The sequence below is a fragment of the Coffea eugenioides genome, chromosome 10 (genome assembly GCF_003713205.1).
Source record: "Coffea eugenioides isolate CCC68of chromosome 10, Ceug_1.0, whole genome shotgun sequence".
In the NCBI taxonomy this organism is placed as follows: Eukaryota; Viridiplantae; Streptophyta; class Magnoliopsida; order Gentianales; family Rubiaceae; genus Coffea; species Coffea eugenioides.
In genome coordinates, this window is record NC_040044.1 from 30,435,100 (window position 1) to 30,507,188 (window position 72,089).

A 72,089-nucleotide genomic window follows, 5' to 3' on the forward strand; every position below is an offset into this window, starting at 1 on the left:
ATATTGCAATCTCAACCACATGATCTCCTTTGTGAAGAAGTATCCAAGGCATGCTGCGAATAAGGACAACTCACGGGTATTAATCGCCTGCAGTCTGTCATCCAAGAACTACAATAGGTTAGTCAGTAGTTCTTTAAACTCCCAAAGGAAGAGAGAGAAATATGCAAATGATCCAAGAACAGGTTAAGTTTGAAGGATATGGATTAAAGATGACCAAAATCTAGATCCCAAGGTTCAATGGATTAACTATTTCTTTCATCTCATGCACCCATGTTGTAAGGTCTATTGTGATATATGGCCGACTTTCCACATCTCGTTGGCCTAACGCAAAAGAAGTTAATGGTCTGTTCTTTCTGTTATAATACTAGGTATTACATAAATCTAGCAACAACTGTGCACCGAATTTCTACTGGTGCAAAAGTTACAAAAATAAAGAGTCATCCAAGTTCATCCAGGAAATCACAAATAAAGTTCATTTCCAGAATGAAGGAAGGTGAAAGTCAACTACAATGCAAAGATAATGAGCATGAGGATCAGCATCTGGAAATGCTTTCAGAGGATTAGGTTTGAATGGGAAGGTCCTTTGAACTTTTGCCTAGGTGGCAAAGATACTGAGCTGGAGATGAGAATTAACATGTATTCGCATGCCCACAATTTGAACTGCCCTTTGAAGTTGAACCTTACACTGATATGTCTGCTCTAACCACAGTGCTTTGCAGTGATGTTCCAGGACTCTTTTTGAAAATGTTAACTGGTTTGCTATTAACTTCACACCAGATCCACTTCTTGTCCAGGTTGGTGATCAGAATGAGCTAAATTGCCCTCTTTTATTATTTCAACTAGTAACCTGTAAGCAATATTAAAGCCAATATAAATAGCAAGCACTTGAATAAAATTTCAAAGTGAATTAAATAATAAATAATTGAAAGGAGAGCATGTTGGACGCATAAATGGCTGCAATGGATAAATTCTTGCTCTTTAACTTTTGTTTATCTTTTCTTTTCTTTTATAATGGTGCTCAGCAAAGGCAATAATGGGAGTGTTTTTCAAAGGAGTGTGGTCAGCAAGGAAACAACACACATGTCGCGATCTGTTATCTGTGGGTCTCCGCTAAGCAATTACAAGTCCTCTTCCACAGCTTGTGGATGACAAAAACCCAATCAATAAGTCAGCCAACACATTTGTCGAAGTCCGCCACCACAAGTTTTAATAAGCTACCACAATAAGCAACTTCTGTAGCATGGGCTTTGAAATTCAAGGATCCACTCAAAAATTACGTCCATAAACCTGAATTTTGAGGAGCCATTCAAGTATGAACTTAATTTTATATTATGTTGGCAAATCTTGGCAGATGTTGTAATGGTCTCAGTATTGTCTCAAGTTCCTTGAGATCTTTCTCTTCTCAATGTTTTCAGCAGTGATGGAGGCAGACAAATAAGTCAACAAATTAATCATGAACAGTGAGTATGAGATTAATCAACAGTATCTACTTTTCCACTTCTGTAAATAAAAAACTAAGACTGATCACAGATTGCTTTAGTTAGACAGTGTTTAATTAGTGAATATACTCCTCATAAACTATTATCAGTACACACTAGAAATTTGGAAGTGGTACAAAATACTCGTAAACTCATTGTACATAGGTCCAACCACCAATATTTATTTGCTAAACAGTCTCAGACATGTTTTGTCAGAAGATAACATTTATCTCAAGTTTAAAACTCATTCTTGCCATTAACAGTTCAAGTGGTTATGCTGTTTGAATTATGACTTACCAAATCCTCCTTATTCAGGCTAAAATGTGTAACAGGTAGTTAATCTTAAAAAAGTCCTTTTCCATAATAGTTTGGACCATCTTCAGCCATATTCCCTTTTATGTACATTTTCCTGCTAGTGTAGACGAGATTTATTTAACATTTCAAAAGTAAAGCATTTTACTGGTTTTTACTATAGTTCACCACCTGTATTAAGTTGCTCCCATCTCAATAGAATCTAATCTTTCTATCTAACCAGTTTTGTTTTAGCAAATTTTGGATTGATTCTGATGTCTAATTTAATCATAATAAGCTGTATAAATGAATATTCTCGAAAAAGTTGTCTTAACCATTAGTACCCATTTACAAAGCTAACATTCTTTGCAAATATGCTTGACATCCTATTCTGTATCTTCCAACAATAAGTAGCAGTTGTATCAGATTGCTCCCATCTCAGGATAACCTAATCCTAATGACCAAAGGAGGACTCTTAGGGTGTTCCCCACCGCTAGGTTCGAGGTTCGAATCCAATGCTTGATAGTTGGAGGCGGAAAGGGTGTAGGGAGTGTGGGAAGGTGTACAATAAAAAAAATGAAATAAATGGATAACCTAATCTTTTTATCTCACCAATTTTCGTTTTTGCAAATTAGCATGCATTGCTTATATGTTTAACATCCTATTCTGTATTTTCCTAAAACAAACTGCTTATTGATATCTGTTGATTTGTTTGAGCAGAGATTAACTGCATATCAAATTTCACACCCACAATAAAATTAATCCCCAAATTCAACTAATCTCATCTTGCATTACGATCAACTACGGCACACAAAAACTATCATCTCACTATCATATTTGCAAGGCATTGCCAAGTTCTCAGACAAATCTCCATTCTCTGATCTCCTCCTTAACGATCGATTTTTTGCTTAATAAGACAGTAATCAAAATTCAACCTTCCAAAGAAATGGCCTTGACAGCTGACATTCAATATGATCTCTTTGGATTGAGATACCAAAGGTTAATTGCTGTCCATGTTGATCTTGTGATCTACAGTACAATACAATAACATCTAGCATGATCACAAAGTTCTGACTCATCTATTCTGACACCCAATGATGTACCCCAACGGTGCATTGGATATCAGATAGTTGCTTACTGGTTATTACTTTATGATGGATCTTTCTAGATGATTTGGGTAGAAAAGTTACTCAAGTTGTGGATTATCAGGGCTAGCAGAATATCAAGATTAACTTATCAAAAAATACATCAGAAGGACCAGTTAGTTATCAACTAATTAGAAACTGTTTGTTCATTAAAAGTGTTTAGGATTAAAATCCATCAAATGGCATTATATCCATCTAATACAGGACTACTAAAACTAAGCAGAGCTCAAAACCATACAAAAAAAAAAACTTTTCAAGTCTAATTTTCTGTCCTATTACTCACCGAACAATGAGGAAAAAGATTTAGAGCTAACTAACAAAATCATCACAATCTATTGAAGTTTGAGGAAGTGAACAAACAGATATTCTTTATAAAAAAAAAAAGACATGCATTTGCAATTCATCTGTTGTTGGCAAAAGGTGCAGCTTTATCATTTAAGTGAGAATATATTGTTAATCCTTCTTCTTTTCCCAGAAAATTGACAACCTATCTTTGCATATCTTCTTTTACTTCCCAAATCTTGTCTTCACTTTCCCAATCCTATATCTCACTTACAGTAGAGTATGCACCTTCTTTCGTTTTTATATGTATCCCAAATCCCTAGAGAGTAAATAGCCAAAAACAAAACAAAATAATATCAATCAACCATGTCGCAAAGAAAAAAAATTGAAGTGGTTGAGACTTTAAGTACAACGACCAAACACTATTGCAATGTTAGAATCGTGACTCAAACCAACAGTATTAGACCTATTATCATTACTTTTTCAAAGCCTATTCTCATCACTTGGCTTCACTTTCATGGAACATTGCCAAAAATAATGCATTCACCAATTTGAATCCTCAAAGTAATATCATCCATACTTGAAACATTAGACGAAAAAATTAAATCCATGACAACATTAACCGAGAATTTATGTTGATCAGATTATAAAAGATGGGATTAATGACAATAATTATCTCTAATATGTGTCATGCTATCCACCCAGATCCCTAAGATGAAGTAGTTTGCAATTGCCAATTATAAAGCAAGACATATAGTCATGTAACCCTTCATGCAGGAATTGTTTCTCACGTAAGTTTGTCTTTTCAGCTTATGTGTTTCTTATCCTCTCTTAGATTATTTATTAGATTGCTTATGGTCTTATAATTGACTAAGAATAGTTTTACCAGTAATTGAGTTTAAGCCCTTTTAAAAAATTTGGGCTGTTGACTATTGAAAATTGGACCTAGATTGGGCCCTTTAATGCTGTACAATAGCTCACTGGTCTAACTCCATAGCACTAAATATCCATCAGGTTCAAGTGATCCATCGAAGAAACAAACCTTGAATGCTATTTTTGTAAGTGTCAGGCAGCACATGTTTACATGTTTCTTTGTAGGCCTTAGAACCACGCTCAAACAAAAATTGCTCCCTTTCTTTTGCTCCTTAACCTTCTCTTCCTATATCCAATCATGAGTTCTAAGTTAAATTCTTCGTCATCCTAATAACTTAAGACATTTAGACTCAATCACAGCTTTAATCCAGAAAACGAAAAAAGGCAGATTCTTTCACAACATATATTTGTATTGGAAAGGAGAGGGAGAGAGAGACAATTAGACAGTCGCAAAAGGGAAAACATGTAACTTCATTTCGACTACAAAGAACTGAGAAACCTAATCTACAATTGTTTTATGGTGTGTCAAATCAAGAAAAAGTTAACCAATAACCTACCTTTCTCAGTCCTAAAAGAATAACATATATAACCACTAAATAGAATACACACTGGAAATGTGAATTTAAAAGACAATCTACTACTGCTACTAGTGTATATATGACTTCAAGACTAGTAAAATTCTAGTCATCAAAGCCCAAGTAAAATGAGAACAATTGGCAACACTAATATGGACATAGCACAAGGTGCTGCCAATTGAGGATGCATGATTGTTTTGGAAAGGGCAAGCCTTCTAAGGCAGATGCTCAAAAGTTTCATAGGTAGTTGAATCATTTTGTACCAGATTATTATTTTCAGGGCATGTCATTTTAGAAGAGCTATGACATCAGTAGTATGTCAGGAGAGAGATGCCAGTTAGTGCTATAAGAGATTGTGTAAACTCAACAAACTAATTCAGAAAAATCTTTGACTCTGTTTAGTTGTATAGTTCTATATTGGTCCTATGCACAACATACATCCATGCACACCACAAAAGAAATAATTCTAGATATCTCCAGAATGAGCGAACATACATCTCCATGATCCAGCACATAGAGATTCAGGTCGGGTGACTGTTTCACAACAATCAGGGCTATCCCAACATCAAGAAACCCAAATTCCACCATCCTTCTCAATACTCTAGCCTGGAAAGTCCTTCCTCTAAATAGAGGTAAAGACAACCAACAAATGAAAGACCAAGCAAAAGATTTTCAGTAGAAAATAATAGAAAATGTTAACAATACTAAAACAGAAAATCAAGACAACAAATATAAGAACATTAGGAGTTGAAACCTGCTGGCATCCCTGAAAGGAGATTGAAGCTCCAGTGATGGTATCATTCCTGCTAGCATGGCACACTCTCCCAAACTAAGAAGTGAAAGTTGCTTTCCAAAATAAAAACGTGGTGCTGACGCAATACCATTGACACCATGTCCCCAATATATCTACAATATACCACAGTTTGAAGAAAATATGACATAATAGACTAAGACAAAAATCAAAGTACTGAAGGATTATTGCCTAGTCATGTGATCTATAAACAATCGGTAACACAAAATTACCCAAAGTTATATCTTATTAAAATAAATCACTGGGAGCACAAGAAATCATTGATTGGCAATTATCAGAGTTATCTCTTAACTTAAAGAGGATGAAATCTATATGGCACCTCATACAATGACATACCAATCCATTTAACAAAACATGCACCAGCAAATTAAGCTCAAAAGTTGGTAGGCACTTCATAAAAAACTAATGACAAGTTGACCATTGAACTTAACAATACTAGAGCTGCAACTTAGCTTGAAAGAGCAGTTGACCATTGAGCTCAGAACTGCTAAAGTTGAAACTTAGCTTGAAAAGAGCTGAAATCATATAGTAAAAAAATGAAATTCCAATGTTATTTAACTATTTTGTTTTTGAAAGCAATTGCTGAACCTTAAACCTCCTTGAACAAATCCTCTAACTATGAGAAAACCAACTGGATAGACCTCTACAAGCTCATAAAACTTCATGTCCAGAAACACCCTCAGGTACAGAAATCAGAAGCAATTCGACATCATCTTGATACCCAAATTGCACAAGGGGAAACTAGAAGAATACATAGAGTTGAACATAAGAACATAAGAAATTGAAAATTTTTGTTGAAATTGTTCATTTGGATATTTCCTTTTCTTTTATTACCACTAGAATCCTACAATCACATTAAACTGGGTTAAGTAGCATACAATGTCCTTGAACATGGTAAGTCATTAAACTATCCCATATTTGGAAAAAGAAAAAAAAGACAATTCCTTCAACTCAGTTTATGAGTTAGATTATCTTGGGGGAAACACAGTTTGACGAATTTCCAGTAGATGCTTCATCAAAATATTCAACATCTGGAATTTGTTCACTAAATAATATTTTGAACGGGGTAATGTATTCCCAACTTTTCTAAAGTGTGACTGTATTAGCAAACAGAAATGATCATCTGATATAATTCCTAACCCAAGTTTAGATTACTAAGTCTGGTAAAGCTGCAGCAATTCCTGTTCACTTGCCCACAATTAAGCTGCACAAGATGCCATTGCTGGAGCTATATATGCCTAATACACCTTTATATGAAGAAAAGATTCCATGCTAGTCTATCACTGTCTCCAGCAACTCAATGAGAAATCATATAGCACTAGTTCAAAATGTGTTAGAGAAATGAGACTCCCCAAAGTTACACAACTAATAAGTTAGACTAGATATGCCCAATTTGTAAGATATCTAGGTTCATCGAACATATATTTTAGCCAAAGTTTTCCAATATAAAGTATGCAAAGCTTTTGGGAACAATATAGATTAACTGCCTATCCACATCATGCTAAACATGCAGCTCAAGTTGTATGATATGGAACGAAGTTTAAGAGAGATTAAAGATTATTGACCTTAAACAAGTAACTGCTCAAGATTCTCAACTTTGAAATTCACCTCTCCATTGCTAGAGCCAGTACCATCTCGACAATTTTCCTCAACAAAGTACATTTGTTTTTCAAGAATGTGTTTTTCACCGGCTGCACTTTGTAATGGGAACATTAATGTACAGAGAAAATTCTATATATCTCATGAAATACACAGGGACCAAAAAAAAAAGAAAGTTGTTCACAAAGAGCCAAGTATCCAACAACAAGTAGAGGCATCACATAACTTAGCCTCAAAAGTCTCTGTTATCGATTCACAAAGAAAAATATTGCCATTACCCAGAAAGTGAAAACAAGGACATAGTAAACCCTGACAGAAAACATTTTAAATTTAATCTCAACACATAAAGATAGTAGTTAGCATTCTTTGACCACATTTGCAACCATGTCAGACACTCTAAACTTATTAGCTCAGTGGATTTAGTTTTAAATCCTATTGGCTATCCCCTGCATTTTCTACCATCCACAGACAACACAAAGCTGGTGAAAACAATTTTATTTTCTTTTATTAGCCCTTCTCTTATTGTAGATGAGTATTGAACATGGGAAAAGTGCATGTATCCATTGCATTGTTCTTGTAAAGACTCACTCGAGAAATGTCACTTGGGGAACCAAGCCAAAAAACCTCCTTTTGAGAGACCATTTGAAAAGTGTCATCATTTTGTATATTCATCATGCTCACTCTTGCCAAGACACCACAGCATTCCAACAAGTGATTAACTCTAATACAAAGGATAGCCAGATTCTAGATGAACCAAGTCATGCAAACTAGAAATATATCATAAAGAAAATAGTCACATCGTACACATATTCAATAGAATTTGATAGCTATTTAGATTACAAATCACATAATTTCTTTCTCTAATCTAATCATACAAAATCAAGTATTGGCTAGTTGTGCCAAAATATCAGCCATTAGGTGCTATCTTGGACCTGATATTTGCTGTGATGACATATAAGACATGCAAATATTAGAACTAGTCCTTGTACTTATGTGAGCTGTATTTTCTTGTGGAAATAGTACAACTTCATTTGGCCCTCCGATTTCTTCCTGTGTGGAAGCCTTGGTAAAACGAAGTCCATAGAACCTTAAGAAGTTTAGAGATTCTATTTTAGGCTCACACAAAGGTATCTCACCCTCCAACATGCCAACAACACTAGCCATGTTTGGTCTCAATTGTGGCTCCTCGTGAACACAGCACAATGCCACATGGACCAACTTCTCCACCTCTTTACTTATCACCCTCCCCTCAAACCCTGGATCAGCAAGTTCCAAGTACCTCCTTTGCTCATGCATCTCTAGTGCAAAAAGTGGGAAGTAAACAAGGCCTAGTCTTGATGAAGATGATGAGCTAAAACCTGCACTGCTACAGTCATCAAGGCTATAGCTTCGTGAATGTAAAGGGCAGTTTTTCCGTCCACTCACAATTTCAAGTAGCACCATTCCAAAACTATAGACATCAGTTTTGTCTGAGATTGCAGAATTTGTGAGCCGCTTTGGAGCAGGATAGCCATGAATGCCTCTCATAGTCGTGAAAGACTGGACTGTTCAGGGCTCAGAAGCTTTGAGAGTCCAAAATGAGATATTTGAGCTTGGAAGTGATTGTGAAGAAAGATATTCACTGGCTTCACATCACAATGAATAATCTTATGCTCACAACCACCATGCAAGTATGCTAACCCTCCCTCTTGCAGCTCCAAGTGCAATTTCAACCCTTTTTTGCCATTTTAGGATTGGTCCACCATCAAAAAAGGAACGATCAAGTGAGCCACAATTCATATACGATGCCTACCTTGAACACAGTATTCTTTCAACCTGACCAAGTTGATGGGATGAATATTACCAATAACAGCTATTTCGGTGCAAAAATTCCTCTTCCCTTGAATACCTAGGTTGTTAATCCTTTATACTGCAACCAGAATTTTATCACAAAGAATGCCTTTATATATAGCACCAAGACCACCTGATCCAATCCGAGTCTTAAAAATTCTTAGTTGCTGCCTCAAGCTCTTCATATTCATACCTTGGGTACAGCTCTCAACATAATCGATCCTACTTCATTCTTAAGCACATAACAGGAGCCAGATGAGTTCTCATAGAAAACCTCAAAGCAAGCACAATCTCCTGAGTAGAGATACTGACAAACTGATAAATTTACTCCATCCTTGGAATGCATGGTAAAATCATTAGCAAAGTAGTCCACACCATGCCCTAGGCTTAAATATGAGACTGTCAAATAATTATAACTACTGTTGTTTTTGGTTGAATTACAAGAGAGTGGTAGAGAACAAGAGCCATCAGTCAGTGAACAATTTGAGGTACTTTGTGAACTAGAGTGAAAGTTACAAGGACAAGAACATTGAGGATGATATGAATTAGCACCATTACTACACAACCCTAGCCTTCTGCAGACGTATGGAATCCAACAATAATCAATTGGGACCACAAAATTCTACTTTTGGACAGCCCCTAAGAAACTTTTGATGATGAACTGACCAGTGTAGTCTAACTTGGCAGTTCGAAAGCCAAATGGTGGCAACTTCACCTGAACCACTACTGCAGATCCTTTGTGACTAAACAGATAGAGACCTGTTTCATTAACTGCTATATGGTCCACAGCACAGTTTGAGTTTGTAAATGCCTGGGTATCCATGGATAATTTCCAATAAGTCTAATTCTGCCACTGTAACATGGCATCAGAAGCTGTCAAAGCAAGGCTATAATCCCATGTTGACAAGTCATCACTTGATAGGGCACTGTACAATGATAACCCGGCAAGCAAGGCTTGCCCAATCACAATAGTTTTCGTTGGATATCTAAAGCTCTCCTAAACAGTCACATTAGATTGATCAAGCAAAAGAAGATTCCCAGGCTCATTTAATTGTAAGACGGAATCTGATGACTGCATAGATGGAGTTGATCATTTTAAAACTACTATCCTGTTCAGTTATCCCAATACCCCGGGAGGTCATATGCATCTTTCCCAAAGTCAAAACAGGTGCATCTTGATTAGCAGACCAAATGATAGTATTGGATTCGGAATGAATAACGTACAAGTAGATTCTGGTTTGTTGAGCTCCAGCATTGAACATGGTAGAGTTAAATGTTCCATTTTTGGAGAACAAGAAAGTTCGTCAGGGTCAATGAATTGCATAAACGCAGTAGTGAAGTTTGGGTACACCAATTCCATGAAAGGCACACTAATTACAAGAGGCAAAGGCAAAGAGACAAAGGCAAAGAGAAATAAGAAAAACCGCATAAAGACTGGGAATGAACGAAAGACAAATATCAGTAAGCCGTACTGGAATTCGTATTGGTGTGATTGTATTAGGTCTGCTCTGTTCGTCTCCATTTCTTCTTTTTTCAATCTCATCCATTTTTTGGTCACACGTTAACTCTCACGTTATTGGTATGCTCAGCCTTTTGATCCCGCGTTGAACAACTTGAACTTGATAATGATTGATGAACTCAAGAGACAATGAGTTTTGTTTAATGCTATGATCAACTGAGATTTTAATAAATAAAATGCTGTGCAGATCTGGCTTTTGTATGCATTGATAAAACCAAAAAAGATTTGAGTTGTCGTAATTCATTAACTATATTTTCAGTCCTAATCATTCTCATTGAATGTCATGTTTAGTTTGAATTTCATACACCATAACACCGACAACAACATTAATTGCATATTTTCCACTTTGCACTCGAATTTGTCAAATTTTTCTATGACTTTTTTGGCCTAAAAACATAAAATAGACGAAAAAACAAAAACCCACAAACAAACAATGAAAATTAAATAACGCACTTTCTTTCGGACAAAACATCTAGCACTTGAAAGGCTACAGAAAAGTACCCGTTGTGTAATGGTGCTACCACCGCCACGAGCAGACAATGAAACTATTGCTTGAAGAATGCCAACTGAGTCCTCCCCAAAATGGCTAAAGAATCGTCGATCCTCATATGTTACCACGGCTTAGAGAAAATGCTGAGGCTATTATTCCGTTATGAGCTTGGTTTCTACTTTGGCAGACAATGCAATGAGTTCGTGCCATCTTTGTGGGAAGTCAGGGAGGAGAAGGTTGGAGATGAGGCGGAGAAATAGGAGAGTTAGAGAGAAAATGCAAAGAATCAGAGCTTTGACGACTGTGGGATTCAATGGATGATAGGATTGAGATGGTGAGTCTGTTGGAGAATAGTGGAGTTGGCGGTGGTGTTTGTGGAAATGCTCATGTGGTGCTAATTTTGAAAGGTTGGTTTTTGGGTCTGAAATGAGAGGACACAGGGAAAGTGTGGAATGGGGGAAATTTTGGTTTTGCATGGGATGGCTGATGAGATGGCTTTTGGATTGGTCAGAGTGGACATTTTCTTCCTAAAATGGTTACTAATTTTTGTAGATAACCATGGGATTGCCTTTGAACTACGAATGAACAATGAATGTTCTATGAAGAAAATTTACACAAATTTTGCCTTTGGCTTGATCACAAAAAAAAAACTAAATTAATAACAAATTTTGCCTTAACATATTGCCCTCTGTTATGACAGGTGTGCTACAAGATCTATAAATTGTCATTTTTACCAGAGAAGTTATTGAGTTGAGCTAGGCAAGGAGAGGGCCACCCCTCGAGTGTAAAGCTCAAATTCATAAGTAACTGCTTCCCAAACTTGAGTGATTATAATTGTCAAAACTCAATCTTGGCATGCAGTGAATTGTAAGAGTTTGAGTTTCAATTTGAACTCGTCTATAGCTTAGGCTAATCAAGCTTGAACTCAAGGTTGAAAAACCATTTTCCTATCTATCTCTAGCAGTTTAAAGTTCATTTTTTGTATTCTTGGAATCTCTAAACTAATGAGTCTAGACAATCCAATTATTTCTATGGTTAAATAAGGCAGTTAATTCTAGCCAGCTTTGAAGCTCAAAGAATCATTAAAAACCAAGCATTTCTAATATTTCAAACAATAAGTGGAAATCATTCACATGGTAATTCACCATCTAAAGGAACAACAAATTACTATGAACAAAATCACAGCAAAATGGGACCATAAAAGAAAAATATAGAGCCTTGTAATTCACTTCTGTAGAATGAACAAATGCCAAATACAGTACTAACATGACCAGACTAATTTTTAGGCACAATGCTGCATATATCTTCCAAGAGGAAAACAAATGCAAATATCAATGCAGTACCAAATACCTAACCTACTCCTACTTTATGGGGGATGGGGAAGTTTAAGGAGGTTGTATAAGGGTTGGGAGGTGAATCACCAGACTAGACAAATACACTATTGTCCTCTTTGGATTTTTTAAAAACAAGAAGCATTATCCTTCTTTTGAGATGCACTAGGAGGGGTTTGAACCTCCAATCTAATACACGAAAGAGTTTAAGGGGCTCTCCCTAACCATTGGATCAAAACCTAATGGTTCATCACATAATCAAGCATACCAATTTTAAGTTGGAACATAGATAAGGAACCAAAGGGAAGCCTTGTAGAATTGCATTGTACAAATTACAGTTGAGACAAATTTAAGCCTGTTGATGCTAAAAAATGGCTAAACGGTCTAAAGAAGATAGAAAGAGCAAAGAGACGAAGTTTAATCCCTAGGGAAGTTGTGATTTTTAAGTTAATCTTTTTGTATAATGCAAGAAAACTATAGAAAGACGCTCTCCAAATATATAATTCTAGAGAAAGAATCTAACTTATTAAAATCAAGAACATACCTCTTTTTTATCATAGTTATAAAATCTAGCCTATATATCGCTCGGATTGATGAACTGGCTACTTTGGCCTGACTGGATTCCTAATTGGACCAATTAAGTAGTTACCCAGTCAAAATATGGTCAAACTCATTTGATTCATTGAGGAACTGCTCGGCCCAAGATACTAGGTCAAACTCATTTGAGGAACAAGATACTAGGCCCGACTGGATTCATAATTGGACCAATTAAAGAGTGACCTAGTCAAAATTTGGTCAAATTTGTTTGACCCATCGGTTCAACCAAAAACGATAATGGATTGATGAACTGGCTACTTGGCCTGGCTGGATTCTTAATTGGACCAATTAAGTAGTTACCCAGTCAAAATCTGGTCAAACTCATTTGATCCGTTGAGGAACTGCTCGGCCCGGTTGCCCAACTGGATTCATAATTGGACCAGTTAAAGAGTGACCTGGTCAAATTTGTTTGACCCATCGATTCAACCAAAAACGCCGATGGTTTTTTAGAGACGCATGGACCATTATTTTAAGGGTAAACAACAAAAAAGTCCCCTGTGGTTAAGCAATCATACATAAAAACCCCCTGTGGTTTCATATCATACCAGTCGATACCCCGTGGTTTGAATTAACCTGAAAAGTGGACGGAAATCGTCAAATATTCGGCAATTTAACAAATTTACATGCAAGCTTTGAAACCCGCTTGCGGGTTTCAGGCTATTTAACAAATTACTTAAAAAAAAAAAAATATTTACATGCAAGCTGCGTTGAGTTGCACATGCCCATCGGAGGGCCCTAGGATGCCCAGCAAACCTCCCCTCTCATCCTCACCCTTCAGGTAAGGGTTTGAGAGTATGTGTTTGATATAAATAGAACAGAAACACAGCTTTTAGTCATTTTACATAAGGGGGGAACCCGCAAGCGGGTTTCAGGCAGGCTATTTAACAAATTACTTAAAAAATTTTAAAAAAAAAAAATTTTACATGCAAGCTGCGTTGAGTTGCACATGCCCATCGGAGGGCCCTAGGATGCCCAACAAACCTCCCCTCTCATCCTCACCCTGCAGGTGAGGGTTTGAGAGTATGTGTTTGATATAAATAGAACAGAAACGCAGCTTTTAGTCATTTTACATAAGGGGGAAACCCGCAAGCGGGTTTCAGGCTATTTAACAAATTACTTAAAAAAAAAAAAATTTTCACTTATATCAAAAGGGTATTTTCGTCTATTCACTCAACTCCGTCTGTTTTGCCGATTTCCGTCCACTTTTCAGATTAATTCAAACCACGGGGTATCGACTGGTATGATATGAAACCACAGGGGGCTTTTATGTATGATTGCTTAACCACAGGGGGCTTTTTTGTTGTTTACCCTTATTTTAAAGGCCAAAATTAATGGATCTATTAAGATTTGAGCCTTGGACCTCCTTGTAAATGTAAATATAACTTTACCACTAACCTTTACTTGTTGATGAAATGCATTTTTTACTATATTTTGTTTAATTTCTTATTATACAATTAATCACTTCGGCTTTCAAACTAAGACATTATCACTTTATAATAATAGTTGTATATTCAAAAGAAGTACATCACAATTAGGCAAAAAGATATGAATAAAAAATTAATACTATTACTTATTTTATTGCTAATAAACTAATTTTCTTTTTCTTTTTTATTTTTTACTACATGATATATATATATTGTAAAATTAAATTGAGTCCTCTATTAATGTTTATATATTCTAAATAAATCTTTTTAAATACAATAATTAATGTGTAGAAGTACTTTATCGATAAATTTTACATATACTAAGATAAATAACATATTTTTCATATTTATAAACATTATTTTAGTAATCCATTGGTTCAATCACCTATTCACTGGTTGAACTAGTAACTTAGCCAGTCAGCCCCCTTATCGAGTTGGATTTAATAACTATGCTTTGTAAGGAGATTTTTTATAGGACTTAATAGGCCTTAGATATGTTTTGGATATAAATTGTATTTGTTCTAGGCCAGCACCTTGTTAATCTTAATTGGAGCCCAATAAATAACTATTTATGGGTATAGGTATTACATTGGGATGGAGCCTCAGTTTCAAGTCTTGATCCATAATATTTTTTATCCAAACAAAGCCTATAGGACATTTGAGGTACATTTTATCACAAAGTACAGAGGCATAAGAACATAAGAACAAGAAAGTAACATATCAGACTGTAAAAGATATCATACTAAATCTGATCCATTTTAAAGTGCCACTTCGAACACTTATATTGTAAAATTTTCTTTGGTCATTTACACCTACTAAATAGAGGAAGAAAGCATGCAAGTAAATGAATAGAAACAAAAACGAATACATTATGAACAATCACTTAACTTTGCAAAAGAAAAGTTTACGGTCATGTTCGGGTTAGCGAGTTGTCTGGAATACTCGTGTCTCAACCCAACCCGCCAACCCGTGACCCGACTTGATTGCCACCCCTACATTTTAGTATTTTACCTATAATATGAGCTACAGATGGTCAATTGAGATGATTCTTGAAACGTTATAAAGTTAAGAGGAAGGGCTACAATTATTATACATATATCAAAGTTTAGTTCTCATCTTTGCCTACCTAAAAATCTCAATTACATAAGTACTTTTTGTGGCTACAATTTGAACAAGTCTTGTGACCTGTCATGGGTAATTTGGTCATAACTCATTCTCCAGATTACCAAACAACTTGATTCTTGATTCATTTGAAAATTAACATATTTGACTATAACTTTTGTGTTTTGCATAAAAGTTGATTCAATGTTCTCAATTGGGATATTCGAGTTGCAACTTGGCTAACCTGATTGTAGTAAGTACAATAGCAGTAGACTTCTATTAGCGTTAGGATGTCCAAACCAAAGGAAGCTACATCCGAGTCACTGTACAAACTGCCTAACGGCTAGTTTGTAACAACTATTTTTTTTTTTTTTACCATTGGAGCTCCATTTCCAGCACTTTTTCACCTATAAATGGCCTAGGGATATCCATATGAAATAATTTTTTTGGCTTATGGTTGTCCTAGAAACTAGTTTGACTAAGAACTCTTTGTAATCTTAAGATTATGAACTAAGTGTGAGAGTGAAGAGATCACCATTATAATAAAGGGAGGTTATGGAGTTTAAAACCCTTGGCTTAACTAGAGTAGAAAGGTTTAGTGTGAGCAGGGATATGACTCATTTATGTACAAGAAAAGTTATTGTCTCACCGACATTGAAGAGACACTTGGTGGAGGAACACCAAGACTTGAAGAAACTTGGATCTAAATGTAGGCACCGAGGGTAGGCAAACCACTATAAAATTGGGTTGAATATCTTACTCCTTTACCTTTTATTATGCTGTTTATTGTTTTTGTATAATTGGTTAATTGAGTTTGATTGTCATATGCTTATACTATAATTTGTTTGATACATGTTTGAAAGAACTTTTGATTTGGCTGATATTAGTTTTGAATTTGAAAAAATTGTGAACAACCTAATTCATGCCCCCCCTCGCGCCGCAAATGAGGTTGTTTTTGGACCTAACAGGTGGTATTGGAGAGAAAGAATGAGAAGGCAAAAAAGGGGGGAAAAAGGGTGGCAGGAGTAGCAATGGAGTAGTAGAATTGTTGGAGATGGAAGGGAGTGGTGATTGGCATTGGTGAAGAAAGAAAGGCATTAGTGGAAGAAATAAAATTGAAAAAATAAAAAAGGAATAAAAAGGAAATAAAATGGTTTTTTGAATAAACAAAATGAAGAAATGATTTTTTAAGGGTAAAAAACAGAAAAGCCCCCTGTGATAAACTTAATACACATAAAAGCTCCCCATTGTTTCAAAATATACAACACGACACCTCATGCTTTGAACTAAATTGTAAAGATGACGGAATCTGTTAAACTTAACGGAATGGACGAAATGACCAAAATGCCCTAATAAAATTAAATAAAAGATAACTCAAAAAAATCATTTGTTTTATTCTCTAAATAGAGAGAATTAAGAGTTAAGGGGTAAAATAGGTATATTTGATAAAAATTAGGTATAAAAAATTTTTTTAGGTTCCAATAAGTCATTTCCGTTAAGTTTAATGGATTCTGTCACCTTCATAATTTAATTCAAAGCATGAGGTGTCGTGTTGTATATTTTGAAACCATAGGGGGCTTTTCTGTGTATTAGGCTTACCACAGGGGGCTTTTTTTGTTTTTTACCCTTTTTTTAATAAAAAGAGAAAAAAGAAAAAAAATATAATGCATAAAATAAAATATAATCTTGTTGATAATGGTGGATATGATCTTTTCGTGTTAATTTGAACTATGAGTTGGTTATGTAGCAGTTTTCAAAACGAGTTTTGTGTATATCATAGGTTTCATGTATTTTATCCAAAAAGGATTAATTCAAAACACACACATACATATACATACACACATGCATACGCATATATATATATGTGTGTGTGTGTTTGAATTTCATATTGGTGCAAATTTGTAACTTTGGGAGTGCTAAACTGACATGTTAACATTTTGAGCCTAGATAGATCACTTAAATTCCACAGTGATAAGCCCAAGATTCCAAGACATGAAAAGGCACGTTTGACATGATTCTCCCTAATTTCACATGCGTATCAAGTAGCCGCTTAGCCACTGGACCTTTGGCCTTGCGGTCACCACCAAAACGGGAGGTTAGGGGTTCAACCCTTGCCTCCTACCAAAAAATTGTCATAATTTGTGATGGTTTTAATTGGTTTTCTTCGATGGAATCTCTATTCACATCGAATCCCGCTCCCGTTCCCCTCTAGATTAGGCTAATTATGTTCCTCCATTCTCTATATATGTTCCTCTCTCACTTAATCCCTAAGCAAACCAAACTCGTACCCCTCCAATATACAATGACATCATGTACAAATAAAGAAACATGAAATCTCCATAAAGATTAGAGCATAAAAGCAGGAAAAGAGTCCATGCTATCATTTTCACATTTGTTAGTAATACTTTCATTTACATTTTTAATCATTTAAAACGCGAAATGTATCTCTAGTTCCATTTAACTTACAATATAAAGAAATAAATAGTTTTAATTGTGATAAAAACAATATATACATCTTCTAAAATTGTTAGAATTGTTAAAAGATCAATATATAATTGTTAAAACTTAATAAAATTGTTATTCAACACATATGAAAATTTCATAAAAATATTTCATCGAGCATGTTGTTAACTGATCTATGATGTTTATTTCAGAACTCAATTTATAATGCCATAGTAATTTTTTTTTGTTAAAATTGCTGTTTGAATTTGAGTTTTTCACAAAATTTTTTGAGATATTCACATATTTTTAATTATTTTTACACCTCACAAAAATTACATTACTATCTTATATTTTTCTACCAAAAAAATCCCAAAAACCCTAATCCAAATGGGTCTTACTTTTCTCAAGTCACGTCAATTATCATCACAATGACTTGAGAGGAGTAATCACGTTTGATGCGGCATTAAAATTTTAGTAGCAAATTTTCGAAAGAATTCAACTACAATAAACTAGTTCTCTATTGATTATTTTAATCGATAAAAGATTCTGATTCTGATTATTTATTTTTTGTGACATTCTCGTTTACTTATATTTAGATTATAGATTTTTTATCAATCATCAATAAAGTTAAAATTTATAATCAACCAAAAATTAGTTTTTGCTGATTATAATCATTTACCATAATTAGATTATATAAAATCTAAAATTTTAATTTTGAATAATCAATTTTTTGATTTGCTTTTATATTTAGATTATAGATTTTTTTTGCCAATCGTAAAAAAACTAAAATTTATAATCAATCAAAAAATAAGTTTTGCTGATTATAACTTTCGATTATATATAATCTAAAGCAAAATTGAGAGAGGTTAAAATTCGGGAGTTGAGCCATTTTTTAATTTGTTTGTTGGTAAGAGACTTTTAGGGTAATAAGATACTCCTTTCCAAAAAAAGTACAACAACAAAAGTGAAGGAAAATAAAAAAGAAAAAGAAAAGAATTCAAAAGAAGAGAGAAAGAGAGAAAAAAAGGCTGAGGAAAGGTCCGAGAGGACAAAAGAATCAAAGAGTCGGCGCCCTTTGTCTACGCCGACCAATTATCACATCGTTTCCCCTACCTCTCAAATCTCCTCCTTTTTCAACCCTTTTCTTTCCATCTATACTACTTTCTCTTTTCAATTTCTTTTCTTTTCCTTACTTATTAAGCTTTTTATTTATTTATAGTTAGCCCTTTAGTTTGATGGTTAACCTCTTTGATTCTTTGGTTTTTGCCTAATCGGTCTAATTTTCTTCCGTTTTAATATATTTTTTCCACTAATCGGAAGAAGATACCCGATTTTGCTTGTTTTTAGTTCTAGGGTTTTTCTTTCAACCCAGAAAATTTCTTTTTTTTTTAACTGGTTTTTTCGAGTTGGGGAAAAGAAATGGGAGGAGGGGCAATTGCTGAGTCGAGTCAGTCTCAAAGTGACAGAACTGCTGCGAATTATAATAGTAGTAATGCTGTGGATGTCAAAGATGGTAAAAAGAAAAAGCGTCGATCCAGAAGAACCAAGCAGAATTCTTCGATTCCAGGTTATTTTCTTTTTTTTTTCTTTTTATAATTTTTGTTTATGGTTTTGTTGTAATTATGCATAATTTTTACTTTGCTGTTCTTGGGAATTTTGAATGCTTTAGATAATTCTATTATGGGTTTTTTTTAAGTGGTTGCTTTACTGTTCTTTTCTTTTAAGGGCTTTAATTTTTCCTTTTTCGATAGGGCTATGAGTATTAGAAAAGTTGTTCTTTGAGTACTCGTAGATTCTTAAAGTTTGAATCTTTCTGAAAAATTTTATGCTCTGCTGTATTAAACATAGGAAATCGATAGTCTTGGTAAAAAATTATTTGCAAAACTGCCAAGTTTTGAATTTTGGTTAATGTCTTCAAATCAGTTTTTTTTTTCCCTTTTTATATTGGCTCTTTTTGTTAGTAAATGTTGTTCTGTTTAGTGAAGTAATGCTGCTTCTGTTTTTTCCTTCTTTGGGAAAGTCGGTGAAGGGTGGAAAGGGCATGCTAAAATGGTTAATTGATGAAGAGTGTGCAATTGTTAGTTATTTGTTGTGTAGGGAATAATTAAAGGTATTCATGCTCAGTTTTGTACAAATTCTATTACTCAATGTACAGAGAATAGTGTTTTTATTGTACATAGTTCAGTGACAATTGACACTCCTGGCACGCTTTTTCACAAATTTGTGGTTTCTCTTTTTGTATTATATATTAGGAATGTTTTGTTCAGAAAAGTGACTTTTTGCAAAATTTCTTATCTTTAAGCAGCCAGTAGTGGTTCAGTGAACAATGAGATACATGTTGGGGAAACGGAACTTTTGGATAATGTGGGATCTAATGAGAATCAAGTGCCGCGAGCATCTGATGTGGCTTTCAGTTCATTGCCGGTTATGCATGTAACTGATCAGAAGTCAGAATGTGAAAAAGGAAGCCTTCAAAATCAGCATAGTTTGGAAGCTGATGATGAAAATGGAAGCGTAATTTCCAACTGCTGTCCTGAGGCAATTTTTGGTTGCCAAGTGTTAAAAGACTCAGATGTGGATGTGGATGTGGACCCGATGCCATCCCACAGGGGCAATGGTAGAGCACAGAGAAAGTATTTTGCCTCGCACTGGCCTGAAGAAGCTGTTACAAAGGCACTAGAGGTGTGTTTAGCAATGATATTTGATCACTGTGGATGTTTAATGTGAGTTTTAGATATGAAGGTGACTCTTTTCTCTTTACATTTTGCAGAATGGAGAAGTTTTCAAGGCACTATTTCGTGTCAATGCTCACAATAGACTTGAGGTTTGTTCAAACTATTATCCTTTTAAGCCAATTTGGATTCCGCCATCATGATGTCTTGTATGCCATATACGGAATGAATGATGGTCTTTTACCTATTCCCTTGCAGGCCTACTGCAAAATCGATGGACTGCCAACAGATGTCCTTATTAATGGGTTTTTGGCTCAAAATAGAGCTGTAAGTGCCCCATGTCTTTCAGATATTACATTACTTTTAGTATTTTTTTTGCAAAATGTCGTCCTGTATATCAAGTTAGATTTGGTCAGAAATAAGTAGTTCTAAAGACACTCTAGTTGAGTATGTCTACAGATGCCCTAATACAAGCCTTTGAATCTATGTCAAATCTTTGCAGTAGTTGAGGACTTTAAATCTAAAAATGATCGTCTCGTCAGGGCTTTATATGTTTCTTGGATGCTAAATTATTGGTTTTAGGTTCATGGGGTGGAGTTCTTGTGGATCTTTCTAACTAGAAAAAAAATTGAATTTACAAGATTTTTCCAGAAAGACTTTTCCAAAAAGCCCTGGAACCAGTTGCAATGTAAGACCAGTTATAAATTCAGGTTTTCATTTGCAGTTTTTTTTGTTAAAAATCTTTTCCCATACAGCAAAACATGAAGGTTTGCTCATTTTCCTTGGTCACAAATGACTGTTTGACTTACAACTGAACCAGATAAAAAAAGTTAGTTTCAGTTCTCAGCATGTGTTGGTTTATGTTCATGGCAATATATGTTTTGTTGTCTCCCTAAACAAAATTGATCTGGAGCCTTTTTGGTATTAGTTCATATTGCTCGTTTCTTTTAATTTAGATGCTGGTTGATAGTAAAGTGTGCTTATATAGGTTGAGGGGGACATTGTTGCTATCAGAGTTGATCCTCCATCTTTATGGACTAAAATGAAAGGATTCACTGCCACAGTGGAGAATCCTGCTGCTGTTAATGGTTGTAATTTGCATGCAGAAGCTGCCACTGTCATGCAAGATTGCCTTAAAGGGAAAAACAAGGTAGATATGGATAGCGATTGTTCTGATTGTGGGCATTTTTCGACTCCTAAAAATAGGTTGTGCTACAAAAATGGCTATTGCTCTGAAGAAATTGTTTGTCCGGAATTTGTAGGAGCATCAGATAAAGGTTATTTGAATGGACCATGTTCTCTTATGTCAGATGATTTGGGAGCTGGCTGTTTTATCAGGAGTGATGAAGCTGTATATTCAGTGGCAAAACTATGTGGCATTGTGAATTCATTTCCGTCAAAACGCCCAACTGGTAGAGTTGTCAGCATAATTGAGCGGTCCCCTCGGCGGTACACTATTCTTGGATTTCTTGGTGTTAAGCAGTTGATTCGCAGTAGAGAGGTTAGCAGCAAAGACTCCAAAAAGAACAAATTCTCGTCATTTTCTGTGAATCATGAATTTATCATGTTAACACCGACGGATCCAAAATTTCCAAAAATGATGTTATCTTTGAAAAGTCTACCGCCACACATCGAGAACAGGTTGATGGTCGGTGATGCAACAGTTGAGATGGACCTTGTAGCTGCAAGCATTGTTGACTGGGTAGAAGAAAGTAATGTTCCAGAAGCACGAGTGACTCACAGTTTTGGAAGAGGTGGAGAAATAGAAGCACATATTGCTGCTATTTTGTATGAAAATCTAATTGATGCTTCTGAATTTGCTCCAGAAACACTTTCCTGTCTTCCACATGGTCCTTGGGAGGTACCACAAAAGGAATTTGAGAGTAGAAGGGATTTAAGAAAGTTGTGCATTTTTACAATTGATCCTTCTACTGCTACTGATCTTGATGATGCATTGTCAGTTGAAACCTTAGCAAATGGCATTTCCCGAGTGGGGGTTCACATAGCTGATGTATCTTACTTTGTTCTACCAGACACTGCTTTAGACATTGATGCCCAAATTCGATCTACAAGTGTGTATATGTTGCAGCAAAAATTGCCAATGTTGCCTCCACTACTTTCAGATAATTTCGGTTCACTAAATCCTGGAGTGGACAGACTTGCTTTTTCAATGTTTTGGGACATAAATCCTACTGGGGAGGTTTTAGATCGGTGGATTGGTCGTACTATAATATGCTCTTGCTGCAAGCTTTCATATGAGCAAACTGAGGACATAATTGATGATCGATTTGATGTTCGGAGTTCTAATTTTCTACTAAATAATTGGCCAGATTTACATGGCTGCTTTGAGTGGTCAGATGTAATTACATCTGTTAAAAATCTTAATGAAATCTCTAGGATTTTGAAAAAGAGGAGGTTAAATGATGGGGCTCTATCATTAGAAAGCCCTAAAATAGTTTTCTTATTTGATGAAGATGGGATTCCTTATGACAGCGTAATTCGTCGGAGGAAGGGATCAGAGTTTCTCGTCGAGGAGTTTATGCTTTTGGCTAATAAGACAGCTGCAGAAGTAATTACTAGAGCCTATCCTTCTAGTGCTTTATTGCGTAGGCACCCTGGACCAAATTTGAGGAAGCTAAGAGAGTTTGAAGCCTTCTGTAACAGAAATGGTTTGATGTTAGATTCCTCTTCTTCTGCCCAGCTTCATCGTTCATTTGAGCGCATTAGGGGCGAACTAAAGAACGATTCAGTGATGTTTGATATTCTCATGTCCTATGCTTCAAGACCAATGCAATTGGCTGCATACTTCTGTAGTGGAGATACAAAGGATGGTGAGAGTGATAAGAGTCATTATGCCCTCGCTGTTCCCCTTTACACCCACTTCACTTCCCCACTTCGTAGGTATCCTGATATTGTTGTACACCGGACATTAGCTGCAACTTTGGAAGCTGAGGAAACATGTATGAAGCATAGGGAGTCATTGCAAAAACTGGATGCGAATGAATTAATGGGTCTTAAATGCTTTACTGGTGTGCAGTATCTTAAAGATATTGTAGAATCGGTTGAAGCTCAGGAATCATTGTCTGCTGCCGCATCTAAGCATGGCATTCCATCTGCAGATATAATTGCTGATGTCGCTGCTCATTGCAATGATAGAAAATTAGCTACGCGACACGTGAGTGATGCTACTAATAAGCTCTACACATGGGCACTGCTCAGAAAGAAAGAGGTATCTACAATTATCTGCTCTAATTGCTTTCCAAAGTTAGTCCTGTGACGTAATTCCAATTTTTGAACTTTGTATCTTGATAAGCATTTAGTTGTGTTGTAGGCATTCCATATCAATGACTTAGGTGGTGCTTGACAACCTTGAAATGAAACAAATAACTGAAATCCGATATGCGATAACTGAATATCATTTTATTGAAGACTGATGCGTATCCAGTGAACCAGAAGTGTGGTTTTCTAGATTTACGTGATGATTTTGGTTGACCTATTTGATGAATGCAGCTTAAAAACCATTATGTCCATGATATTGCTCTGTCTTTGTTATTGATACTTTGTATGAATAAATACTATTCCAGAACATCAGCCTTTAAGTTTCTTATCTTTTCCTCCTCCTCCTTATTCTTCTTCTCCTCCTCCTCCTCTCTCTCTCTCTCTCTCTTTTTGTCCCTTTTTTTCCTCTTTCCGGGGGTAGCGGTGGAATGCATCAACACTACAATTAGGCATGGAAAAGTATGAAGGTTTTAGGAAGAATGGTGATATACATAAAAGAGGAACTAATAATCTATTAGTGAAGGGGACAAAATAGTTGTGCATGTTCTTTATTTTTTTACACATGGGGAATGGATTTTTTTTTGTTTGAATAGTCAAAATTTCTGATTTTTATTGTTCCTCGTTTTCAAATCTCCTATTTGTTTCTGCATGGAGGTGTGGAGATTGCAATACACAATCATTTTCCTTGACATTCTCTGGAGTGGATAATGAAAGAGCTCGCCAAGGGTCGTGTATTTTTAGAGGGGAATGATAGAATAAATGTGTGGTTAAGTAAGAGGAAATGGTAATCTCTGTATGGTAGAAAGTCTTTACAAAAGAGTGTTACTTTTAGTTTTAATGTACTCATGCTTGATGTGCAAGCCTTCAGTCTAGTGTATGTTGCTGAAAATTTGAAGCCCTTTCTTTTGAAGCCTAAGATTATCAGTAGAAGTTACTTGGCACAATGTATTGCCCTAAAATGTTCATTTTCAGAGTTGAAATAAGTTGGTGGGGCAGCACCATTTATTTGGTTTTTCTCTTGATTTTTTTCACTAAATTTTATTTCAGAATTCTCTACTTTTCCCCTCTGATATTTTCTTGATTTTCTGATGCAATTGGAATTCACAGAGTATCTAGCTGATTGTGGGCTGAATCGCTTACTTTTTCCTAGCTGTCGTTTCCCTATGCAATTCCAAGTACTTAATGCATAACTAGGCGATATTGCATTTTGTATGGTCCTTTTAACTACTGCATGATTGCCTATCAGTTGAAGTTAATGTCGGGCAAGGCGTCCTTCCAATAGAATTGGAGGATAATGGGGGATCTCATTTCTAGCGATCTTATGTCCTGTCTTCCCCAAACCCTCCCCCCCCCCAAAAAAAAAACCCAAAAAAAAAAGCGAAAAAAATTATCTTTGTTGGTCCCCTTTTTAGGTGGTGTTTGTAGTATTCTTTAATTTCTCCATGATGAGATCAATTTGATGAAGTATTATGGTTCTTAGGAAAGGCAGAAACTTGCATGACTAAGACAATTATTAACTTTAGTTAAGAGAACATTTTGGTTCAAAGACAAATATCATTGGTGATGTGATACTGCCTTTCGCACTGTTCAATGCCTTTGTCTGCTCATTTTTTTCTCTCCTAGTATTATTCCTACTGGCCAATGGGGCCTTTCTGTTATCATGTTCCTACATTTTTGTGGAGCATAGAATTATCATTTCCATCTTATCACAATCTCATTCTTTGGTGCCATGTCACCATTGTCCACGACATAAAACATTCTGTCTTCTCTTTTTGTTCCTCTTGTCCTGCTATTGAGACTCGAATTGGGCTCATTGTCCATTTGGAAATAGTGGGACATGTATTATGTATTGGTGTTGTGCTTGCCCCTTCCATAACCAACACTCCTGCCTCCTTGTCCTCTTTTTTTTTTTTTTCTTAAGATAATTATTTTTGGTAGTTAAGAACGAGTGGGTGAATACTTTGAGATTAAACTTCATCAGCACTGACGATGATTCCTGTTTTAAAATTTCCTGTGCCTGTTATGCTGTCACAATATGTTAAGGGGGCATGATTTTGGTTAGGTTCATTTATATGCATAGTTGTAAGCTGAGATAATTATTCTCTTTGTACCAAGATTAAGCGCCCCATTCTATCCTGTTTTCTTTTTCCGCCCCCTCCCTCTCTTGATCTTTGATGTAACAATGCTGCATGAAGTCTACATATTGTGGTGTAATATTTTGAGATTGTAACTTTATTGATACTGAGAAACTGGTAAATTTCTCTGATGTGACACCTTCTGTTATCTTTAACTTTTCACTGTGCTGCAGGTACTATGTTTGGAAGCTAGAGTATTGGGGTTAGGACCAAGGTTCATGTCAATATACATTCACAGACTAGCAGTAAGTTCGCTTCTGGTTATGTTTTTTATTTTGGTTTAGACAAGTTTCATGTTTGCGATGTAGCCTGTATTGTATTTATTCTTATTCCCATCCTTGTAATAGGTTGAGCGGCGCATATACTATGATGATGTGGAAGGTTTGGCTGTGGAATGGCTTGATGAAACCTCCACTTTGGTGCTTAGTCGATACACAAGTAAGCACCATAACAGGAGGGGTAGCCCAGGTAAATGCAGGAGACTTGAAGAAGTGGCCTGGATAGTTAGTCCAGCTGACATCGGATTAAGGCAGAATTTGTATGGACGTAATGGTAGTGATAAAGATAAAGCTGACTGTCAGATTGATGGAGATGTTATATTATCTGCAACATCTGAAAACCTAGTTGTTGAACCTGCTGTTTTTCCCCTCACTGTGCATCTCCTTTCAACGATACCAGTTGCTCTTCATGCAGTTGGTGGGGATGATGGTCCTATTGATATAGGGGCAAGGCTTTATGTTAGCTCATATTTCAGGTAGGTTAATTAAGACATGTATTATGGGTAATATGTTTTCAAGCTAAGCAAGATGATAAGAGGGTTTTGGTTTTTTGATGGCTCTCAGTTTGTGTAGATATGATGGTAATGTATAGGTCAAGTAGGGCGTTTTCAGGGTGACGGAAAAATAAGGATTTGTCCAGACCTCGTGATGACTTGCGAATATGATCGTTGCTGGGTATTATCTGAATGGAGGTGTAGATAAAAGGGTTCCATGTTTGGCTGTTAGGTAGCTGCTATTACAGAAGCTGCTTTTCAGGAACTGGCTGGTTTTTTGTTGGCCAATTCCGACAATTATGACATGGTTTTAACATGCTTATACTAGTCTTCCATGCTGATATTGAAAGCAGAAAATATTCTTGCGATTCTTTGTTGGCTCTGCTGCAACCCAATGTTTTTAAATTTGGGTGTTACCTCAAATGCCTCTGGGGATATGATTCTGATTTGTATGATTTTAACACATTCTTTTAAGATATGTCACTTAAAAGGGTTTACGATGAATTTTATTGCTAATAGAATATATTCTCTAAATCTTATCTCTGCAATTTTACTTACTTTTCAAATTAAAAACTGCCTTCCTCAGTTGCAACTGCAGAAGTGTTACAGTTTGTATTAAAGGGAAAAGTGATGGCAATAAATGTTTAGGACATCATGTGGTGTTCTTCTGGCATTTTGTGTACATTACTAGTAACTATTCAATAAGCAACAGTTCATTGAAGGACTTGACTAGTGACATTTTGGCATAGTATAAATCGAGAATTTTGATCAAAGATTTTGAAGTCCACGCTACTCGTCAAATTTAAACTAGAAAAATGAATTAGTTACATGCCAAATGCTTTGTATACATAATATTTACGTACACATACATACATACATGTATACATGTATACGTGTATATATATATATACACACCTATGTTTGTGTGCGCAGAGTAAATTGCATGAAATGATTGAGTTGTTCGTATTTAATTGTATTCGTAAATATATCATCTTTATTAACAAGTATGGGCATTTGAAAATGGTACACTAAATTTTTTTTCGAAACAAAAAATGGTAAACTAAAGTTAACAGGTAATTGACTAAAATTTAAAATTAGAAGATACAAAGGGTGAGCATACTATTGACATTTTGTTTAGAGCATAGGTATCATGTGATTCGTACTCTTAAATCAAGATATCAAATAATACAATATTGATTATTACGTTTTTATCTTCGCAGTTTAGTGAATAGTTACCATGATTTTCAGTTATGTGAATGAATTTGGAGGTAGTTTGAAATAGTTTTAAAAAAAAAAGAGAGCCACGAAGGAATTAAATAAAATTATGGTAAAACTAAGACCAATAAAACACAAATATGTTGTATAATATCTGGAATTTCGGGCTATAAGGATTCATGAGGATCCAAAATGTCAATTATCATCTTGGTCAATTCTAGTGTTGTTGTTGAACAACCGGATGCCACAAAATTGAGTACCAGGAATTTTCTCTGACCCAAACGTTTCTTACCAAACCTTTTCGTTTTAATGGTTCACTAGCTGGAAAGTCTAATTTTTTCGGTTTGCATTAAGAGAGCAACTAATATTTAGTATTTAAAGGTTTGAGGGCTGGATCAGCTTAAAAATTAGCCTAATCAATGTTTTTTTTTAAAAAAAATTTATTTGACTAGGCGATCGGAGTTGAATATCGAAAACATTGCTTTGTATCACTTGAAAGTATTAAATTGTGATTTTTAAAATTTGAATGACCAAATTGAAATTTAGTGGATTAAAATCAAATCAATACCGTGTAATTTGTTTGTATGCGTGTTTTTTTTCTTTTCTAATCTAACGTCAATAATCTATTCTACTATTATACTATAAGGGGAGGAGGAGCTCAACAGGTTTGTATGGAACTGAAAATGAGTCTCTAGACAAAATAAGTGAACTACTATACTCTCTAAATTTTTGTTATGAAAAAAGGAAGATACTTTTCCTTAATGCCCTGACTTGGTGCACCAGAGGAGACTGTTGCTGGCATAATTTGTATGCATTTTTTGGATGACAAGCCGTGAAAACCTGGTGAATGTGGTTTGCTTTGAGCTCCAAACCGACCAATATTGGTCAAGGTGGATGGTGCCACCATGTCAAAGCCCTATAAGTGGTTTGTGATTTTTTGATTCTTGAATATCTTGTACTTCTTGTAGCAGAAATGCAGAATAACCATTCAAGATGCCTGATTAATTTGATCCGCTGCGTCTTCGCGTCTCTATACGGAATGGGAGGAGAGGATATTGAGAAATTTATAGGATGACTATTGAATGGAACCTCTTGGACTTCCCCCCTCGGAAAACAATAGAAATTTCATTCAAAGTATAAAATTGTATAGTTAATAAACAAAGTAGGGATGACAATTGGAGCGAGTACTCGCAGGAAGTTAATGGGGCGGAATTGGGGGCGGGGTAGGAGAATTGTTTTCTTTTTGTTTAGAAATGGGGCGAGGGCGGGAAAGTATACCCCCGTCCCGTTACCTGTTAAAAAAATTAATAAATATATATATGTATATAATTATATATAATATTTAATTTAATTAGTTACAAACTTATAATTATATATATAGGAAACTGGCTACAACTTGCATTCTAATTCTGTGATGAATCAGAATGAAAAAGCAGTTAACTAAACAAGAGGAAACTCTGGCTACATCTAGCCTGGATAGTTCTTGATACTGAACAAACTCAAATTTAATGAGTTCTTGCATGACCAAAGTGATTAAATCTTTAATGAGGCAAATGCATATCCTCGGTTCTGTGCACAAACTGGGGCATTAAAGGCCTCACAAATTGACAAAGACAACTGAATGAGCTGCAACAGTAATAGGCTTAGAAGCTTCGACTATTTGCGGTTTTAGAGTTGGGGTATCAGATGCCGCTGTGAGCTTCAGTGGAGTCCCATTTAACAGCAATACATCACTCTAGATGTATCCATCTTCTGGAGTCAAGTGGTACTCTTCTCTTTGTTGTCCAACTTCAAATTTGCCGCCCATATTGTAGTCATTCACAATTGAAACTTCAAAACTGGTCGAATTTGACATGTTGATTATCAGGACTGCAATGCCAGAGCTAGTCTTTGAGCAATGAGAATCCACATGCAAATTTTTATTAGCCCGTGGGTGCCCCTGCGGGGGAAGTGGGGCGGGGCGGGGGGAATTAGTGGGCAGCCTCTCTCGCTCCAACTCTGTCCCGTTGCCATCCCTAAAGCAAAGGCTCAAGCACTTCTATACAAAAAGTGCACTATGGCATTGAGGGATAATCCACTCCTCATCAATATCTATGCTGAAGGTTTTGTATATAAGTGATCTGTTCCACCTGAAGTTGGTTATCAACTCATGGACTTTTTTGTTAAACTGCAGTCCTGAGGTTTCCTTATCTTCAGTTTACCTTGAGGACTGTCAGGAATCCACTTGTCTTCCCATAACCTGGTGCTTTTACCATTTGCCTATTCTCCTCATAGTTCCTTCCTCCACTAGTTCTCTAGCTTCCATCATGCTCTACCAAATCCAAGATGCATTCTTTGGAACTTCACACTTGAAGAGGGATTCATTTTGGTAATACTTTGCCTTTAGCATCCTGTTCACCAAAAGATTTCAGCAAGTTAGCAGCCTCCACATTTGCTTTCCCAAGAGAGCTCTATTAAAGTCTTCTAGGTCCTTAAATCCCAGTGCACCCCACTTTTCTCCTGTGCTATCTTCTTCCAAGAGCACCACTGGATTTTATTCTTCCCTCCTTTTCTCTCCACCAGTAGTTTGCCGTAATTGAACAAATGTCTTACACAATTTTTTTGGGAGCTTGAAGCAAAACAGGACATAAGTGCCATTTTTCAAGTAATCATCACTGTCCTTTCTAGCAAGTTGCACTTTCTTCCAAACTTTGTATCCTTTTCTGTAATTAAAATTGTTGATGTTTTGTACTCAGTCATAACCAAGGAAACCCTAGATATTTCCCTTCATCTGGATTTACCCAAATATTAACAAAAATTAAGTGAACACTGAGATTTTTTCTATATTTATAGATCACTTCTTTTTTAAATCTGGCATGTCACTTATAACCAAGTTGCAATATGCCGATCAAATATGATTAATTCCAATTCAAATTGCAAAAAACCATGTGGGTATTACCCAAATTTGACAAATCACCTCTTTTCTATTTTGGGTCAAGTTTTAACTGAAGAACACTGAGAATTTTTCTAAATTTATAGTCATTTTTTTTCAAGTCTGGCCTGTCACTTATAGCCAAGTTGCACTTTGCCATATCAAATATGATTAATTAAACTTTTTTTTTGTTAGGGGCAAAAAAATAAATATTTTAAAATTGGCAAGATGTTTTGATCAGTAGCTAAAGAGCATAAAATAAAACAGTTTCATCCCAACTTCCAAAAGGTTGTTCTCTTGTTTCGTAACTTATGCTTGTTGGAAAATTAAGATATCATGCACATGATTCACTTACAGCTAGTTTAAAGAAAAGATGGGAAGAAAAAGTTAGGCGTTTCCAATATTTGGAAGTTTTAGTGATGTAGAAAAGAAGAGAAGCTGATTGATTTGGGAAGAAGCAGGCCAGCTACAGTTAAAAAAATTTTCTGTCTAAGATCGGTTAGAAAATGAAGGAAAGTTGCGGAAAGCCTACAAAAAATTTTAAATTGTCCATTCTATTCTTAAAAAGTTATTGAATAAAAATTTATTGACCTATAAATCTCTTATTTGCTTTTCTTATTTTTTTTCCTCTCGTACCTTAACCTTTCTCTTCTTTTCTTTTCTATCCTCAACTCCCAAACTAACTATTATATAGAGATTTTTGGGCATGTTTAGAAGAAATCAACCTAAAACTCGATGAGAATTCTCAAACTCAAAGAATTCAACACATTGTAAATAATCTACTTCTTTAATGGGAACTACCAGATTTTGTGTAGGAAGAAAATGATTTTGAAGGCAAGATTTGGTAAAAGGGGGAGAAGTAGTAAGATTTTCTTTTTCTTTTTTTTTTTAATAAAAAACTAGTCAACAAAGACCTCATAGTCATAGTCATCGTGTCCCTAATATCACCTGACTAATTTTGAATTGGTCAACACTAATCTTAGTGGGTGCCAACATTCTTTGTAATATATTTCAGAAAGTTTTAGTTCTACCCACTCCTAACTCCCTAAGGCTGTGGAAGGGCACTCGACCTCCATTTTAATTCACTCAGGTAGCAATAGATAGAATAAAATGGGGTACAGTCGTTAGCGGTAGAAGATATCATGCTTTTGAGCAAATCTCTTGGCATTAATCTTTTTAATTATTTTACCTGAAAGGATGAATGGCCTATATGACTTACAAAAATGATTCTCTAATAGTTAGCATCATCTGTAAATACTTTCGTAATTATTTCATACTTTCGAGTACATCTTTGTGGTGTTAATCTTGTTAATTATGCTACGTTGAATGATGAATGATTTGTATGACTTACAAAAGGAACACATAATAATGGATGTGTTTAGATAGATTAATTTTGTCAAATAATATTTTGTTTGAATCATAAACATATTTTTTAATTCACTAGTTGATATTTTCAACCGCTTTTCTATCTCATACATATCACATTATAAAAAGTACTACAGTAATTATTTCAAATAATACTCTATTCAAATGATTTTCACTGTTATTTAAATATAAATATAAAAAATGTGTGTGTGTTTGTGTGATTGGACTGGAAAAATGGGGTGTTGAAAGAAAATGGTACCACTAAATGAAACAAGGAAAATCCTATATTAATGATATACCTCGACTTAAACGACGGAAATAAATTGATTTAGAAAACAAACTGTTTAGAATGGCTTTTTGTGGGACATTATGTGAGGGTTTCTTTGGCAGTGGCTTTCAAAGAGGGCGCCAACATTCTTCCTTACAGAAAACGCGCCAAAACCCGTAAAAATTCATAAAATTGAAATGCTCATTCAAGCAAAAGGTCGAACAGTTTCAGTTCAGAATCAAAATCAGTAAAACAATGGCAGCAGTCTTTGGATGGTACGGACCTCTAATCGATCTCTCCAAAGCGCCTTCCCATGTCGGCGACTACGTTCAGCTTCTCGTCTTTGTTCACAAATCCACCCCTGTTCAGGTGCCCAGGAAATACAAAACCCCAAAAGTTTTTTTCTTGTCGGTGGTTTTTGCACTGCTGATGAATTTGTTTCTCAATTGTGTAGTATAAATTGTCAAAAAAGGGAGGGAGTGGGAGCGGAGAGATGGTAAGGATGGACGTACAGGTGGGTGATGACACGCGTCGATATTTTCCTGTATCTATATGGCAAAAACAATTGGGGTCCAAGATTGTTGCTGGTGATATTATTTTTCTACAGAGTATGTAATGTGAAATGTAAATGCTTTTGAAATGCTTTTGTACAACTGATAGTTATGTGCATGCAGAATAAATTTGAGTCACCATTCGCTTTTGAACGCACTTTTGGTTTGTTTGTTTTGAGCATGTAAGCGAATTATGCATGTTTTTGGACATTGTAAACATAGACAAGATGCTTGTGCACAAGATATCGGGCCAGTTTGAAAGTTTAACCCTTTTTTAAGGCAAAGTTTGGCTTCTTTCTCTGTCCCTCTGTGAGAAGTCTTTCAGGAAAATGGGGAAAAGGGATGATTGTTGTTGTTGTTGTTGTTGATTGAGCCAACAAGAGGGTCAAGAAAGACTGAAACCAATAGATGATCATATATGTATGTTTTTTAATCATGGATTACTTCATATTTAAAAGAAGATTTCTTAGGTTTTCTTTTCTTTCCTTCTTTTTTTTTGTGGTGGTTTTTGAATGGAATGAAGCCCAGATGCCTCCTTTATCAGATTTTTAATGCAATCTCATTTGGTGGAAGTAGATTAATCGTTACAATAAAATGTAATATCTGTAAATTTATTTGATAAGGGATTTTAGAATAGTCTGTTTATTGTCATGTTTAATTGATGAAGGACAATCAGCATGATTCAAAGACTCTAAGGACACATCATGAATCCTGTTTTCAATAATGAAATATTGAAGTCCGAATGAGTACTTTTGATCACGTCATATAGGGATCGAGAAAATGTATGAGGATCTGTTGTGACAGGATAATTGGATATCTACAGTTTAAGTTCACCTAGTTTTTGTGCCAGTATATTGCTTTCAAATTTTAGCAGACTGCCACTTATACCATTTCTGCTATAAGTTTCATATGCTGTGCTCCCTACTTGGGCAATACAATAACATATAGAATTCTCAAATAAGAGTTTCCTTTAAATCTCTGTCCATTCCAGAAAGTTTATTTTATGCTACTCAAAAATTGTTGGGAGATTTCTTATTGTTTATTTTTTATAATGCTTTGTTGTCTCATCATTTTTGCATTTTCATTGCTTTGCTCATAGATTTTCCGTTTGGAATGTCGAAATTGACTTTAGTTTTCTGAATTTGATATCTTCTATTTTGACTTAATGTAATCAGATGTCAAGGTTGCAAGATTTAGAGATGTTATTGAAGTAAGAACTGATCATTGCTCATTAATTCAAAGCCTGGTTCGCTCAGATGAATTGCTTGTTTCTAAAGGTACACTCCTGTCATGGCAGCTGTAGATCTTATCTGTTAACAAAGAAGAAAAATAGCTGCTGAATAGTCAATAACTTTGGTATTATGTTTCATCATGCTGAGTTGCCATATAAATTGAAGATGGTGTAAATTTGTTCATTGGATTTGATGCAACTGTCCTGTCTGTTAACGACAGACAGAAGAGTCTTTGCGATCTTATGGTTTGACTTTAGGTTGTAGTTGCAGCATAGAAGCTCTCAAGAGTCAAACTATTCTGGTATATGTTTTGATAATTTATGCCTCTTGTTAGAGCCCTAATGTCCTCAGGGGACCTTTAAAAATTATGTCTCCTAGTTTTAATTAGAACTTGTCATTATTAACAATGACAGCCTCTATGTATCCGCCTCTCTCTATTTGTTTATTTTATTTCCTAAACTCTTTAATATGGTCTACATCAAATTTTCTACTGATGTTTGTTGTTGTATTCATCGTAGATTAGAAATTTGGCCAATAAACATTAGGGGAAGTGTGTCAATTCTGTAGTTTTTCTTTTGTAAACTCAGTCTTTTTTCTTTATTTCCCTTTCCCTTTCCTTTTTTACTTTCTCAAGTAAGACATTGGATTGTGATGGTGCATGTGGGTCTATTGAGAGAGAGAGAGAGAGAGAGAGAGAGAGAGAGAGAGAAGAGAGGAAGTAAGATAGAATGCTTACAGAAGCAGCTATGTTTTTGGTGGCAGAGCATCAAATAAATTAAAGTTCAGAATACATTTTGTACCTAATGGAGAAAGATTTTGAGATTTGGCTGGGAGACCAAGATATGTGTATTTTTTATGAAACTTCTGCTTCCATTAAAATGTTGATTGGGATTGGATTCAAAGAAATTCACATTTAGAAACCAGTTTAGGTGGTCAAGGAGTCATTTGTGTAGCATTTTTGTGGAGTTTGCCTTAGGTTTAGACTGCAGGTGGTGGCCAACAGTAAGCATGGTGATTGGACTATCTTCTGTAAGATTTTGTTCGTTTTGATGGACAAATTGTATTGTATAACAACAAGAGCAAACATTTACTGGCCGCTGCCCCATCTCACAGCACTGTATTTGGGTTGGGGGAAGAGGGAAGAGGACGGGGAAATACAAAAAGGGAAATTGAAAAACAAAAGGACAAGGAAAAGGAAGCAAAGAAACGAGAAAGTGAAAGAAAGTAAAGGAAAAAAATAATATTGACAAAAGATAAAAATAAAAAATAATGAAAATGCAAACACATTCTGATGTGAAGCATGAGCATTACGCATGTGTAAATGGAAGTAATATTTTGAAACATTACACAAATTTGAACAGTCAGAATGGGCAATAACTTGGTCAAATGAGCAAAAGTAGGCATAGTACCCACTTCAATAACTGATGTGAAGCATGAGCATTACGCATGTGTAAATGGAAGCAATATTTTGAAACATTACACAAATTTGAACAGTCAGAATGGGCAATAACTTAGTCAAATGAGCAAAAGTAGGCATAGTACTTACTTTTATGGGTATTGATTAATTCCCTCTTATGATTATTACTTTTGATGTATACTTGTAGTATAGAAAGTTAGTGGCCAACATGTTACTGCATTTTCTCTTTATTTAACTGATATAAGGGCTTTTGTGTTTCTTGTTTTCTTTAAAACTAGTATTTCCCTTTTGTCATCTTTAGTAGTCATGCCAAACTAAAACAGTATATGTATTCCCATTCAAATGGTATCTTAATTCAGTTTTTGAATATACTTTTGAGTCAGGTACACTAAGTAAATTTTTGAAGTTTCTGAAATTTTCAAGAACTGGGAATCAGTTGATAATTGGTAACTAATCTAAAATTCAAGTGAAGTGAGGTAGTTTTAGGAATTCTTTTAAGTTCTCTATTAGATGTGGACTAAATAGGATTGCCTAGTATTTTGCATCTCATTTTGACAAAATTCTGTGATAATCTAGCACTTATGTGCATAATGTTTGTTTCTCCTCTTATCCTTTTGCTTAGAAGATTGAACAGAATTCCGAAATTAATTAGATTTCTTGTTGCTATCTAATCACCATATTGCTGTGTCCTTGAACATTACACTTAAGGGTAGTGCACACTAAATCGGCATCAGAGTTTGTTATTTGTTAGCAACCATAAACTTGAAAAATAGTTTGTTAGCTGATGGGTACACTAAGAATTCTGAAATCAATTAGATTTCTTGTTGCTATCCAATCACCATATTGCTGTATCCTTGAACATTACACTTAAGGGTAGTGAACACTAAATCAACATCAGTGTTTGTTATTTGTTAGCAACCATAAACTTGAAAAATAGTTTGTTAGCTGATGGGTACACTAAGCATAGATCTCTCTCTCTCTCTCTTGTGCTTCCCCTCTCGGCATGTGTGTGTGGATGGATAACTATTGGTTTTTTGAAGTCGTTGCTCAAATACTCATAGGTTGTGCTCCATTACATGTATTTTATTTTCTTGATCTAATACACGCTGTTGAACTAAATCTATGATTCAAAGGAGCACATTTGCTGCACAAGTGACAAGACTGTAAAAACAATTTAGCTTTACTTTGGGAGTCCTACTTTTGTTTTGAAATCATTTCCCTTGAGTTTCACTTGCAAAAGGAGTTCCCTCATATTTCTTGCCATAAATCCTAGGAACTTTTAAAATTGTCTTTTCCTCATGCAGATCTAACATATTGTGTAAAATCTGATTGTTTTGCTGGAAGAACAGGGTAAAAGGTCCATGTTTATTTATTCTGGGTAATTACTACAGCACTTATTTGCTTTTCCAAAGAGAAACTTTGAGCTGCTAGAGCTTGATAAATGCTATAGCAGTTGCTGCTGTTAGTTTTAGCCATTCCCTTGGTTCAAAGCTCTTTGATTAAACATGGTTCCTGGAAAATGTCTAAAGTGTCAATTTAAATTTATCGAGTGACATATGCAATTTTGGTAAGTGGCATGTGTCTGAAATATGCATGTCACCTATTAAGATCTGTCTGTGCTTCTTAGATAAAAGAATGCAATGTGAAGTTGCTATCCTGATTTTTCGATTTACTTCATCCATTGTTTCGTTCTGAATGATATCAAGCACTATATGGAAATGCATGATGTTAATTGCCATACAGAAATATAATTTTGTGCTGAAAGATTATCATCAATATATGCCTGATGATTTATTTAGTCTTTTTTCATGGCTTCTGTCTTACCACCAGTGGCATGGTGCTTAATGTTCTCTTTCCATCAATCCTAATATTAGCTTCATTTCACTTACCCTCAGGTATAGATGAGGCAATGAAAGATTGTCGAATTGGAATAACAGCAAAGAACAAGCTTCACAAGGTTATAGAATGGTTGCAGCGAGCTGGACTTGCAAGTCATGATGTTGAATTGAACAGCGACCAAGTATTTTTACAGTTTTTTTACTGTACTATTGCATTTGGACTTTGGTGGAAGTAGCAGCTACTTGTGTAGTACAGACGTTAGGTTAGTCAATTCCTTATAAAACTAGGATACAGCGAAACACTGAAGCAGTACATCAGTGTGGCAGAAAGCATATTCATGAGAAGTAATATGGGATAACAGGGTGTTGAATAAGGAAAGTATAGATCAAAATATTACTCATAATGAAGAAAAAACCTTAGCAAACATGGATTTTAAAAGCTTTGGTCACCTTTTGGACACGAGATTAATGGATATCATACCTCAATTAAGAAGTACACTAAAATCTTAGTATCTCTTTCACAATCTCTCTCTCTCTCTCTTTCGCTAAAAGCTTAACTATGTATGTTTTCTTTGCTCTTTACAATTTCTCTTCTACCTCTTTCAGTTTGTTTATCTTGCTTTTTCTTGACTTCTTTTTTTTTTCTGGTTTTCAACAGGTTTAGACCTGTTTTCTTTCCTCTGGTTTAGAAGTTAAAGTATTGGAGATGTATTTTGAGACATCTCTTTTGCTCTCTCTCTCTCTCTCTCTGTGTCTTCCTCCCTTTCTACTCCCTGTACCACAACCTTATTCTTTTTAATATTTTCATCTTGACCTTTTTTTTTTCTGGTTGCTGACAGATGTAGACCTTCTTCCTTTTCTACTCCATAGAAAATCATACTATATCTCTGATATCTACACACCCACATTTTTGGTCTGCATAGTACAGAAGGAAAACTGAAAGTTCATATGACATAGGGCCTTATATTGTAACGCACTTGGGCTAAAATGTCTGTTCTTATAAGCTGTTGTCAGGCATCAAGTATAACATGCTGTACAATCGACCACAAATCTTCTTTGTATGTTTCTAATTGAATACAATTTGAATGCTTTTGCTGCATCCATACTCTTGTGTGGTGGTGGTAATATAATATACTCCTTAGGTGAATTAGAGCCACTTCCCTTGCACTTATCATATACAATTTAGTGCACTAGTGCTCCTTCTCCCCCTCTCTCTTCCCACCATTATCTGCATCAGTCCATTTCTTATTTTATCCCACTGTTTAAGTTTTTGGCTATTTACTTTCTCCATTGTAGTTTCCATTTGCCTTTCTTCTTGAATGGCATCAAGCATGCTTCATTTTGCATATTGCAAGGTGAATAAAAGCCATCTTTTCTGCACTTGTGTTTATAGTTTCTGGAGTTCATATTTTAACCCAATGAACTGCTTAAGTTGTTGGCAGTTTCCTTCCACCACTGCAATTTCTGTTTTCCTTTCTTCTTATAGAGCATCAAGCATGCTTCATTTCGTATATTGCAAGCTGAATAGAGGACATCTTCTCTGCACTTGTATTTGTTGCAAGTCTCATATTTTTTCTATCCGCTCAGTTTCTTTCCATTGCCAGCAACTCATTCACCCACTTACTTTGCAAATTTACTTTGACTGATTGGTACTGCATACATCCCCTTCCCTGAAATTGATATGTATTCTCCAGTGATTTACTTACCATCTCTGTTTCTGTTGTCTGTACCAATTGTCTTTTTGTTCTTGCACACTTGCACCTGCACAGGCACAGATACCTACCAGTCTGATTGACTAAATTTTCAGTTTTACCCTTCCCTGATCCGTATCCATAGCCATGCATCTCTGAAGCTAATATATTGTCTTGTGGTTGTATTCCCTTTCCATTTTTCTCTTTTCATTCTGTAGCCTTTGAGCATGCTTTTTGGTGCATATGCTAATTGTGAGGAGACACATAAGGCATGCTCAGCACATGTTGTGTCAAAGTCTCACGATCCAAGCAACTAATCTGGCTAATACATGTTAAAATATGCAGTTCTTAATGCTATATTTTACAAGCTTTCTATCCTGTAACTTTTCATTTTCTTTACCAAAAGCAACTCCATGCAAAATAAGATTGAAGCCTGGCATCCATTCTTGCAGACTGCACATTGATGAGTTTTTATCTTTGAGATAAATGTAGAAAGACCCATAGGTATTTTTGGTCAATTTACGAGCATGTGTTGTTGATCATCTTTCCAGCCAGTACTAATGTCAAGTGAATTAGTAATTGTTCAATTTTTATCTTCATGTCCAATGCTGATGTTGGTTATGGTCATTTCTGATTACCAGAGTAATAAGCAAATGTTTATAAATTGGAAAATGCATGAAGAGGTACAACACAAGGACTGTTTTTCTCTTATGCAATTAGAACATCTACCTGATGCTTCCAAGGCAACCTTCCATGCTTCAGTTGGAGAAATCTTTTTGCCGATCACCTGGAGACATATCCCAGAATCTGAAGTTGAAAAGATGTTTATCAGCAGGAGAATGTATATGTTGGGAGATAGAGATTTCATAGAGGATCTTCTTTGTAATGGCTGCCAGCTATGTGGTACCCCTTTGTCTTCTGAATTTGGGTATGGAGAAGGATGAATGGTTCTTTCTTCTGCTTCTTTCTTTTGAGCTTTGATGTAATGAGCATAAAAATGATATCCCATGTTTCACAATGGCAGGCCACCCATGAAGCAAAACAGCTTCCCACTTTATTGCCGGAAAAGCCAAAATGGTCTCCATGCTTTGAGCATGATATACAGACCTTTCTTGGTATGTATCTCCTTCAACTGTCACAACCCCCAACCCTGCCCCGCCAAAAAGAAGGAAAAATTGACACAAGTGACTATTGAGACTGAAATGAATGCATAAACATGAATTGCGAGGTTTGATGCACTGGAGTTGTCCTTTTATCCATTTTAGCTTTTTACCAAAACTGATTAAGACTTACTTCCTAGGTAGATAAAATCTAAAAGATTGTTTTAAAAAATTTCCTTAATCCATTATTTGACTCCTCGAAGTAATAGTCTGAATTACTTGATACAAAATTGGATGTTTTTCTGTTTCTAATAGAGATGCTGTAAGGAGGACCGAATGCAGCCCTTTTGTTTTTTTTGTTTTTTTTTTTCATTTGGGAAAGAGTAGCCAGAACAAGATTGTACACTGCCAACCTTCCATGCTGTGAGGAGGACCAATGGTTATTTTATTGTTATATGTGTTGCATGGCAATTGGTGACCCTCTTTCCAGCGATGCAGTCTATTGATTATTTAAAATAGAAAAGAATAAAATACATAGGAATCTTCATTATTCTCAAATTGTATTATTTTGTAGTGAAATTTTTTATCTCTTTCCTTCTGCTCGCTTAGTCAAATTTGCCTCAAAATGTTACTGGGTTGATTTTAGTGAACCTCTCTCAGCTGCACACACATACAAACTCATACGCAGAGATAGAGATTATTAGTTTGTTTTGTGTACATAGTCATTGAAGTGGGCTGAAAATACGAATTGGAATTGACTAGATGATGATAGTGTTGTCTTTTGTTTTCTCAACTCTCGCCAATAACATAACCAGTATATATTTGTGAACCCTGTAGAATAGCACTTGAAAACCAATGCTCGTTCTGAGGGTTGGAAGAACGGATTTGAAGGTTTTGAATGCCCATACCCTTTGCTTGGGCCTAACTAAATTTAACATTCTGGGAACAGAATAATTAGTAATTATGGTTATCATAAATCAATTACTTGGAACTTAATTTAGGTGATTATATTTGCACTCCACATTTTTCTTTTAATCAACTTGACAGAATTTCCATAGACCAAATTCTAGCACCGATGAAGCCCTCTAATACATAATTGCAATACTTAGAAATTTCATATATATTTTTTGGTTGCTTACTTCATTCTATCTTTTGCTATTTGTTTACACCTTTTGTCTTGACATGTGTATCTTCCTTTCATGCACGAATTGTATTTTTGTTAGGGAAAATTCTTGCACTCTGTCAAGCTGGTTTGACCTCTTCATTTGCTTGGCTAGTAAGATTGAATTTCTAATAGTTTCAAAATTCTTGACTTAGTGCATTCTTTCAGATAAGTTGGCTGTACCTGCATGTTTAAAAATGCCTTATATTTTGAGGGGCTGGTGTGATAGACGATTTGGAAATGATGATGTCCCAATAGATTTATTTGTGTATTTAGATTGCTGACTTGTGCCATATCATGCAGTTATATGTGTGGGACGACTCGCAATGCCTCCCACTTCTTGTGGCAAATAAGGCTGCTGAAATGTTGTTTGGGAAGATCCCAGCTGAGAAAGTTTACTGTGGTTATATAAGGGAAAAGCATAGACGAGATATCAGTGCAAATTTTGTTTATGGCCAGAATCTTTCCTGCGAAAGAACCGCCAATAATCTAAATGTAGCCAAGTCTGCTATTGGTAATCCTTCCTCTTCAAGCATAGACGGGAAAAGAAGACTGAAGGTGAAGCAAGTTTTTTCAAATGCAAACCAATATTTGATTTGGTTACTGTTGCTAAAATTATTATTTAAACAAGGGAAAAACAGCCCTTTAAAATTTCATGTGAAAGTCAATTCAAGCAGAGACCCTGAGACTGAGAGGTACGAAGTGCTCTCTATATCCATGCCTTCCCGCAGCCAAAAACTCTTCCCTGCATAGCTTAACAAGCTATGCTGTTTGGTTTTTACATAAAATCGTATAACGTTGTTTAGGACCTTGACGTTCGGATTCAATTGCTTATATCTCTTTCTTCAATTAAATGCCTGCTGTGAAAAAGCGAATTGTTTTATTAAATGTTTTGCAAGGCATTGATGATTGGAGGAAGTAAATTGATAGTGTATTTGGATAGAAATTTTTTAAAATATTATTTTGGTTGGTTAGGATATCCTTCTTTTTGAAGAGGAAAATTGGCTCATTCTTTGTAAAAATTTGCTTTTGATTTGTAAATTTCTGGACGTCACGTTTTGTGCTCCCTTCTATCATTTTTCTTTTGAAGATTATTAATAAAATTTAGAGCTGGCATTCTTCCCCATGAATAAGATCTGTTAGTTAAAAAATATTATTTTGCTTGCATCAAAAGGAGTGTATTTCAACTATTTTTTTTTATATTCTCTATTAACTTTTTCATATCTCATATATATTACATTACAAAAATTGTTATAGTAATTATTTCAAATAATGTTATATCTAAAAATATTGTCGGGTTTCTGGGTCAAATGCAATATTGTTTTCAACTTGTAAAGAAATTTTGATGTCTGTATCCTAGGTTAGGTACACTATCATTTTCAATTTGTAAATAAATTTGGATAATATATAAGTATTCGTATGTAGTTTACAAGAATGTGAGATGCGCCAAACATATTAAGAATGTAGCAACTTATTTGGGGCTAGAAGGAAAGAACCATGTAGATCAGATGGGTGTACCGACAACCCTCTTTATATATATTTTTTAAATGCAGGATGTGAGGATTTGAACTCTCGATTTACATCACAAAGTGAATATAAATCCCTCCTGTAGCCAACTTGCATTTGATAAGTTGGTTCAATGTCACAACTTACTGGAAAATGTAGGGAGGATAATCTAAATTCTAGGAACTTTTCTTTATTATTTTTATTACTTTTGGTGTACGTTTGTAGTGTAGATTTATTTGCTTGTACTTTTGTTATTCTAAATAATAGAGAAGTTAAATAAATATTATTAAGTTGGTTAATTTTGCCTTTGAGATCAACACTTAGATACTGGTTGTACTTGTGTATGACTTGTGCAATTATAGACAGAATTTGAGTATTAAAAACCAAAACTTTACATCAGTGTAATTCTTTAAGTATCCTTCTTGGTAAAGATGAACACGTTATAACATATCATTGTGATGGGTAGGAAGAAGAGAATCACACAAATCATGATAGCTTGTTCCTGCAAGTGATCTTTCTTAAACGATTGATTGAATGAGGATGGATCGGGGGGCATACGAATGGAGAAAAGGAGAGATTGAGTCATGGGGATGGCTCACGAATGGGTGGGGGAAGGGACGCGCACGCGCCAACTGATGAAATATATGGATAAGCATTGCTAGAGTTCCACCATTCGAAGGTTATCCCGTCTCCTTGAGTGCATTTAAAGCAGGTACTAACTTGGATGTGACCTCATGAGCCCCAAATCAAATTCCTTCTCTGGCTAACATGCGCATGGAAAAAAGTGGCCCCAACCCGAGACTTCAATTACTAAATATGGGACTAGTCACTAACTTCTTACTTAAGGCATTCCTCATTTCATCTGCCATTAGACATTCCATGCCCTCAGAGAGTACTTTGTTGTAGGTTGGTGCTTTCTTCTTCTTTAGAGAGAGTCCTAGTTTTTCAACAACTTTAAGTTCTAAGTAAACATAATGTTTTTCAATGTTCATAATCAGTGGATAGTTCAGCCTTCTCACTAGGCGTTCCATGCGGAATCAAAGTTCCTATCCAAAAGACAGAAGTACTAGTTTATTCTAATTGATCATATACATTTTATATACGAGGTACTGAATACTGAATATACCACTTTTTGTTTGTCTGGTATGGTTATTCTCTTGTAAAATGATGGATAGCCAATATTCTGAACAAAATCATTTGGGAATTTAGATTTAACTGCTTGGTGGATACAATTGGACTTGTTGAAAGACATACTTCTAAATAGATTTTGTCTAGGTTTATTTGTCAATTTTGTTTCCAATCATATGAGTATCCTTTATCAACCAACTAGTTCCTTACGCTTCTTGCTCATTATTTTCCTGGTTTACGAACTAACCCCTCGTCCGGTCTGGTATCATAGCTAGGTTTGTTAAACAAAATCCTCCTCTGGTTATATACTTTACATATTCTGTTTATATACTTTATTCATGACCTATTATACCGCCTGATCTACAAGTGATAGTCTGACTGCGACTCGCTTCCTTACCCTTCTTGCTCATTATTTTCCTGATTTAAGGGCTAACCTCTCGTCCCGTCTGGTATTAGGGTGATGGCTATCTTTCTTTGCTTATTATGATATGACTAGTGTAGATCTGCAAGTTTAGATTTTTCCGATGGACTAGTTAGTTTGCAATTAATGTCTTTCTAAACATATTATAATATTGCTAGTATTGAGCTATAAACCTAGATCTGTATGATGAATATGAAACCTGTAATTGCCAACTATCGGCCCAGGCAGTGAGAGTTGGGGGCCAACAAGACCTATAGGGCTGTTGAGATCTGTGTAGTCTGAGATCCAGGGCAGTGAAATGTTCAAAAGATCAAATCTAGCTTTCTAGATATATACTACTGTTATTATAATTTGCTTGGAAATATAGTAGTTACTCATAGATAACTTGTTTTAGAAGTTCAGATCTAGCCTCTCAAAATCTATATTGTCTTTATTATAATCAGTTTAGAAACATGGTTATTCTTCATGGATTATAATTTGCTTGGAATATAGTAGTCACTCATAGATAACTTGTTTTAGAAGTTCAGATCTAACCCCTCAAGATCTATACTGTCTTTATTATAATCAGCTTAGAAACATGGTTATTCTTTATGGATCCCGAACGATTCTATGCCAAAGGGAAGAGAATTATAAAATTGCTTGTTTATCAGTTCCATCTATTTCTCATGGCTTCCTCTTTCAAAACGAATTTTCGTTCTTCTAGTTCTTCCTCAAACACCAAACTAAAAGAAGAAATTAATATATCAGATATTAATCAAGACATAGACAATTTGAAAATCCCTAAATATACTCAAAGCGATATTTGTGAAAAAAATAAAAAGTGGATGTTCTTTGCTACAAACTATACAATCAAAACTGTAAACAAACTATAGCCTTAGATGCAGACTATGAAGAAATCAAACTATTATCCAAAAGAACAATAGAAAAACATAAAGAAAAATATAATTATATTCATGTAACAGTGCACAAATGATTGGATTTGTAATATTCAGTATACTAACCAATTTTTGGTTCTTTGCAAATCTGCTTGTAAAATAGTAGGGTTAGGTCGAGTGAAGTGGAAGGGAGCTGTGAGAAAATACAAGTTTTCGGCAAAATTGTTTAAAACGAAGTTAATAGCATATATTTCTGTATACTATTACTGTTTATAAGAAACAAAATTTTGGTTCTTGGTTACCTAGAAATTGCGGTGGAAAGAATTCTAGAGTATGTTCCAACCACATGAGTATTGACATTAATATTTTTAAGGTTTTGCATATCAACATCTTCAATCAAATTAGGACATTAATCTATGATTTGTTTGTCAAGTCTTAGAACATAATGTTTCAAGTCTTTTTGTAACACTATTCCAACAAGTTATGTTGATTTATGTTAGTGATGAAATAAATTTTGTATATATATATTTTTTATTTTGTCGGTTCATGGCAGTTGTTACAGTTCATAAGGCAAATGGATTTGGCTCTATAGTAGACTGGAATGAAAATGTGGGAATTGGTAAGAGCATAATCATATTATTATTAAAAAAATAAAAGTCTAAAATTAGAATATGAATGGACATAACATGAGTATAATAGCAAATAAAGTCACAAAGAATATTTGGATTAAGTATACATAAGAAACTTTTATGCTTTTAAATATGAAGAAACAATTATCTAATATTTAGGTTGCATTACATAAGAAATTTATGTTTTTGGTTTCTGTTGAAAAGTGTAGATAGGTTATGTTGTTTAGTCAGTGGTAGTATATTACAAATTTTGTGGAATATATAAAACCTTTAATTATCCATATAATTTTAGCAATTTTATATAGTTTAAGTTTTCTGTGTATATTTTACAATTATATATATATATATATGCATTGATAATTGTTTTGTTATTTGATTATTAGTATGTTTTTAATCATTGTTTCTTTATGATATTTTGAAAGTAGTTTGTTGACAAGTAATTTTGTATCATCGTATTTTTATTATTCATTTGGTAATACTAAGTTTTTTTTATTAGTCTATTTTGAGCATTTTATGTGTAACAAAATAGATTTTTATTTATATATGCATGTGAAAAATAAATAGAAAATTAGTATGAAAAGTAAAAGTTTTTTTTTCAATTTTCAAAAGGAAAGATAAATAGGATGGTAACCCAGGGATTAAAAGTATAAAGATAGATAAATAATATCAATTGTAAAATGAGGCAAGAAATTTATTATATGATTATATATATATTTTTATTTTTTTTGTATGGAATAGGGCATTTATTCATTTTGGAATTTCATCTTTGTAAGGTCAATATGTAGATGCATATTTCTGTGATCTAGTTTGAATTCTTTGAATAACAAGTTTGAGTCTATTACTTGAGGAAGATTTTTGTTTTTATCTATCATATGCAGTAAAAAGTTGATATTGAATGGTTTAGAATGCAAAATTAAATATGTAGATGGTCTTTTTCGTTTGTAATTGATGGTGTAGGTAGGTGATCTGAGTAAAAAGAGAGGTGGAAAGCTTGCCTTATCTTCAATTATAAGCTTATAAGTAAAATGCTTTAATGGTGGTGCAGTGGAGTTTGTCACTAACATTTGTTTTCTTAATTTGTTTGTCAACTTTATTTTATTATGTTTTATGTTAATGGACTATCTTGTAGGTAAGCAAAAGTAGGAATTGAGTGGATACTCTTTTGGGTTAATTAGCTAATTTTGGCATGTTATTATTATTATTATTTGTGTTGGTAACAATTTGTATGTTATCTTTTTTTAATATTTGTTACACAATGGATAAGTGATTGGATAGGCAAATTAAACTGATATTGTTTATTACTTATGGTTGGTGATACTTGCAAATTGGTACTAATGATATGTAATGTAATTGCTATTTGATATGAAATAATTATTTATTAGTTTATATGAGCATGATGATTTTATCATTTGTTTTTATGTATTTTATAGCATGCATGTTAGTTTAATTTAATTATATTTTATTCTAATAGAATAGTATGTGCACATCTTGGATGCTCTTGGATAAACTAATTATTAAACATTCAAATATTATAGGTATACATTAATACATGAGTAAAGATAACAAAGGTTCTTATTTGCAAACAATGGCTTTTGCAAATTCTTTCCACTTGAATCTGCTGTAATTATTTATTTATTTGAAACACTAATTTGTGGACTTGTACCTACATGTTTATTATATTAAATTTATTAATTGAATATTTGTTTGCTCAATTTCCTTGTAAAACTTGCAAAAATAATTTTAAATTAAAATAGTTATGATGTAGAAAAAAAGGTTGTTAGTAATAGTGGATGACCGAGGGTTTAGAAATTTTTTTTTTTTAATAATGTTGAGAAGGAATCCACTAATGGTGTTGGCATTTTGTTCTGGGTTGAGGCTCAGCTTCAACTAGAATTGAACTTAAATAGTCCTACCTCAGTTGCTAGTTCTAAAAACCTAACTTCCGATTAGAAAGACTAGCTATCTCCTTCACTGGTAAAACCTTGCTTCCAAGCTCTAGCTTTGCTAACTCTTATTTACTTGCAACAAAAACTCCTTAGAATAGGAATAAAGTTCCTATCCCAAGAAGCCTGTGACTAGATTGTCCAGATGTGACGGTAAGAGTCTTTGAATGCACAAGACATGTAATAAGAGTAGAGTATTATCCTTCTTTCTCTTACAACTTCTTAAGGAAGTCTCTATTGTCCCTCCGAGGATGCATTTCCCTTATGCATCTAGCCGCTTCACTAATGTGAATGGGTTATGCAAAAGGGTGGATTGGTTATATACTCTTATGCGTGTTCCTTGTTCAAACCTTTTGGTTACATCACCTGCCAGCAGATGTGGTCACCATCATAGGTGCTCAAGATATTGTGTTTTGAGAGGTGGATAAATAAGACTACATCTTGCTCGATCAGGACCCCAGCTTTATTGCGAGCCAAAAACCTTGATAGATTCCTCTAATCTTTACGGGAATGAATCGCATATGTTGGTTGAAGGGTATTTAGTGAAGTCGATTTGTGAAAGTAGCTATGTAGCTAACAAGCAATTAACAACATCCCTATCTTTCTTCAGTTCACAAAAGTCTGCTGCTTTCTTTTTTGAAAAGAGTATAGGCTTCCAAGCTTGACTAAAAGAATAGGGGTATGTGCAAGAAAGCTCCTGAGTGAAAATAGTAAAAAATCTCAATTTCCAAGAAGGTGTAGTCGGAGTCGAAGTTGACCATAATTTGCCAACAAGTAAGAGATAGAATCTTAGTAATTGCAAGGAACATGGGGCTTCGATCCATTATGATTTAATTTCTTGGTGTGGAGAGATCTCTGCCATAAAAGAGAGAGCTCCTAGCCCTTATTCTGCAAATCAAAGAGCAATGTAATACCCCATTCATTCAAAATAGTTTAGTCTAGAACAGAGACAATTTGGGCCAACTACTATGACTACACGCCTATCTAGTGTAGTGGATTGGAATCAACCTACCTTGACCATCTTTCGAAATTATAAATAATCTATTGATTGAAGGTTGTAAGGGTAGATTGTCTATATTTAGCCACATCACAGTGACCCCTGAAGCGATCTTCTTCTAGTTGTGGGATGAAATCCAACAACTTTTTGCTAGCTTTGAATAACCCCCAGCTCAGCAATAAGCTGAATTCTTCCATAAGATAATGAGGCGGGTTTGCACGTGAGCTGAATAACGTAGTGCACATGAGTACTTTGTGCCACAACCATCTCCTTTTTATAGGTTTGACGGGTCGATGCCTGCTACTTCATCTGGGAGAAAAGAATCATAGATATTCCTGCCATTATAAGGAAAAACTACCATAAAAAGATTCCTTATATACCATTTGTAGTAAAACTATGAATGGGAGCTACCAATCTGGCCTTTATTGAAAAGGTTCCCAAGACACAGTATGGAAAAGTCATAATTTTAGGAAACGAGGTCTAAGAATGAAGAAAGGGTAGAAATACTAAATGAATACGAGCTGTGGCTAAGATTAGAGACATAAAAGAAGCATTTTCTATAGGATCCCAAAACCACCAACCACTCCAACCTAATTCATGATAAGCCCACCAAATTCTTAGTAAAATGCCTATGGTTAAAAACCACTGAAATGTCAAATCAAAATTCAAATTGGTTCCTAGTCCTGGTAAAAAACCTTTGTGTTCGGGCTGACAGTCCAACAAAGAAGCAAAGTAGTGGTATCTTTCTTTTCATTACAAATGATACACTTTACCTGCTCTCTCTCGTGTCCACTAGCACTCCTATCCAGAGCAAAGAGAAAGCGAAAAGGCACCGCCAAAATAGCATAAGCAGGCTTCTATTGCTATGTAACAATAAAGTAGGATAGCATTTTACACCCACATGTTTAAATTTGAGGGTAAAGAACTTACTTGTTGTATGAGATCCAAGGTATCCAACAGTACAAAATAGTGTTCCATTCTTTTCGATAGCATCCTTTTGTATTGCCGGTGAGTGAAGTGCCACAATCCTATTTATCATTTTTTTTTTATCTATATAAGCCAAAGCCCAAAGCATTGGCGATGTCTCTGGCATAAATGCAAGGAGGATGTATGGCTAATATAGGATCTTATGGAATAGGATTTGATTCTGCATGTGATTCGGTACTCCCAACAAATGGTTTTGCAATAACATTCTGAACATAGAAAAACTGAAGTTAATCCTCTTTTCTATTTCTATTGGAGGGATTCAATTTTCTTTTATGTCCTTTTGGAGTTCTAGAAAATACGTTAAGTCATTGCAAAACTTATTGTAAACCTTAACTAAGAGGTGAAACCGGTTCATGAGAATGTTGAGTACATCTCTGTAATGTCTAAGATTCAATCTAATATAGTAATTGAGAACCAAAAAGGCAAAATTTTAGCATTGACCATTAAAGAGAATGTAAAAGTCAAGGTTAAAGAGTAAGTATCAATTGAATTAGCATCGAAAGAGATAGTCAAGAAGGATATTAACGGGGTTTAGAATATTTGGAGGGGGGAAGATTGAATAGTTCTTTAGAGATTTCATGTATCATTGTGTTGAAGAAATGAGTTGGTATCATGGATTGGACACCTGCGTTATCAGATAGGAATGATGCAACTACAGGCACATATGCAACTACAAACTCCGATGTTATCATATATGAATAATGCAACTATAGATACATATGGATGTTGATGCTGATATGGATGCTATTGACATTGTTGTTGATACCACTATGCCTTTCTATTTTTAGTTTCCTCAGAGTTGATGATATAGCTACAAATATGGACGTTGATGTTGATATGGATTCTATTAATGTTGCCGTTGATACCATTATGTCTTTCCATTTTTACTTAGAGTTGTTCATGAGATTGTATGGATTTTTTGGTACTGTGAATATGCCCAATATGTTTGCATGGGCTTTTCATTTTACTAGTACTTTGATACTTTAATACTATGTTAGATTGAATTTGAATTTTTTGTATAAAAAAGTTAATATTTTTCAAAAAATCTATCATAATTCCCAATGACAATCAAGAATTCATTGCAATAGTTAGCTAAAGAACAATGTTTTCAAACTTGGTCAAAGATTAAACTGTTGGAGTGCTTGAGTCGTAGATAAAAGCAATTCAATTGGTTCAACATGGTTCACTGTATTATTTTCATTTAAATATCTGCACATGGAAATTTATATGAAAAAAATTCAAAAAATTCTTAAAAATATTTTATGTAAAATTTGGAAATCATGAACTCAACCACTCAACAATATAAAGTTATCATAATTCATCCCAATATTATCAAATTTGCAATAAATTTAAAAAAGAAGCCTTATACAACACAACTGACATATTAGCAACTCCAAATATTATAATTAATATAAGAACTATATCACATAATATTTAGAATAGTCCTAAAAAAATTTTTAACAATCCAAACAACTATAGGAAGGTCCATCATCATCTTTAGTATCAGTTAATAGTCCATCGAAAAAAGTCCTAGGAAGAACAGCAGTTATCAAATTTACTAAATTGATAAAAAAAAAGAGGGGTAAAAACAAAGGTAGATCAATCTTGCTTAACTAAACCATTTATCGTAGTGCTCTTCTTTTAATAAGTTGTTCTATTAGTTAAAATAATATGAATTAAATTATATATGAAAATGAGTTGGAGAAAAGTTGGGGAAGAGTAGAAAGAGAGACAAGAGGGTTAGAGAAGAGGCGATCCTAACGGCTTTTGAAAGAAAAAATAAGGAGAGGTTGAGGGTTTTTATTTTTAAGTTAATTTAAATATTTAATATTTTAGTTTAGCACATAAAGTTTGTTTTAACCCATTAAGTAGTAGATCAATAGTAAAAGTCAAGTTGTTGACTTCAAAATTTATAGGTTTGGGTGCCCAAATGTTCAAAAACTTGAGCCAAAAAAAAAAACCTACTACCCCAAGTAAATTTAAAAGTTGGTCTTAATCGATTGAACCGATTTGTCTGTTTAACAGATTTTAAAGGCTTTCTCCAATTTTTTATCATTTCAATTTTTACCTAGAATCGGATTGGTGTTATGGCCAGTTCACAATTGAACTGGTATGACTAGTAGTTCTAGTCCGGGTTTAAAAAACACTACTAAAGAAAAGGAATAAAAAGAGTTTATCAAAATTCTCAATGGCAAGACATCTGAATTTTCTCAAAAGTCATTGCAAATTAACCACTTATAAACATATTCCTGACCTATAGAGCTCCTCCGATTTAAAACCAAGTTGCAAGGCTCTATTGATGTCATGCATTTCAATAGTATGCATGGTTTCGACCAACATATGCCAAATGATTAGAGATGAGATACTCTTCACGAAGTATTGACTAATTTCATAATTATCTAATTTCCTCAATTCATTGAAGATGGCCATATAAATTGCATATCCTCTGGAGATTGCTTAATCTCCTCTAAGCACTGAAATTAGATCCTTTGCTTAATCTCCTCTAAGCACTCAAATTGGGTTGGTAAATGGATTAAAATTGTAATAATCATATATTATAATTACATTCATTGCTTGAGTTGGGCATATGATAGTGGCTTTATTTGGATTCCTTAATTTTTGAAAAACAAGTTTTTCATATATAATACTACGGTAATATACAAACAAAAACAACTCCAAAACACCACATCTATACAATATATCAAAAATAACTCAAAATATACAAAAAAAAAAAATTACACCACCACCACCAACCACCAAAAACAGACCACCACCCAGCGCCCCTTCCTCTTCTCTCCTCCCTTCTCTTTCCCCTCCTTCTTCCTCCTCCTCCCTCTTCCCCTCCCATTATTTCTCCCCATTCTTCCTCCTCCCCTCCCCTCCTCCTTCCTCCCCACGTCTCTCCTGCTGTCCCCCTTTCTATTCGGCGGCCATGGTGACTAGAGATGGGGGAAGGAGGAGGGGTGGCTGGAGAGGATGGGAGGAGGGAGGAGGTAGGAGGGATGGGGTAGTGGTAGATGGTTGTAAGATTTTATAAAGTTTTAAAAATATTTCATTAAAATTTTAAAATTTAAAAATATCCCAAAATATATTTTCAGAAATACCATTAAAAATATCTACAGTAAAAGTTTTTCACCTACATTATTATAGTAAAATATTTCAAAAACACTCCCAAAAACAGTTAATCCAAACGGACTAATATTCATGTTTGTAAGTACAAACATAGACTAAATGACTAACATATATACAACTATATAGATGTATTCACGCAATAACACAAAAAAATTTTACCATCTACAACCTCAAACTAGAAAAAAATATATAAAAGAACTAGTGACAGCTTTACATTTGACTTTGTGCCCGCTAAGTCAAATGTAAAAGATAAAAAGTATTTTGTGCCTTGTACACGTTTTGCATGCTCATAGAGAAGGGAGAAAAGATCTCTAGCATTCAACACTTTGTGCATAATGCACGTTTTCAAATACACAACCTAGAAAAATTCTAAGGTTGCGTGCATTTTCAACAAAATGAAACAAATTGATTTTCAGGAGCAAGTGGTATCAAGAAATCTCTTACCTAGATTAAACTTCATTTAAAGTGTGACCAGAATGAAAATATACAACATGAAAAAGAAAAAATGTGACAATTATTAATTATCATCCGATATGTGCTTCATAAAACCAGTTACATATCTTTCTCTCTCTCCCCCCATCCCACCCCAAAGAAATATTATCTCCTTTTTTTCCCTTTTCCATTCTTAGTTCATGAAGATTCCCTGCAAGGTTTGGCTTGCCCGGGGCTCTTAGAGTCTTTCCCTGCTCTCAGGTTGAAGTATAGTTATAAAAATTAGTCCAGCTCCATGGTTCAGTCGATCAATCTGATAAACCAATCACTTAGTCAAACTGGGTCAACAGTTAGGCGAAATATATTATTTCTAATCCATGACTTGACGATTCAATTGATAAAAGAAATTGTCAATTGACCACTCCTTGAATTGCTAACTTAAAAATTATATTTCTATAATTCAAAATATATTATTATATTACATTATATAATTATTGGTTTCATCGACCAACCCGAGATTGGAATGACAACCCATTGAATTAGTCACCTCTCAGGGTCAAGATCAAAGCCAAATTTTCTGACTATGGTTCATAATTAAAATCTTGGCGATAAAAGGGATGAGAGGGTAAAAAATGAAAAATAAAAAAAATGGAAAGGGGTGAGAGGGTAAATATTGAAAAATAAAAAAGAGTATACATATAGATATATACATTGAGCAATGCTTTATAAATTCCGCCACATAAACTTAAGAAAAAAAAAGAAAAAGAAAAAGAAAACCCAAAAATCTTGCCAATACTTAGTGTTATGCTAAGAAAGATAAAAAGTGCAATACTTTTCATACATTCATCAAAGGTTCGGGCAACAGCAATATTTACAATAAGTAACAACAAGTGATAAAGTAAAAAGTACAATACTGTTCATACATTCAACAAAGGTTCGAACAGCAGTAACATTTACAATAAGTGAGGTTTGAGCAGCTGCAACATTTACAATAAGTGAGATAAAGTGCTTCCTATCTGATCTACTTATCCCCAAAATTACAAAAGTATTCCTCAAGATCTAATCAATAATGCCAATAACTATATCAAAATCAAATTTAGACTTGACCCCACAATAACATTAAAATCCAAAAACATTAAAAAAACTCAAATGATCAACAATCTATATGTATCATTTCTGTTTCAAGCAAAAACTTTTCAAAGATGAATCAAAATGCTTTGAAATAGAAAGATGATTTTCCGATATTTTACTTGGCAATATACTTTTCTTTAAAAATCAAATATTCCAACTAGTTGTCTTCATGTTCTCGTACAAGCCAATCCCTTTCAAAACCTTCATAGCTATATTAGTAAGAAAATCTGGAATCTTGTCCTATTCCCTATATTCATGATTGAACACATAGCCTTCAGTATCCTTCAACTCTAAATAGATCTGAGCAAATGAACTATGCAAAAATGGAAAGATCTCCTCAACACTATTCTCTACTTTTGCTAATCTAAGGTTACCACAAATCAAATCGGTGACATTAGCCTCTTTCCCCATAATAAGCTGCATGAATCCTCATAAACCTTTATCATTTCAAGATTTCTTGTCTCTCTAATAACTTGAAGAAGGGCCCCAGCCTCTTGAAGACAAACAAAATTTGCCCAAGCCATTTTTGGCTTTGTATTATCATCCAAAGTCAGCTTCTTATTTCCAGTAAATGCGAAGAAAATTTATCCACTTTCATTGTAATAAGCTCCCCCTCTACCAATATAGGATTCATTTATTGAACTTGTAATGAAATTATCCTTAGTAGCCACAGATGCATTAGATCGAATTCCCCTATAATTTCTGAAAATTGGATCCGGAGGAATCCTTATAAAATGACCTTTCTCACAATTCACCTGATCTATAACACACATCTTCTTTTCTGCCATACAACAAAGAAAGTTCTCCATTTTTTAGTTTGTTCTTTGCATGCATCCAGTCGCGTACTGATTAGAGCTTATAGGAAATTGAGCACATGAGGAAGGAACAGTTGTTCAACATCTTGTTTGTAATACTTCTCAAAAGTGCTATATAGAGAGGCCTCACTATATAATAGTAGCAAATTTACAATCAATATGAATTTCATAATTAATATGAATAAAACTTCAAGTAAAGTAAAAAAAAGAAAAATAATCTTACCATTGCAATGCCCTTTGTAGGAAGACCTCTAAGCTTACTACTAAATTTCCTAGTAGCTTCAAGGAAGTTAGGAGACAAAATTCGTCCATATTTTGACATCTTTTACCTCGCCTATAAGAACCAAAAGTATATATATATATATATTAGTCACCTCTCAGTGTCAAGATCTAAGCTGAATTTCATTACTATGGTTCAGAGTTCAAATTTTGGCGTTGAAAGGGATGAGAGGGTAAAAAATGAAAAATAAAAAAATGGAAAGTGGTGAGAGGGTAAATATTGAAAAATAAAAAAAAGTATACATATAGATATATATACATTGAGCAATGCATTATAAATTTCGCCACATAAACCTAAGAAAAAAAAAAGAAAAAGAAAACCACCCAAAAACCTGGCCAACACTTAGTGTTATGCCAAGAAAGGTAAAATGTGCAATACTATTCATACATTCATCAAATGTTCGGGCAATAGCAACATTTACAATAAGTGACAAGAAGTGATAGATTAAAAAGTACAATACTGTTCATACATTCGTCAAAGGTTCAAGCAGTAGCAACATTTACAATAAGTGAGGTTTGAACAGCTGCAACATTTACAATAAGTGAGATAAAGTGCTCCCTTTCTAATCTACTTATAGCCAAAATCACAGAAGTATTCCTCAAGACCTAACCAATAATGCCAACAACTATATCAAAATCAAATTTAGACTTGACCCCACAATAACATTAAAATCCAAAAACATCAAAAAAACTCAAATGATCAACAATCTATATGTATTATTTCTGTTTCATGCAAAAAATTTTCAAAGATAAATCAAAATGCTTTGAAATAGAAAGACGATTTTTCGATATTTAACTTGGCAATATATTTCTCTTTAAAAATCAAATATTCCAACTTGTTGTCTTCATGTTCTAGTACAAGTCGATCATTCTCAAAACCTTCATAGCTATATTTGCGAGAAAATCTGGAATCTTGTCCCGTTCCCTATATTCATGATTGAACACATAGCCTTAAGTATCCTTCAACTCTAAATTGATCTGAGCAAATGAACTACGAAAAAATGAAAAGATCTCCTCAACACCATTCTCTACCTTTGCTAACCTAAGGTTACCACAAATCAAATCGGTGACATTAGCCACTCTCCCCATAATAAGCCGCATGAATCCTCTTAAACCTTTATCATTTCAAGATTTCTTCTCTCTCTAATAATTAATTCGAAGAAGGGCCTCAACCTCTTGAAGACAAACAAAATTTGCCCAAGTCCTTTTTGGCTTTGTATTTTCATCCAAAGTCAGCTTGTTATTTCCGGAAAATGCGAAGAAAATTTATCCGCCATCATTGTAATAAGTGAGGTTTGAGCAGCTGCAACATTTACAATAAGTGACATAAAGTGCTTCCTATCTAATGTACTTATAACCAAAATTACAAAAGTATTACTCAAGATCTAACCAATAATGCCAATAACTATATCAAAATCAAATTTAGACTTGACTCCACAATAACATTAAAATCCAAAAAAATAAAAAAACTCAAATGATCAACAATCTATAAGTATCATTTCTGTTTCATCCAAAAACTTTTCAAAGATGAATCAAAATGCTTTGAAATAGAAAGACAATTTTTCGATATTTTACTTGGTAATATACTTCTCTTTAAAAATCAAATATCCCAACTAGTTGTTTTCAAGTTCTCGTACAAGCCGATCCCTCTCAAAACCTTCATAGCTATATTTGCAAGAAAATGTGGAATCTTGTCCTGTTCCCAATATTTATGATTGAACACGTAGCCTTCAGCAGCCTTCAACTCTAAAAGATTTGAGCAAATGAACTATGAAAAATAGAAAGATCTCCTCAACACCATTCTCTATCTTTGCTAACCTAAGATTATCACAAATCAAATCGGTGACATTAGCCTCTCTTCCCATAGTAAGCTGCATGAATCCTCATAAACCTTTATCATTTCAAGATTTCTTCTCTCTCTAATAATTTGAAGAAGGGCCTCAGCCTCTTGAAGACAAACAAAATTTGCCCAAATTATTTTTGACTTTTTATTTTCATCTAAAGTCAGCTTCTTATTTCCAGCAAATGCGAAGAAAATTTATCCACCTTCATTGTAATAAACTCTCTCTCTACTAATATAGAATTCATTTATTGGATTTGTAATGAAATTGTCCTTAGTAGCCACAGATGCATTAGACCGAATTCCCCCATAATTTCTGAAAATTGGATCCGGAGGAATCCTTATAAAATGACCTTTCTCATAATTCACCCGATCTACAACACACATCTTATTTTCTGTGATACAACTAAGAAAGTTCTCCATTTTTGAGTTTGTTGTTTGCATGCATGCAGTCGTGTACTCATTAGAGCTTATAGGAAATTTTGCGAATGAGAAAAGAACAGTTGTTCAACATCTTGTTTCTGATACTTATCAAAAGTGCTATACAGAGAGACCTCACTATATAATAGTAGCAAATTTATAATCAATATCAATTTTATAAATAATATGAATAAAACTTCAAGTATGGCAAAAAAGTAAAAAATAATCTTACCATTGCAATGCCCTTTATAGGAAGACCTCTAAGTTTACTGTTCAATTTCCTAGCAGCTTTAAGGAAGTCAGGAGACAAAATTCGTCCATATTTTGGCATTCTCTACCTCGCCTACAAGAACCAAAAGTATATATATATATATATATATATATATATATATATATATATTAGTCACCTCTCAGGATCAAGATCCAAGCTGAATTTCATGACTATGGTTCAGAGTTCAAATCTTGGCGTTGAAAGGGATGAGAGAGTAAAAAATGAAAAATAAAAAAATGGAAAAGGGTGAGAGGGTAAATTTTGAAAAATAAAAAAGAGTATAATATAGATATAGACATTGAGCAATGCTTTACAAATTTCGCCACATAAACCAAAGAAAAAAAAAACCAAAACCCTAGCCAACACTTTATGTTATGCTAAGAAAGATAAAAAGTACAATACTGGTCATACATTCATCAAAAGTTCGGGCAACAACAACATTTGCAATAAGTGGCAAGAAGTGATAAACTAAAAAGTATAATACTGTTCATACATTCAATCAAAGGTTCGAACAGCAGCAACATTTACAATAAGTGAGGTTTGAGCAGCTGCAACATTTACAATAAGTGAGATAAAGTGCTCCCTATCTGATCTACTTATCCCCAAAATTACAAAAGTATTCCTCAAGATCTAATCAATAATGCCAATAACTATATCAAAATCAAATTTAGACTTGACCCCACAATAACATTAAAATCCAAAAACATTAAAAAAACTCAAATGATCAACAATCTATATGTATCATTTCTGTTTCAAGCAAAAACTTTTCAAAGATGAATCAAAATGCTTTGAAATAGAAAGACGATTTTCCGATATTTTACTTGGCAATATACTTTTCTTTAAAAATCAAATATTTCAACTAATTGTCTTCATGCTCTCGTACAAGCCGATCCTTTTCAAAACCTTCATAGCTATATTTGTGAGAAAATCTGGAATCTTGTCGTATTCCCTATATTCAAGATTGAACACAGCCTTCAGTATCCTTCAACTCTAAATAGATCTGAGCAAATGAACTATGTAAAAATGGAAAGATCTCCTCAACACCATTCTCTGCTTTTGTTAACCTAAGATTACCACAAATCAAATCGATGACATTAGCCTCTCTCCCTATAATAAGCTACATGAATCCCCATATACCTTTATCATTTCCAAATTTCTTCTCTCTCTAATAACTTGAAGAAGGGCCTCAGCCTCTTGAAGACAAACAAAATTTGCCCAAGTCATTTTTGGCTTTGTATTTTCATCCAAAGTCAGCTTCTTATTTCCAGCAAATGCGACGAAAATTTATCCACATTCATTGTAATAAGTTCCTCCTCTAGCAATATAGGATTCATTTATTGGACTTGTAATGAAATTGTCCTTAGTAGCCACAGATGCATCAGATCGAATTCCACCATAATTTTTGAAAATTTGATCCGGAGGAGTCCTTATAAAATGACCTTTCTCACAATTCACCCGATCTACAACACATTTTCTTTTCTGCCATACAACAAAGAAAGTTCTCCATTTTTGAATTTGTTGTTTGCATGCATCCAATCAGGTACTGATTAGAGCTTATAGGAAATTGAGCACAAGAGAAAGGAACAGTTGTTCAACATCTTGTTTGTGATACTTCTCAAAAGTGCTATACGGAGAGGCGTCACCATATAATAGTAGCAAATTTACAATCAATATCAATTTTATAATTAATATTAATAAAACTTCAAGTAAGGTAAAAAAAGAAAAATAATCTTACCATTGCAATACCCTTTGGAGGAAGGCCTTTAAGTTTACTACTAAATTTCCTAGCAGCTTCAAGGAAGTCAAGAGACAAATTTCGTCCATATTTTGACATTTTCTATCTCGCCAACAAGAACCAAAAGTATATATATATATATAAGTCACCTCTGAGGGTCATGATCCAAGCCGAATTTTATGACTATGGTTCAGAGTTCGAACCTTGGCGTTGATAGGGATGAGAGGGGGAAAAATAAAAAATAAAAAAATGGAAAGGGGTGAGAGGGTAAATATTGAAAAATAAAAAAGAGTATACATATAGATATATACATTAAGAAATGCTTTATAAATTTCGCCACATAAACCTAAGAAGAAAAACGAAAAATAAAATGAGAACCCAAAAACCTGGCCAATACTTAGTGTTATGCGAAAAAAGGTAGAAAGTAAAATACTGTCCATACATTTATCAAAGGTTCGGGCAACAACAACATTTACAATAAGTGACAACAAGTGATAAACTAAAAAGTATAATACTGTACATACATTTATCAAAGGTTCGAGCAGCAGCAACATTTACAGTAAGTGAGATTAGAGCAACTGCAACATTTACAATAAGTAAGATAAAGTGCTCTCTATCTAATATGCTTATACCCAAAATTACAGAAGTATTCCTCAAGACCTAACCAATAATGCCAATAACTACATCAAAATCAAATTTAGACTTGACCCCATAATAACATTAAAATCCAAAAACATTAAAAAAACTCAAATGATCAACAATCTATATGTATCATTTCTGTTTCATGCAAAATCTTTTCAAAGATGAATCAAAATGCTTCGAAATAGAAAGACGATTTTCCGATATTTTACTTGGCAATATACTTCTCTTTAAAAATAAAATATTCCAACTAGTTGTCTTCATGTTTTCGTACTAGCAGATCCATCTCAAAACCTTCATAGCTATATTTGCGAGAAAACTAGAATCTTGTCCCGTTCCCGATATTCATGATTGAACACATAACCTTCAGTACCCTTTAACTCTAAATAGATCTGAGCAAATGAACTATGCAAAAATAGAAAGATCTCCTCAACACTATTCTCTACCTTTGCTAACCTAAGATTATCACAAATCAAATCGGTGACATTAGCCTCTCTCCCCATAATAAGCTGCATGAATCCTCATAAACCTTCATCATTTCAAGATTTCTTCTCTCTCTAATAATTAACTTGAAGAAGGGTTTCAGCCTCTTGAAGACAAATAAAATTTGCCCAAGTCATTTTTGGCTTTGTATTTTCATCCAAAATCAGCTTCTTATTTCCAGCAAATGTGAAGAAAATTCATCCACCTTCACTGTAATAAGTTGCCCCTCTACCAATATGGGATTCATTTATTGGAATTGTAATGAAATTGTCCTTAGTAGCCACAGATGCATCAAATCGAATTCTCCCATAATTTCTGAAAATTGGATCCGTAGGAATTCTTATAAAATGACCTTTCTCACAATTCACCCGATCTACAACATACATCTTCTTTTCTGTCATACAACAAAGAAAGTTCATCATTGTTGAGTTTGTTGTTTGCATGCATCCAGTCGCGTACTCAATAGAGCTTATAGGAAATTAAGCACATGAGAAAGGAATAGTTGTTCAACATCTTGTTTGTGATACCTCACTATATAATAGTAGCAAATTTACAATAAGTATCAATTTCAAAATTAATATGAGTAAAACTTCAAGTAAGGTAAAAAAAGAAAAATAATCTTATCATTGCAATGCCCTTTGTAGGAAGACCTCTAAGCTTACTACTAAATTTCCTAGCAGCTTCAAGGAAGTCAGAAGATAAAATTCGTCTATATATTAACATTTTTTACCTCGCCTACAAGAATCAAAAGTATATATATATATATTAGTCACCTCTCAGGGTCAAGATCTAAATCGAATTTTATGACTACGGCTTAAAGTTCAAATCTTGGCATTGAACGGGATGAGAGGGCATAAAAAATAAAAAAAATGGAAAAGGGTGAGAGAGTAAATATTGAAAAATAAAAAAGTGTATACATATAGATATATATATTGAGCAATGCATTATAAATTCCACCACATAAACCTAGGAAAAAAAAGAAAAAGAAAAAGAAAACCACCAAAAAACCAAGCTAATACTTAGTGTTATGCTCAAAAAGATAAAAAGTGCAATACTGTTCATACATTCATCAAAAGTTTGGGCAACAGGAACATTTACAATAAGTGACAAGAAGTGATAAACTAAAAAGTACAATACTATTCATACATTCATCAAATGTTCGAGCAGCATCAACATTTACAATAAATAAGGTTTGAGTAGCTGCAACATTTACAATAAATGAGATAAAGTGCTCCCTATCTAATCAACTTATACCAAAAATTATAGAAGTATTCCACAAGATCTAACCAATAATGCCAATAACTATATCACAATCAAATTTAAACATAACCCCACAATAACATTAAAATCCAAAAACATTAAAAAAACACAAATGATCAACAATCTATATGTATTATTTCTGTTTCATGCAAAAGTTTTTCAAAGATCAATCAAAATGCGTTGAAACAGAAAGATGGTTTTTCGATATTTTACTTGGCAATATATTTCACTTTAAAAATCAAATATTCCAACTAGTTGTCTTCATGTTCTCGTAAAAGCCGATCCCTCTCAAAACCTTCATAGCTATATTTGCGAGAAAATGTGGAATCTTGTCCTGTTCCCTATATTTATGATTGAAGACATTGCCTTCTATATCCTTCAACTCTAAATAGATCTGAGCAAATGAATTATGTAAAAATGGAAAGATCTCCTCAACACTGTTCTCTATCTTTGCTAACCTAAGGTTACAACAAATCAAATCGGTGACATTAGCCTCTCTCCCCATAATAAGCTGCATGAATCCTCATAATCCTTTATCATTTCAAGATTTCTTCTCTCTCTAATAACTTGAAGAAGGGTCTCAGCCTCTTGAAGACAAACAAAATTTGTCCAAGTCATTTTTGGCTTTGTATTTTCATCCAAAGTCAGCTTCTTATTTCCAGCAAATGCGAAGAAAATTTATCCACCTTCATTGTAATAAGCTCCCCCTCTACCAATACAGGATTCATTAGCCACAGATGCATCATACCGAATTCCCCCATAATTTTAGAAAATTGGATCCGGTGGAATCCTTATAAACTGACTGTTCTAACAATTCACCCGATCTACAACCAGGGACGGAGCCAGAAATTTATTTTTGGGGGGGCTGAAGTGTATTAAAAATTTTTTTTGTGACGAAATAAATATATTTAATAAGTAAAATTTAGAATCAATAATTATAAAAATAATAAAAACATATAATTATACATACCCAAAAATTTGTTATTGATTAACACTTGAAGTATTGGTAGTTGTTGCACTCGAATAACGAAGAGGAGGCAATTGCATTCTGCGAGTCTTCATCCGTTGAAAACGCTGCAATATTTGCTCATTTTCAATTGTTGCAAAAATATCCTTCTCGATGTATATAACCAGACAGTCATTCATCCACTCGTCTCCCATTTTGTTGCGCAAATCAGTCTTGACAATACTCATTGCAGAAAATACTCTTTCAACAGAAGCAGTCGCAACTGGTACAACTAATGCCAACTGGATCAGACGATAAACCAATGGAAAAACTGTATTTTTACCAGTTTTAACCATTTGTTGAGCAAGACTTCCCAAATCTCCAACTTCTGAAAATTGAGGATCGCGTTGCACATTATAAATATAATTTCGAAGTTGAGACTCAAGATATAAATAATCGTTACTTGAGAAGTCTTCAGGATATAAATCAGCAAGACGGAGTAGTTTCTGCACATTGAATTGAGAGAAAGAACTTTTTGGATCAAGACATGCTATGTAACTAAGCAATTCCGTGCTAACTTCCGAGAAACGATTATTCATCTCTTGTATAATTAAATCAACAACCTGACATCACAACAATAATAAAATTAATAACTAAGAAAATCTGCTAACAAGTAACAAATGTAATGAAATAATAATTTCAAAAATAATACCTCACAAAAAATTTCCACGCGATAATGATGAAAATTAGTGATGGTTTGACCTCTGCGACTGCGCCTGGCATTGCCACGGATTGCTATACTGTCTTCCATATCAATCACGGGAATCATATTCAACTCACAAAAATTGTTGACTTCATCTAAAATTATTTGCCATCCCTCTTCCCTAAAGTCTTGCAATTGAGATTTCATAGTATCAATCAAACTCATGGCTTGGACAATATTTTGATCCCTTTGTTGCAAAACAAGTGACAAGTCATTTGTGATTCCCAATAAATACTTCATCAGGTGCAATGCAAAAACAAACTCATAATCATTCATTCTATCAATCAAACCCCTGGCCATACCTCTATTGTCAGAAGTGGTGGCATCATCTTGTATATTTCCCAATATTCCAATCACCGAAGCCCACATAGAGGATAGACGAAGTAATGTTAGATAGTGTGATCCCCAACGAGTATCCCCTGGTCTTGCTAAACTAGTTTCTTGATTTTTGCCTTTTCCACTAATAATATCTCCACTGTCTAAAAGTGTAACAATCTTATCATGTTCTATTTGTCTTAATTGATCTCTCCTTTTACATGATGCTCCAGTTAAATTGACAATCATAGAGACATAGACAAAGAATTCACTGACAATGATATTTCCCTTAGCAACAGCAACAATAACTAACTGGAGTTGGTGAGCAAAACAGTGAATATACATCGCATAGGGATTTTCTTGTAATATAAGGGCCTTCAAACCATTGAACTCACCTCGCATATTTGAAGCTCCATCATATCCTTGACCTCTCAATTTAGATAATGATAATCCGTGTTGCGCGAATAAAGAATCAATTGCATCTTTCAAACAAAGAGATGTGGTGTCAGACACATGTACAATTGCAAGGAAACGTTCAATCACACGCCCTTCTTTGTTCACATATCTCAAAACAACTCCCATTTGCTCTTTCACTGAACTGTCTCGAGACTCATCAACTATTAGGGAAAAATAATTGTCTCCAATATCATTGATTATAACACTTGTGATCTCTGAGGCACAAGCATGTGCCAGATCTTTTTGAATCATTGGAGAAGTTAGTTGATTATTTGCAGGAGCATTTTGATTTACAACCTCAAAAATCTCAGTATTTCGCTGGCTATACCACTCAAACAATTCAAGAAAATTGCCTCTATTTGAAGAACTAGTTGACTCATCATTTCCACGAAAAGCCAATCCTTGCTTCAAAAGAAAGCGGGTCACATCCAGAGCAGCAGTTAAACGGGTGCGATATGCAATATCTATTTCGCGCCCACAAGATCGTAGCACATTTGACACACTATGCCTTTGATCTTGAAAACTTTCAAACTGTATTCTAGCATCATTATGGCAACTATTCACAGCTCCAATATGTTCATTAAATCTTTCCATTGCCTTTTTCCAATTATTGAATCCCGTTTTTGTAAAGGCATCCTCTGCATATCGACCTCCCTTATTTTGTGTTTTGAAAAGAAAGCACCAAAAGCAAAACGCCGCATCTTTCGATATGCTATACTCTAACCATACAAACTTTTGATACCAACTATCTTGGAAAATCTATGTTGTTTACCAAATGATGTTTTTGGATACATATGGCCAATCGGTTGGCAAGGTCCCCTAGTCAAATACTCTCTTCGGACATGGTCTCGAAGAGAAATATCAAATTTCTCAACTGATTTTCGTAATCCCGGATCACTAACAATATCATTTAAATTCAATTCCACACAAGATTGATTTTGAACTGGTTCACTAATATTAGGCTCATTTGAAGATTCACCACTACGGACTCGTTTAGGTTTAAAGAATCTCTCCATTTTCTGTCACAATTAAATAATTGTGGTTAAATTCAATAAAATTATGCAATTCAATAATCAATTAATTTAAAATTCATATAAATAATTCTTTAATTTAATAATAAATTCATATTACTTATATTTCTCAATTTATAAAATTCATTATATAAAATTATCAAAAAGTTAAAATAAGGTACAACTAAATACCCATATAATCTCTAATTCAATCTCATAAAATTTTGAATTTATATTTACATTCAAAATTTCTAATTCACATAATTAATTCTTAAAATTTCAAATATAAAACTAACAAAATTTTAAAAACTAAATACAACCTAAAATCTATACAATTTCTAAACTAATTTCTAATTTAAATTTAATATCATTAAATTTTTTAATGTAATCTTTCAAATTCTTAAATTACATTAACATAAACTAAATAAAAATTAATCTTAATCAAATTAATATCAAGATACTCAAAATTCAAAAATAATTTAAACATATAATTAACAAAAATATAAAGATGAATATTGTAATTTAAACCAAAAAACTAACCTAAAAGATTTATGTGAATGGAATGGTGGAGAGTTGGAGTCTTGGAGCCTTGAATTGAAGGCTTGAAGCAGGATGGTAGAATCTCAACTGAAGCTTCTTGGAGTTCTTGGAGCCTGGCGTCTTCTTCTTGGAGTTGGAGTCTTGTTTGCCCTTTGGCACTGGCGGCGTGCTTTTGCATGTATTTTTTTTCCCCTCATTATACAAAACGAGTGTGAAACGACGTCGTTTTGTATTTAGAGGGCAAAAAAAAAAATTCAAAATGAAATGGGTCATCTTCTTCCTCAGCAGTCAGCACGGCAGCGGCTTTCCAGCTCTTCTTCACTTCCTCTGCAGCATTCATGGAGCCATGGAGGATGGTAGATCTGGATCACCGTGGGGGGGCTGGGCTGGCCGCCGGAATCCCCTATATATAGGGGGTTTTCCGGCGGCTTGGGGGGGCTTAAGCCCCCACCAGCCCCCCCTTAAATCCGTGGCTGTCTACAACACACATCTTATTTTCTGTCATACAACAAAGAAAGTTCTCCATTTTTGAGTTTGTTGTTTGCATGCATCCAGTCGTGTACTCATTAGAGCTTATAGGAAATTGAGTGCATGAGGAAGGAGCAGTTGTTCAATATCGTGTTTCTGATATTTCTCAAAAATCCTATACAGGGAGGTCTAATTATATAATTGTAGCAAATTACAATCAATATCAATTTCATAATTAAAATAAATAAAACTTCAAATAAGGTAAAAAAAAAAAACTTACCATTGCAATGCCCTTTGTAAGAAGACCTCTAAACTTACTACTAAATTTCCTAGCAGCTTCAAGGAAGTCAGAAGACAAAATTCGTCCATATTTTGACATTTTTTATCTCGCTTATAAGAACTAAAAGTATATATATATATATATATATATATATATATATATTAGTCACCTCTAAGGGTCAAGATCCAAGCCAAATTTTATGACTATGGTTGAGAGTTCAAATCTTGGCATTGAAAAGGATGAGAGGGTAAAAAATGAAAAATAAAAAAAAATGGAAGGGGGTGAGAGGGTAAATATTGAAAAATAAAAATGAATATACACATAGATATATACATTGAGCAATGCTTTATAAATTCCGCCACATAAATCTAAGAAAAAAAAGAAAAAGAAAAAGAAAATCCAAAAACCTAGCCAATACTTAGTGTTATGCTAAGAAAGATAAAAAGAGCAATACTTTTCATACATTCATCAAAGGTTCGAGCAACAGCAATATTTACAATAAGTGACAACAAGTGATAAACTAAAAAGTACAATATTGTTCATACATTCATCAAAGGTTCGAACAGCAACAACATTTACAACAAGTGAGGTTTGAGCAGCTGCAACATTTACAATAAGTGAGATAAAGTGCTCCCTATCTAATCTATTTATACTCAAAATTACGGAAGTATTCCTTAAGACCTAACCAATAATGCCAATAACTATATCAAAATAAAATTTAGACTTGATCCCACAATAACATTAAAATCTAAAAACATAAAAAAACTCAAATGATCAACAATCTATATGAATCATTTCTATTTCATGCAAAAACTTTTCAAAGATGAATCAGAATGTTTTGAATTAGAAAGAAGATTTTCCAATATTTTACTTGGCAATATACTTCTCTTTAAAAATCAAATATTCCAACTTGTTGTCTTCATGTTCTCGTACAAGTAGATCCTTTTCAAAACCTTCATAGCTATATTTGCGAGAAATCTGGAATCTTGTCCCGTTCCTTATATTCATGATCGAACACATAGTCTCAGTATCCTTTAACTCTAAATAGATCTGAGCAAATGAACTATGAAAAAATGGAAAGATCTCCTCAACACCATTCTCTATCTTTGCTAACCTTAGGTTACCACAAATCAAATCGATGACATTAGCCTCTCTCCCCATAATAAGCTGCATGAATCCTCATAAACCCTTATCATTTCAAGATTTCTTCTCTCTCTAATAACATGAGGAAGGGCCTCAGTCTCTTAAGGACAAACAAAATTTACCTAAGTCATTTTTGGCTTTGTATTTTCATCCAAAGTCAACTTCTCATTTCCAGCAAATGCGAAGAAAATTTATCCACCTTCATTGTAATAAGCTCCCCCTCTACCAATATAGCAATCATTTATCGGACTTGTAATAAAATTGTCCCTAGTAGCCACAGATGATGCATCAGATCGAATTTTCCCATAATTTCTGAAAATTGGATCCGTAGGAATCCTTATAAAATGACATTTCTCACAATTCACCCGATCTACAACACACATCTTATTTTCTGCCATAAAACAAAGAAAGTTCTTCATTTTTGAATTTGTTGTTTGCATGCATTCAGTCGTGTAGTCATTAGAGCTTATAGGAAATTGAGCGCATGAGGACGGAACAATTGTTCAACATCATGTTTGTGATACTTCTCAAAAGTGCTATACAGAGAGGCCTCACTATATAATGGTAGCAAATTTACAATCAATATCAATTTCATAATTAATATTAATAAAACTTCAAGTAAGGTAAAAAAAGAAAAATAATCTTACCATTGCAAAGCCCTTTGTAGGAAGACCTCTAAGCTTACTACTAAATTTTCTAGCAGCTTCAAAGAAGCCAGGAGACAAGATTCGTCCATATTTTGACATTTTCTACCTCGCCAACACGAACAAAAAGTACATATATATATATATGTATATTAGTCATTTTTCAGGGTCAAGATCCAAGCCGAATTTTATGACTATGGCTCAGAGTTCAAATCTTGGCATTGAAAGGGATGAGAGGATAAAAAATGAAAAATAAAAAAAAAATGGATAGGTGTGAGAGGGTAAATATTGAAAAATAGAAAAGAATATACATATAGATATATACATTGAGCAAAGCTTTATAAATTCCGTCACATAAACCTAAGAAAAAAAAGAAAAAGAAAAAGAAAATAAAAAAACCTAGACAATACTTAGTGTTATGCTAAGAAAGATAAAAAGTGCAATACTGTTAATACATTCATCAAAGGTTCGGACAACAGCAACATTTACAATAAGTGACAAGAAGTGATAAACTAAAAAGTACAACACTGTTAATACATTCATCAAATGTTCGAGCAGCAGCAACATTTACAATAAGTAAGGTTTGAACAGCTGCAACATTTACAATAAATGAGATAAAATGCTCCCTATCTATTCTACTTATATCCAAAATTAAAGAAGTATTGCTCAAGATCTAACAAATAATGCCAATAACTATATCAAAATCAAATTTAGACTTGACCCCACAATAATATTAAAATTCAAAAACATTTAAAAAAATCAAATGATCAACAATCTATATGTATCATTTCTGTTTCATGCAAAAACTTTTCAAAGATGAATCAAAATGCTTTGAAATAGAAAGACGATTATTCGATATTTTACTTGGCAATATACTTCTCTTTAAAAATCAAATATTCCAACTAGTTGTCTTTATGTTCTCGTACAAGTCGATCCTTCTCAAAACCTTCATAGCTACATTTGCGAGAAAATCTGGAATCTTGTCCCGTTCCCTATATTTATGATTGAACACATAGCCTTAAGTATCCTTCAACTCTAAATAGATTTGAGCAAATGAACTATGTAAAAATGGAAAGATCTCCTCAACACCATTCTCTACCTTTGCTAACCTAAGGTTACCACAAATCAAATCGGTGACATTAGCCTCTCTCCCCATAATAAGTTGCATGAATTCTCATAAACCTTTATCATTTCAAGATTTCTTCTTTCTCTAATAATTTGAAGAAGGGCCTCAGCCTCTTGAAGACAAACAAAATTTGTCCAAGTCATTTTTGGCTTTGTATTTTCATACAAAGTCAGCTTCTTGTTTCCAGCAAATGCGAAAAAAATTTATGCACCTTCATTGTAATAAGCTCCCCCTCTACCAATATAGGATTCATTTATTGGGTTTGTATTGAAATTGTCCTTAGTAGCCACAGATGCATCAGACCGAATTCCCCCATAATTTTTGAAAATTGGATCCGGTGGAATCCTTATAAACTGACCTTTCTCCCAATTCACCCGATATACAACACACATCTTATTTTCTGCCATACAACAAAGAAAGTTCTCCATTTTTGAGTTTGTTGTTTGCATGCATCCAGTTGTGTACTCATTAGAACTTATAGGAAATTGAGCGCATGAGGAAGGAACAGTTGTTCAACATCTTGTTTCTGATATTTCTCAAAAGTGCTATACAGGGAGGCCTAACTATATTATTGTAGCAAAATTACAATTAGTATCAATTTCATAATTAAAATGAATAAAACATCAAATAAGATTAAAAAATAATATTACCATTGAAATGCCCTTTGTAGGAAGACCTCTAAGCTTAATACTAAATTTCCTAGCTGTTTCAAGAAAGTTGACATCTTTTACCTTGCCTATAAGAAACAAAAGTATAAATATGTATATATTAGTCACCTCTTAGGGTCAGGATCCAAGCCGAATTTTATGACTATGGTTGAGGGTTTAAATCTTGGCGTTGCAAAGGAAGAGAGGGTAAAAATCGAAAAATAAAAAAAATGGAAAGGGGTGAGAGGGTAAATATTGAAAAATAAAAAAGAATATACATATAGTTATATATATTGAGCAATGCTTTATAAATTCCGCCACATAAACCTAAGAAAAAAAAAGAAAAAGAAAACGAAAATAAAAAAACCTAGCCAATACTTAGTGTTATGTTAAGAAAGATAAAAAGTGCAATACTATTCATACATTCATCAAAGGTTCGGGCTACAGCAACATTTACAATAAATGACAAGAAGTGATAAACTAAAAAGTACAATGCTGTTCATACATTCATTAAATGTTCGAGCAGCAGCAACATTTACAATAAGTAAGGTTTGAGCAGCTGCAACATTTACAATAAATGAGATAAAGTGCTCCCTATCTATTCAACTTATATCCAAAATTAAAGAAGTATTCCTCAAAATCTAACAAATAATGCCAATAACTATATCAAAATCAAATTGAGACTTGACACCGCAATAACATTAAAATCCAAAAACATTAAAAAAACTCAAATGATCAACAATCTATATGTATCATTTCTGTTTCAAGCAAAAACTTTTCAAAGATGAATCAAAATGCTTTGAAATAGAAAGACGATTTTTTGATATTTTACTTGGCAATATACTTTTCTTTAAAAATCAAATATTCCAACTAGTTGTCTTCATGTTCTCGTACAAGCCGATCCCTTTCAAAACCTTCATAGCTATATTAGTAAGAAAATCTGGAATATTGTCCTATTCCCTATATTCATGATTGAACACATAGCCTTTAGTATCCTTCAACTCTAAATAGATCTGAGCAAATGAACTAAGTAAAAATGGAAAGATCTCCTCAACACCATTCTCTACTTTTGCTAACCTAAGGTTACCACAAATCAAATCGGTGACATTAGCCTCTCTCCCCATAATAAGCTGCATGAATCCTCATAAACCTTTATCATTTCAAGATTTCTTCTCTCTCTAATAATTAACTTGAAGAAGGGCTTCAGCCTCTTAAAGACAAACAAAATTTGCCCAAGTCATTTTCGGCTTTGTATTTTCATCCAAAATCAGCTTCTTATTTCGAGCAAATGAGAAGAAAATTCATCCACCTTCATTGTAATAAGCTCCCCCTCTACCAATATGGGATTCATTTATTGGACTTGTAATGAAATTGTCTTTAGTAGCCACAGATGCATCAAATCGAATTCTCCCATAATTTTTGAAAATTGGAT

General features: G+C 34.1%; 4 protein-coding genes and 1 pseudogene across 6 annotated transcripts; 2 read left to right on the forward strand and 3 right to left on the reverse strand.

Annotated features, from left to right (window-relative positions):
- Positions 1-7,975: 7,975 nt before the first annotated feature.
- LOC113750645 lies at positions 7,976-10,313 on the reverse strand (annotated as a pseudogene).
- Positions 10,314-18,858: 8,545 nt separating this feature from the next.
- Positions 18,859-27,017, forward strand: LOC113749392 (DIS3-like exonuclease 2). 2 transcript variants are annotated; one of them, XM_027293117.1, is made up of 7 exons: positions 18,859-19,355; positions 20,091-20,470; positions 20,559-20,612; positions 20,719-20,787; positions 21,449-23,689; positions 26,048-26,119; positions 26,222-27,017. In XM_027293117.1, exons 1-7 carry the CDS (start codon positions 19,208-19,210, stop codon positions 26,630-26,632), a joined length of 3,375 nt encoding a protein of 1,124 aa, XP_027148918.1. In that variant the 5' UTR covers positions 18,859-19,207; the 3' UTR covers positions 26,633-27,017. The 2 variants fall into 2 exon arrangements, with proteins under 2 accessions (XP_027148918.1, XP_027148919.1); XM_027293118.1 differs by having other exon boundaries at positions 20,094-20,470.
- Positions 27,018-32,552: 5,535 nt separating this feature from the next.
- On the forward strand, positions 32,553-42,472 carry LOC113749964. 2 transcript variants are annotated; one of them, XM_027293857.1, is made up of 7 exons: positions 32,553-32,774; positions 32,860-33,013; positions 34,132-34,233; positions 37,501-37,625; positions 39,776-40,062; positions 40,159-40,249; positions 41,700-42,472. In XM_027293857.1, the coding sequence occupies exons 1-7, from the start codon at positions 32,661-32,663 to the stop codon at positions 42,147-42,149; spliced, it is 1,323 nt and encodes a 440-aa protein (XP_027149658.1). In that variant the 5' UTR covers positions 32,553-32,660; the 3' UTR covers positions 42,150-42,472. The 2 variants fall into 2 exon arrangements, with proteins under 2 accessions (XP_027149658.1, XP_027149659.1); XM_027293858.1 differs by lacking the exon at positions 32,860-33,013.
- Positions 42,473-49,067: 6,595 nt separating this feature from the next.
- On the reverse strand, positions 49,068-49,649 carry LOC113750647 (cytochrome c biogenesis CcmF N-terminal-like mitochondrial protein 2). The gene is given in 4 exon segments (XM_027294602.1): positions 49,068-49,132; positions 49,135-49,450; positions 49,452-49,485; positions 49,591-49,649. Coding segments are annotated over 4 exon segments (474 nt in total).
- Positions 49,650-63,300: 13,651 nt separating this feature from the next.
- On the reverse strand, positions 63,301-65,393 carry LOC113750648 (zinc finger MYM-type protein 1-like). The gene is made up of 2 exons (XM_027294603.1): positions 63,978-65,393; positions 63,301-63,888 (listed from the first exon to the last, which is right to left on the reverse strand). Exons 1-2 carry the CDS (start codon positions 65,391-65,393, stop codon positions 63,301-63,303), a joined length of 2,004 nt encoding a protein of 667 aa, XP_027150404.1.
- Positions 65,394-72,089: the final 6,696 nt, after the last annotated feature.

What these genes read in the sequence shown, in the direction of transcription:
- LOC113749392 (XM_027293117.1), top strand. Translation starts at nt 19,208, where the DNA reads ATGGGAGGAGGGGCAATTGCTGAGTCGAGTCAGTCTCAAAGTGACAGA. An exon ending in ATGCTCACAATAGACTTGAG is followed by an intron (nt 20,613 to 20,718) that starts GTTTGTTCAAAC and finishes ATTCCCTTGCAG; the next exon opens with GCCTACTGCAAAATCGATGG. An exon ending in CACTGCTCAGAAAGAAAGAG is followed by an intron (nt 23,690 to 26,047) that starts GTATCTACAATT and finishes ACTGTGCTGCAG; the next exon opens with GTACTATGTTTGGAAGCTAG.
- LOC113749964 (XM_027293857.1), top strand. Translation starts at nt 32,661, where the DNA reads ATGGCAGCAGTCTTTGGATGGTACGGACCTCTAATCGATCTCTCCAAA. An exon ending in CCTTTGTCTTCTGAATTTGG is followed by an intron (nt 40,063 to 40,158) that starts GTATGGAGAAGG and finishes TCACAATGGCAG; the next exon opens with GCCACCCATGAAGCAAAACA. An exon ending in TGATATACAGACCTTTCTTG is followed by an intron (nt 40,250 to 41,699) that starts GTATGTATCTCC and finishes CATATCATGCAG; the next exon opens with TTATATGTGTGGGACGACTC.
- LOC113750648 (XM_027294603.1), bottom strand. Translation starts at nt 65,393, where the DNA reads ATGGAAAGATTTAATGAACATATTGGAGCTGTGAATAGTTGCCATAAT. An exon ending in GCGTGGAAATTTTTTGTGAG is followed by an intron (nt 63,889 to 63,977) that starts GTATTATTTTTG and finishes TTGTGATGTCAG; the next exon opens with GTTGTTGATTTAATTATACA.